General features: G+C 38.0%; 1 protein-coding gene across 3 annotated transcripts; it reads right to left on the bottom strand.

Moving 5' to 3' along the window:
* Positions 1-6,635: 6,635 nt before the first annotated feature.
* On the bottom strand, positions 6,636-56,106 carry CCDC68 (coiled-coil domain containing 68). Of its 3 annotated transcripts, XM_061169830.1 has the most exons (12): positions 56,030-56,098; positions 50,616-50,741; positions 39,059-39,187; positions 37,842-37,928; positions 36,114-36,254; positions 34,991-35,116; positions 33,314-33,442; positions 27,658-27,740; positions 19,645-19,750; positions 18,242-18,325; positions 9,825-9,901; positions 6,636-7,372 (listed from the first exon to the last, which is right to left on the bottom strand). In XM_061169830.1, exons 2-12 carry the CDS (start codon positions 50,697-50,699, stop codon positions 7,315-7,317), a joined length of 1,104 nt encoding a protein of 367 aa, XP_061025813.1. In that variant the 5' UTR covers positions 50,700-50,741; positions 56,030-56,098; the 3' UTR covers positions 6,636-7,314. The 3 variants fall into 3 exon arrangements, with proteins under 3 accessions (XP_061025813.1, XP_061025815.1, XP_061025814.1); XM_061169832.1 differs by lacking the exon at positions 50,616-50,741 and having other exon boundaries at positions 56,030-56,106; XM_061169831.1 differs by lacking the exon at positions 50,616-50,741 and having other exon boundaries at positions 55,980-56,095.
* Between the last annotated feature and the right edge of the window lie 10,414 nt (positions 56,107-66,520).

Genomic DNA, 66,520 nt, shown 5'->3' with positions numbered 1-66,520 from the left:
CTTTCCAACTGGTCGTGGAAGTCATGGCTATTATCCCTCAGTCGACTTAGTCATTAGCAAGTTCTGTAGGAGCCGCATGTCTGTTCTTAACCTAATGGATCCCTTATTTAACCAATGGCTGTTGTCCTTATGTCTGTTGGCACATCAAAATAGTATCTGTCCCTAGCAAAGTAATAACATATGCTTACCCTTACTCTCCTCTTCTTCAGGTTATTTTTTCAAATGTTCTTTGAGAGGAAGCCTAGTATTATAGAAAGGAAAGTGGCCTAAAAGAACAATTTGGGGGCCATGGGTATGTCATTAAATACGGCTTCTCCAAGTAGGAGGATTATAAATCATGCATGCCTCACAGGGTTCATGTCGGGCCCAAAGGAGAACATATATAGAAACTGGCTTGTAAATTATGTTCCATTTCATAAACTGACACTATTATCGCAAGCTAAGCATAATAAAATATCACAGTCACACTTTCATGACCATACTTTCACAAGTGTTATAGCAGGGACAAAACACTAATTTTAGTAGAGATATTGGAAACTCGAAATGGGTAGTCGGCTCGCAGTCATTGTATTTGATTGAAAATGTTTACTATATCTCAAGTTATTGAAAAAATATGAGTTCTATTTCATTTTGTAGGTCATCTTGTATTTCTTTCAGGAATCCAATTACATTCTAGATAGTATATTACAATCTGGTCAAAATCCTCCTTGTATGAATAGGGCTTCTGTGTCCATAGCCTTATAAAAGATACTGACTGTATCTGAAATTATTTGAGCAAAATAAGTTATCCCACTTAATGTGTTAAAAGTAGACAATGTTCTGGCATAATACTGAAGTGCTTCACTGTACCCCAATGGTCTACATTTAAGTGATATTATCCTCATTTTTAGGCTAAGCACGTTCGATTGTTTTGTCTGTCATTTACTCAGATCTCTGTTTTGTCTAGTGCCATGAATGTAAATTAAAACCTTAAACATGGACTTTTTATTCTCTGTGCCCCTGAATAGACTGTGGTGCCTGACAGACACTGTTAGGTCAGTATTTTGTTGTACCAAAGTTCTAGTAGCTTCAGAAATCAGAGCATCCAATGATTTTGTGGTGTGTGGGTTTCAAAACTATGGTTGAGAACTGTATTCAGTGATTGTTTCTGCACACTTTTCAAATAAAAATGCATTTTTATCAATTATTTTGTATATTCAAAGCAATCTTATTTCTGTGCTGAAGTGGAAGGAACGGTGGATGGGGAACGTTAAATCAGTATCGGTATGGGAATTGTATCCCATTAAAAGTGATATCCATCAAGAGCTAGGAAAGAAGTGATTTGGATTTGGCCAAGTGGTTTTTATCCATCTCTCTAAACTTTCTAATTTATTATTTGTTTAAAGGCTGGAATTTCCAAGGGACCTTTTCTAATAATTTTAAATGATGCATTTATAAAATTAGCAGTTAGCATGTTACAGTATTCCATGGTATGTCAACACCTCAGTGTATTATAACCTGTTTCTTCACCATAATAAAATGCTGAGGTGGGTGGTAGTACCTCCTTTAGTTACAGACTGGTGACAGGACCGATGTTCAAGGCCAATTCAAGACCACAACCATACAGCTTCCTCTTAAATGTTCATTTGCAAAGGCTGCCTTGTTCCCAGAGTTGTTCTCCCTCCATATGTTACTTAGATAGGCTTTGCCAAGATAATGATGAGTTTTTAATTTAAAGATAAACAGCTCTCCCACTGCAAGCAAATAAATCCTTGGCACCATTCTCTCAACTTTACTCCATGGCAGCAGTAATGCTGTTTCACACAGGCAGAATCTTTTGCCTCCTGGTTTCATCTTAAATAATGCAAGGCAAGTCAGTAGAGACTTGCCTTTCCTAATGGTTTATAGGGTGTAAAAATAGTCATAACATGCCCCCTATTGAGGAAAAAATAAGACCATCTTGTAATGGTAGGATTTCTCTTTTTAAAACTGTATGTAAGGTATTTGTATGATCTCAGTTCTCTATACTAAGGAAAATTTCATTTCTAATATGGATTACTACTTGTGGAGAAAGAATCGCTGTAATAAGAGTGTGAGCATTGCTCTTCTGTTAGAAACTCATTTAGGGGACTTGCATTACGGTTTAGGAGGCCAACACACGAATTATAATTTGACTGAGGCTATATTGTAAGTAATAGAAAAATTTTGTGATAGGAATCAGATTTTTGAAATTATCATCACTTTGGACCATTTCTGTAGGTCTCTGAGAGAAAGACTCTCTTAAAAAAAGACTCTCTTTTTTAAACCTTTAACCAAAAGGTTTAAAAAAAAAAAAAGCAGCAGATTTCAATCTCTTTGATTGATTCCCTAGAGAAACTTACATCATGAGTTCATTCACTCTCATATCAGAGTAGGGATCCAATCTATCAATGAACAAGAAAAAATGAACAGGAAGGAGCAACTTGGCATCACGTTAGTTAACACATTGGGTTATGAATCCATATTACCCAGGCTCACGGGGTATATATTACCCAGACCCCTTCTCCTCCCTTGACTTCCAAGAGCAGTTCTGCGTGAGTCCTCTAGGCCAACAGGGTAGGTCAAAACAAGACTTCTCAAATGAACCTTTTAAGGGCAGTTTTCTCTTCACTGCCCCTTCCACAGAACATGAGCTTGTTCAGTATGTCAGGGAAACATGGGCAAAGGAGGGGACTGAGATACAGATTCCTGAAAATCCTTAGCTTACCACCACTAGGAAGTCAAAAAAGAACTTGAAGGATAACTTACTAAACAAATAAAAGGGATGACTTATACAATGGAAATGTGAAGGAATACGTCGCGTGGAAAATAATGTAGACAGTACTGGGGCTTATTCTTTACATGCCCGTCCAGCTGATGTCCTGGCTATTCCGGAATACACCTGGCCTGCCTGTCCCTAGGGACTCATGCACTTGTGCTTGCCTCTGCCTGGACCCCTCTTCCACCAAAAAACATCTCCTCCCAGTCACTTCCCTAGCATTCTTCCTATTTTGCTTAAATATTATCTTCAAAGAGAGAGGTCTTATTTAAAATCAGTATCCTATTTAACTGACCAATCTATACACCGTTTAGTTTCAATGATCAGTCAAATAAAAATTGCTGCCACAGCCTTTCACCCCTGGTAACTCCCTATCCCTATGTTCTGCTTCACTTTTCTTCATAGTCCATGGGACTTCCCTGAGTTTATCTGTTCCTCATCATTGGAAGATATTTCCATGAAGGTAGAGATTTTCCCCTTTTCTTTCTTCCCTGCCAAATGCACCTCTTCCCTCTCCCCACTGCTGTCGCCTTGGCATCTAGAACAGTGCCTGGCAAATAGAGAGCCCCAATAAATATTTGGTGAAAGAAGAAATGAATGAATCTTGTGTGAGAAACGAACTGGGTGGATTGTAGAATAACATAGTGTTAAAATTTTTTTACTACTTTATTGAAGTAAATGTTTAAATTGTACAATTTATTGATTTGTCATGAAACATACCCATGAAAATATGACCATTATCAACACACTGAACATGCTATTACTTCCCAATGTTCCCCTGTACTCCTTCACACTCTCTCCCTCTACTCCTGTCCCCAAATACTGGTTTGCTCTCTGTCCCCATAAAATAATATGGTACATCCTGTTTTTCTTCTGGATTTTTTCAAGTGTAATAATTTGATATTTATCCATTGTTGTAATATTTGTGGTTTATTTTTATTGTTGAGTTATATTTCAATATGAAGGAAGGAAGAGATGTAGGAAAGGAATTATAATGTTTATGATATTTGTTTAAAGAATTTTTAGTTATTGATAGATTGGATTCCTACTCTGATATTGATAAAGATTCTATAATTATTTTCAGATCAGAAGATTTCAGGTCAGGTAAGAATTTTCAAAGTGAAGCAGTATGAAAGGATTCGATAAAGTGTTTGTGTGTTCTTAATTTTATAATGTTACCATTTTTTCAAATTTAGAATAAAAACATAATAGATTACTTTCGCTGTTAATTTGGATTCACAGAAAATTAGGAGAAAAATTCAAGGAGCTATCTAAATATCTGCTCACTGACAAAAACTATTTATTATGGGTTATATTGTCATTAACAGTCAAATAACAACTACTTAATTCATTTATGCATAATAATTTTAATGTAAAAAGAAACAAAAACAAAACCCACAAAATATGGCATCAATTTTCTTTATTTTAAGGCATATCATAAGCAATTATTAAAATGGTATATATTATACCAATTGTTTAAACATTTCTTAATGATAATTTGTAACAATATATGTAATCAAAGTGAAACTAAGTTTCTTTTCATTTCCCACCTCCATGTAGTTACTTCATAGCCCACCTCAGACCTTCTTATCCAATATTTTGATTAGTATAATTATAAGTACAAATACTTTGACTACAATTGAGGTTTTTGTTTTTGTATTTTGTGTGGTACTACTTTTAGACTAATAAATTTCATTCTCCATTGTAACGATTTTTTAATCACTCAGAAATGTTTATTTAAAGAAACAATTCAAATGATGAAGCCGAAATGATGAGGAGATAAGAAATAATCCATACCTGACAAATAAATGATCTACTGATGTTAGTAAAACAATACTTTTGTATTTGAAGAGTTCAGATCTTTTCAGGCTTCTGAAGCTGCTTATTCTTATTCTCAAGAGATCCAAACACCATCCCAAAGTGAAGCTGGAGACCACATGAGCAGGTCCTACCTGTATTACATTGAACTGTACTTCTGTGTTCAAAAATGAATATAGTGAAACCCAAATAAAATTCAACAGTGTCCTTCCATTTTTGATTTGAAAATTCATTATTCTAATGGAAATCATCCAGGTTGTTAGGTCAGTTAGATGGGTCCATTCCAAAAGCTCACATTTATTACAACCCAGCATGATGGTTGGGGTATAAGAGGAACCTAAGTGATCTCCAAGTGAAAGCTGAAATCTCCTACCACACTGCAGATGCTTAAAGCAGAATTCATGATCCCAACACCCCTACACATGTGCCAGGAAATGCATTACCAAAAATCTTCAAGGTGGCATAAAGGCATGAATAATAAAGGTAAAATTAGCAGATTTTTAGCAGGAAGCTTTTCTGTACTAAGTACTCACGAGGGTAGACCAACAGTGAAAGGCCAGCTCATCTCAGCAAAATATTTACCTGATTAGTAAGTGTTGTTTCTGACTGTCATCCACAGTGTGGTGCAGAAAGCCAACAAAAAAGCTGTGTTTGTTAAAGTAGCAAAAAGAGAGACATTTCCATAGCTGGGAGGTATCTCAGACCACCAGGTAGGAGTATCAATAGCCAAGTCAAAGGTTCAAATGTTCGCTCCATGGTTAGCAGTTAGGAAAATTACTTAATCAATGACAGTATCCTCCTCTGAAGAATAGGGATAATAATATGACCTATTTCTGAGGGTTGTTGGGAGGATTAAAGCAATTAATACAGGTGAAGTACTTAGAATTGTTCCTGGCACAGGGTGACTGTGTCCTAAATGTTATTAGATAACTACACCTTAAAAACTACAAAGCAATAAAAACAAGAAGTATGAAACTCACACACATAGTTATGCAACATTGCAAGGATTACAGTACTTTGCTGAATTTAGAAAGATATTACCTCATCTCATTTGTAAATACCTTTAAATATTTCATAGATCATACAGATGTTTCACATTCCACCTTGAAAGGCATGAAGCATCTTTCCTGAGAAAATGTTTAGAGTTATACACCAAAGAGAATGATCAAAAAGCCTACAGGTAATTCACCTTTTAGAATGACAAAGGTCTCCCATTATGCCTTTAGCTGAAGTGTGTTCTGCTTTCCTGAGTGTCAGTATGTTTGTATTTCTACAAGTTAGAGTTTTCTTTTACTTACAGCAATCACAAATTCCCCCTGTAACGAACGCATGTATCAAAATTTAAGTCACTTTCATAAAATCACTAGACATATAATTCCAAGTTCATGAATTCAGATTCTTCCTGGCTGCAGACAGCAGCCACTGTTCCTTTGAACCCATAATGAATACCTTTTTATGGAGGTATGAGCTAACAGCACTGTGTTCTATTCTTTCCCCTAAACATTTTACTTAGATAATATTAACAAAGATCGAAAAGAAAATCAGTCACAAAGGCAGAATCACGAAGTGTATTTCTTTGTGCTGATGTGTGGGTTGCCTCTAGCAACCAAAGTTCAATCCCAGCTGAAGCAGCCAGAATTCTCGACTTTGGAGGGTTGTATGGTTTGGGGAATTAGCTAAAAAGAATCTACTCCTTTTTCTGCCCTTAATTCAGTAGAGAATAACTCTCCCACTAACTATGGCTTAGGAGATGAATTTATAATATGGTAAGATATTTCTTATTATCCAAAAGTCAACTTTAAAATATATCATTTATTCACACACATACACACACACAGATATCGCAGGTTCAGTACCAGAGCACCAATTTAAAGAGAATATCACAACAAAGCGAGTCACATGAAATTTCTGGTTTCCCAGTGAATCTAAAAGTCATGTTTACACTATATTGTAGCCTGTTAAGTGTGCAATAGCATTATATCTAAAAAACATATATACATACCTTAATTTAAAAACACTTTATTGCCAAAAAATGCTAACCATCATCTGACAATGCAAGGTTGCCAGAAACCTTCAATTTGTAAAAAAAATACCACAGAGTCTGTGAAGCACAGTAAAAGGAAGCATGCCTGTATATTTTTCCTTACATTTATGTACAGTCAGCCCTCTGTACCTGCAGGTTCCACACTGATGATTGGTTGAATCCATGGATGTGGAAACCATGGATACAGAGGGCCAACTGCACTCTGCCATTTTATATATGGGACTGAGCATCCGAATGGGTTTTGGTACCCGAGGGGGCTCTTGGAACCAATCTCCTGTGGATACCTAGGGATGATTGTACATAAAAACCACTATCAAAAGGTCAAAGTTGACAACCTTAACCAGTCCCTTCAGCAAAAATCTGCCAAAAAAAAAAAATCCAGTGTTTTTTTTTTAAGTTTAAAGCAAAATTCATCTTCCATCATGGGAAAGCATCCGGTTTCTTCATCCATTAGTAAGTTTTGAAGACAGAGTTCCTTTCTTTGAATATATATTTGTTTGATTTTCTGAAATATCATCTTCCTGCAAAGTTATTGATGTATACATTAAATATAATACAATAAATTCCATTAAATACTGGCATTGAGCAGTTTTAATATGTAAATTTAGACTGTGTTTCAAGGAGTAAATAAGACGCAGGTAGCGATCTTTCTCATTCAGATCTTCAGCCAGGCGGCTCATTTCCGTAGCCTAACCAACATCAAATATGGGGTCATGCCTTCAGTCTTCAATTCACTGTGGAAAAGACCACACAATTATCAAAATCGAGCACATAAAACTTTACTGATATAACTGCTGTACCACTCCATTACCATCTCCACTACTGCTGTACTACCAAGTCTGAACTAATTGCTTTAACCAAATTGATGATGGTTAATTGATTGATTCTAATTCCCCATGAGGCACAGTAGAAGCATGTTATGGATGCATTAACCTTATGTAAATGCATCTGGTTGTACGAGGACAGGAGTGAGGAAGAGCGAGAGTGTGTCTGCCCTTCTACTCAGTGAAGACATGCACCAGAGTGAATTGGAGATGGGACACACAAATCGACTGTTCCGTCAGGACGTTTTAGTTCTGTGGGTTTCTCATAGCCTAAACTTCTCTCCTCACTGTGTGAGTCTAGTTTAAAATATATGTATACACACACACACACAAATATACACACGCACACATCAATATGTGTGTGCACACATATGCACACATATATGTATATATGTGTGTTTTATTGTTGCTGTTTTGCTGTTTTCTAACAATCTGATCCTTAATATCCAGCAAACCATTTCTTTGGTGTTCAACTTAAGAAACATCTATACGTTCTAATGCTCGGGGAAAAAAAACTTTGTGTTTTTTTTTTGTACTGACTGAGAGAATTCTATTTTATGAGTGATTTAAGAGATTTGCCAAGATTAATTTTTAAATATATGTGATGCTTGTTTTTCTTTGCATTAATGGCTACTTTTACACTCTAATTCCTCCCGAGAGTTATAATTCCATTCTACGTTGGTGAATCTAGACTTACTGAACCATACTACCACTTACATTCTCAAACGGCCAATTGGTCAGATTTCATTTTGCAAACATGAGACCTACCATTATAGATATATCATTACTATTGGAATTTCTACCAAAATCATAAAACAAAGGGCATATTCATTCCAGTTTCCCTATTTCAATTAGGAAAATTTCCCATTTGACCTTGCCTCAGTCATAGGGAGGAAAAAAGTCTTTAAAACTACCTTTATTAATGAACTGCAGCTAAAGAACTGGCCGTAGAAGTCACTCTCTCAAACTCATCCCCTCTGTACCAGCCTGAGTCTCATCACGCAATACTGGGGTCAGTACAATATGGAGACCACGTGTTGCTCCCTCCTCTGCTCTACTCTGGCTCCATTCCCTCCAGGGTCAAAACAGCTGAGGGTGGCCATGATACCTCACTACCCCAAGAGGATGTATCTGGTGAGGGAGCTAAAATCGACCATCCTCCCTTTCCTTGGAAAGTCATGCTTCCCTTTCTATTCTAAACTCTTCATCTCTTCCTGCTCTGAAGTGTCTGCGTCTCTTACTGCTTCTGAAATGTGGGCATTTCACTTCCTCTTTTAATACTTCTCGGGCTTAATTTTTCTTTATTAGATGTTGCAGAGCTATTGGCCAAAAAGTTCATGACTTAGCATCTGGGGGCCCAAAGATTTTAGAAAACTTGATGCATAATGCTTCATCTCTAGTCTCTAATTACATACATCATTAGCAAAGTGAAGCATGGTTGCAGGGTGTCTTGAAGAGGGAGAAAGATCTACTTGAATCCCTAGACTGGGGCTAATCATAGGGGACCTGATTCTCCACATCAGGCACTGTGCAGAAGAGAGTTTCAGAAAATGGGTTTCGGCCCTAGAGAGACTAGGCTGGAAATTCAAAAGTTGCTAGAACAGGAAGTTTTTAATCACTTTCTAAATGATTCATGTAATTACAGACTATGTTTTCTTTTAAGTGATAATTTCATGGAATTTTATGGAAATGAGACTTGAGCCCAGAAGTCTTTTTTTTTTTTTTTTTTTTTTTTTTTTTTTTTACAAACCTGCCACTTCTGATTCTGTCAACATTAGAAAGTGATGTGATGGTTTCAACTATTATTTCCATTGCTTTAGGGGTCATTATCATTGCTTCATTCGTTCGTTATTAGGTAGTTGTTGAAGACACTTGTCCTTAACAATGCAGGAAATAAAGCGAAAACAAGGAACTCTTCCTGCCCTTTTGACATTTACAATCGACTTGAGAGACAGACATGGAAACTTAAATAAACACACATGATTTATGATTAAAATGCCCATCGGTGACACAGAAAATATGAGCAATGGAGGAACAAGGATGGTGGAGGAGATCATCTGTACTGTTTGGATTAAGTATTGAAGCCAAGACTGGGCTTGTTTTATGCCAAAGAAGAGGAAAAAAGATATCTAAATTTGTTCATTCATTTACTCATAAAGTAAGTATTCATATATCAGGCTTCAAGGATTCAGTGGTTAACAAGATTAATAGAGTTCCCAGTCTCAAAGAACTGGGAGACAGACCGTAAACGCATGATTACGTAAGTAGTAATTGATTGGATAATTTCTCAGATGGTATAAACGTCAACCGTGTTCAACAGGAGTCGTGAAGGCAGATGGCGGTGGGGGAAGAGAAGCCTTACCTTGTAGAGACAGCCTTGGATACCTTCGGCCTAGGAGTTTCAGACCAAAGTGCCACCTTGGTCTTTAGTTCTTTGTTCTGAAATAGAAAAAAAAAAATGTGCAGAGATCACATGTGTGTTAGCACATTTACTAGCCATGTGCTTAGTGTTTCTGGACGACCCACCATCTACATCCCTCCTTAGCAGTAAGTCTGTTGTTCCAGTCACTGTATTAGAACACAGAACGTAGCCAGTTGCGAGTCCCCAAATATTACTTCTGAAAATACAAACACTCCTTGAAAAATGCATAATTTACCAAGGGATTCAAATTTAGTATTCTGACTTAGCCTCTGAAATTCAACAGCTGAACTCTCTGTTTCAATTTACAGTTTCTTTTATACGGACAGATGCAAAAAACTTCATGAAAGAACTCTATTAAAGAACCTTTTGAAAGACACGCACGATATTTATTGCACATTTGTCTTTCTTGTGCAATCTCTTGATTAGAAACTCCATGAAAATAGGCACCATCTGTTCTTTTGGTTCACGGCATCCTTAGCCTCAATTTTCTCATCGAAGCCTCAGTTTCTTCATCTCTAGTAGTAGTGGTCCTGACTACCATATATAAGGTGGAAGAAACAGATGTCATATGACCATAATATTTTAAATCTGGAAGCACCTTGGAATTCTGGGAGATAATGCAATGGCTAATGACAGGAAGGGAAAGCGTTTAAGTTTTCAGGTACAAATCCTAGCACAACCACTTGCTAGCTGTGTGACCTCAGTTAGTTTACTTATCCTCTCTGTGCCTAATTTCCTCATCTGTATTAACAGATATGATCATAGACCCTTCTTCACAGGTTCTGAAATGAAATAAAAGTACGTAAACTACTCAGCTCGGTGTCTGGCACAGATTTTAAGACTGAAAGGCAGTTGGTTATGACTTTCTAGTCCAAGGACCATTATTATATCTAAAAACTGAGGTCCAAAGAGTTTAAGTGCCCAACATCTTGTTCAGGGCAGAACTCAAGACTCAAAGTCAGGTCCTCCCATAAATGGGAAGGAAATCCAAAAAAGAGGGGATATATGTACAAGTATAGCTGACTCACTTTGCTGTACAGTAGAAACTAACACAACATTGTAAAGCAACTATATTCCAATAAAAATTAATAAAAAGAAACCCCCCCCCCAAAGTCAGGGCCTCCCAGTCCAGAGACAATACTTTCTCTACAATGCAGCCAAGCCAAACAATTTCTTTTTACAGATCTGGAAAGTGAGACTTTCCAGCGAAGACTCATGCCCAAGGTTGACTTGCCAGTTGGCTGCATGGGCAGGCCAGAAGTCTTTCAAGGATACATCTGTACAGAAAGTTCTGGGCCTGAAAGGTAACCGTGGGAGGAAGGCAGAAGGGGAGCCATGGCTCTCAAAGAACAGCAACACACCAGCTCCCTTCCCTGGTAGGAAACGAAGGACTTAAAAAGTCATATGATTGAAGTTTAAAAGTTATTTTGTAAGACTCCGTCTGCTGGTTTGGAGTAAGCCAGCACCAGAATGCATGGTTTTGGGAAATAGACACCAGAATTTTGATGGAAGAAAAAGAGTTAATAATTCTGAGTACCTAGCGAATGTCCAGACTTTTGCCTGGTGTTTTCCAGACATTCTTTTCTTCGATAGAAACTCATCTCTGAGGAGTAACTTTCATTGTTATGTATGTGAAAGAAATAAGGCTGGCAAAACTCAAATTGACGAGGAAGCTTGCCTCCAATGACCCACAGGTAGTATATGCACCATGGGTCTGCAAATGTGCAGGCTTTATGCAGGCCTGCCTGACTCCAAAGCTCATGCTCTTTTCCCTGCAAGATGTTATTTTTCTGTGACCAGAGGAATTCGCCCAGCCTCCTTATATTACAAATAAGCAATCGGTGGACCCCAGGAGATAAAGAGAGTCAGTGATTTCTGAAAGGATTCCAGGTATGATACATAGGAAAGAGAAGACAGCGAACTGTCAGGGAATTAATCAACAGTGAATCTACCCCAAACATCCAGCCCCCAGCAATACACCCGGTTACTCAGTCCCTGCCATGTCTGCAGCACCGTACCAGGAGCAGGGGGAATGTGAGACAGCACAAGAAAGGATAGTGTCTTCCCTTTTAGCACACAGGATGCATCGTATGGTGGAGGTGATAAACATGTGACCATTAAAAAATTACAAATAAATTAATTAAATGTGATTCAAGAGATGCCATAAGGCAGCCAGTAATTCAAAGGTATAAACAGAAATCAGTGTGACTAGAATAATTTTCCTACACAAGGACGTTTAACCTGGACCTTGAAGACAAGGCAAAATGGGTTAGGTGGAAAAAAGGGAGAGAAAAAAGATGAAGGCACAGTTCTTAAAGTGTAATCCTGGAATGAACAATCTGAACATCCCCTGGGAACTTATTAGAACTACAAATCCTCAGTTCCCAACCAAGCCATTGGACCAGAAACCCGGGGTGGCCGGGTGATGTGTTTTAAGATGTTCGTCAGATGATTCTGATGTCTGCTCACATCGGAGAGCCACTGGACCAGAGTAGTTTTAAATGTTGGTTGTATAGTGGAATTACCTGGGAGATTTACAATCTAGCGATGCCTGGGTCCTACCCCCAAAGTTTCCATTTAGTTTGGTTGTAGTCTAGGTTCAGGAGTTTTCAAAACTCCACAGGTGATACTAATGTACAGTTAAGATGAAGAACTACTGAACTAAGGAAAGCAGAGACAAGATGTGAATTTTGTACCTTCTTATCCCTCGGCATCTACACGGAATAATAACTAAGAGATGGAGCAAAAATCTTCACCCATGAATCATTTCACTGCGATATTTCAAGAGTTATGCACTTAAGTCTCACTCAGGAAATGTACTGCAGATTTGACAAATTGATGCTATAGATGTTCCTTGTATAATGGAGATATATCGAATATACACTCCAAACAAGTGCAGGCATATATCAGGGCCAAGTACGTGGCTAAGAAAAACTCCTCTCTGTACAATACTTTACAAGTTATGAAGCACAACTTGAAACACAATATCATGATGACTACAAGCATTGGAATAAAAGTATTTTTGTGGCTGGACAAGTATGTAGAAGCTATTTGGAGTTTTTCCAAAATAAACTCCTACTTTCTCAAGTTGTTGCCTTCCAAACAATGCAGAAGCATAAGAGTTATCAGCTTAGACTGTCTTTATTGTCATATATTTCAACTTCTGTGATGATTTATTTCATCTACTGGATTTAGGTCTTTATTTTTGATTCATGGGCTTTCATATGCTTTTCTTTAACTAGAACAACCAAATGCATGAGTTTTCATCATTAGTTTACAAAACTTTACAAATCAATGACCAGAGTAAGTCCACCATTATTATGACTCTATCCAAGGATAGTTCACTGACACAGTTTTCCAAAAGAACCTAATTTTTGCATACTTAAACTTCTAGCAACATGCTCTTGGAAGTAAATTAAATTTTAGGGATGATGGTGATTACATAAAGTAGGATACTCTTCAAAGTCTAGAAAGTGGAGTAATTTCTGAAGATGCATTTTCATATGAGCATGTCATTACTGAAGAAGTTAGAAATGTGTGAAATGTGAGATGAATTTCAGAGCTGTAAATTAAGATGATGAAAGATATGCCAAAGTAGAAAGAAAAGTAAATAATTTTGGCAGAGTTAAGCAGAAATTTTCTGGTGATACTTAAAAGAGGTTTAAAATCCTGAAAGATTGAAAAGAAAAAAAAAAAGGACAGAGTTAGATGAGTGAATTTTATCCCCTTGTGGAGGAGGGGGAAGTCCTTGGTAGGATAGAAAAGAATACACAGAAAAAAGTATTCGTTTCCATGAGTCAAAAAACTGGAAAACAGAAAAACATTTAATGTAGTAACTGTGACAATGGCTAAAATACATACAAATGATCCTGCAAATTTAACATTATATCTGTTCATTTCTAAATATATAGAAATATATATCATTTTTAAATACAACTGTGTGTATATTGACACACATGCATAGCTGCACATACACACACTTATTTGATCACTCAGATAAGTAGATATTGGGGGATGAAAAGCATGTGCTTCAAAGTCAGGAAGACTCAAATGCAGCCGAGTGATTTTGAACAAGTGTCTTAACTTCTCTTAATCTCAGTTTAACCCCCGAGGGAATAAATAATAACTTTCTCCCAGAGTAACTTTGAAGATTAAACAAAATAAAGTAAGTAGCATGCCTTAAAAGAGATGAGTTGTTTATTATGGATGAGAAAACTATGCTGTCTGTATGGTTTAGAAAGTTGATGTCTTTAAAAGGGTTGTTCAGCTCTGGTGACCAGTTTTTCATAAACTGAATCGGCTCACACTGTTATTTCAAAATAGGATAGTCCTAAGTTTGTGTGCAAGATAGTACACCCCTGCATACGTCCTCCCAGTTTAAGATCTTCTAGTCTAGGGCTAGACTAGAAACAGGTTCACTCCAGCTCAAGCACTTACTAAATTCAGGTACCTGGTCCAAGATCACAGGCTCAGAGATGCTCTTCCTGACTCCCATCACTTTATAACTGTCACATTGTTCTACTCTTCTCGGAGCAGTTACCTCTCCCTTATTAAGTTGTGTACTTACTTGTTTATGTATTTACTGTATGTATCTTCAATTAAAATAAAGCTAGATGAAGTCAGGACAGTGTGTCCTGTTCATATCATGTACCTACCACTTAGAACATTTCCTGGTACATCATAAACACACAAAACTATTTGCTGAATAAATAAACTAATGTGGCTTGGACGGGCTTTTTAAAGCTGAAAAGGGCATTGTAACATTCCCTGCAGTGAAGGAAATGATTTATCTACTGAAGACAATAAATTCTGAGGTCATAAAAGACATTCATCAATACTGCTATTATCTGAAGACTTTTTTAAATAAAAGAGAATGTTAGAAAATAGTAGTTTGAATCAACTTCATACAGAGAATCTTAGGCAGTACTGAGAGATGCTGTCCCATCAACGTGGGCAGACTGCATCCAACCAAGAAGTTTCCATGAGGGGAACACAATCTATTGCTTCCTCCTATCACACTGAGTGGCTAGTCAGAAATTATTTGCTAAATTTGGGGATATAGAAGCAGTGCAATGGAAGCAATACATTATTCTGGTCTAACTATTACAGCAAAAGGCCAATTGGATAATGTAGTGTATAGGTTAAGTTGCCAGTTTACTTAGGACAATAAAATTAGCTTTGGGGATGATATAAATAGAGACACAACTAAAGAATATAAGATTGAATTAGAAGCAGTAGCACCATTGATGCCCTGACTCTGTGATGAGGGCTAACACTTAATTAGACATGACCAGAGCCTAGGACCATAACGAAAGATCAGAGAAAGACAACAATCTCTCCAATTAAAATGTATTACAGATGTATGATAATTAAAGCAGTAGGGCATTGGAGCCAAATAGGCAGATACACCATTGGAACAGATTTCCAGCATAAAAATTTAGTCTAGGATATATCGGCATTTCAAATTCATGAAGGAAGGCCAGACTGCTCAATAAAGTGAGACAACTAAAAAAGTAGATCCCTACCTTACACCGGACTGCCTTGAATTACAGATCAACTTGGATCTAAATGAGAATTCCGGTTCAAAATAGGAATCTGAGCACATGTGTTTTTCATCTCTACTTTCTTAGATTTCATTAGAACGATACCAAAGGATTTTTAAATATTGAAATCCCTTAATAATCAAGAGGGAAAAAGAGGGCTATTAGCAGATCAGAAATGTCAGAACTGAAAGACTGAAAGTGAGTAAAGAGTTAACTGCAAGAGCAGAGGCAGCTGCAGGTGAGGCTGTGGCAGCTGAGGGAGATGTCTGATCCAGCAGACATGGAAATTCAGAGAACACAGATCAACAATCTTAAAAATGGATAGTCTTCGAGTTACCAATTCAACTTCTAAAAATGTATCTTAAGGGAGGAAGTAATTATACAAATAATCAGTAATGTTTGTAAAAGTCTGTTGAATTCATTGCTGTTTACAAAAGCTCTACTGGAAAACAATCCAACAGCAGGGATTAAGTTAACTAAATTATTTCATAGCAATACAGTGGAAACCTTGGTGGCTCTTTAAAAAGATAATGTAAATTTAATTTGCCTGGTAAGCAAAGACCTCCTTGTTATACTGTTCTATAGAGAAAAAGAGACCTTAGCATGGCCTAAAGGCTTTTTATGATCTAGCCCCTTCCTACATTTCCAATGTCATCCTATGCTATTTACAGCTCTTTCAGATTAGAAGCACCCACATGGCCTCCTGTCTGGCTACCTGACATGCCCTACCACCCAGTTTTCCACAAAGGTCATATTGAAATTCATTTTCTTAGAGAGATTGTTCCCACGCACCAATCTAAACGGTCCATATACATTCTTCCATCCAGGTATTATCGCCCAGAGTATTTTGTCCTTTTCCTGCAGAACCTTTCCAAGATATTATTAGTTACATATTAATTTATTTGTATCTATCTCCCTCACTAGTTAGTAAATTCCAGAGAGCAGGGCTCATGTCTATTTTGTTCAACATTGTTTATCCAAACTTAGTGCCTGCACCATAGTAGCCACTCAATAAGTATTTACAGACTTACGTAACTAGTGACATGAAAAAATTGATGAAACAAATAAAAGTTTAAAAACACAATAAAATGATGCCATATATAGTCTGTATCTCTAATATATACACACAAGTATGTAACAGGCACAAAATTCCCACAGAAATAGAGATATACACAACTGTGCTGAATAATTGCCCTTGGATGGTATGTTTGAGTGGTTTTCTTGTTATATTTGCTCATCCATATTTCCTAATTTGTATGGGATGAATGACCATATGTCAGTTATGTAAAAAAATAAAAAATAGTTATTAAAATATTATAAGAAAAATATTTATAAGAAAAAATATTTTATCAAGTAACATTTGTCAAAAGGCCACTACATAAGAAAAGTTGGGAGGAAATGCCTTTAAAGACATTTCTTAGGAGGAAGGGGCTCTAATGCGACATAAATCACATCACTTGATGTAAACTAACCAGTTTACATCTTACTTAGGTGAGAATCTAAGGAAAACCCAAGATGCGATGAGCTTACCCTCTAAAATAAAGAGAACAGTGGTCCCAGGAAGGTAGAAACGGCAAAACAGGGGGATGGTTACAAAACTTAAGTTGCAAAATATTTACAACCTCTTTATGTTATTATGATTTTTTTCTTCTGTTTGAGGAAAGCAGAAAGAATGTGGTGGTGGAAAGAATGGTGAGGCGTGTGCTGGGGGTCCGATCATGGAGCTCCTCTCTGGTCTGTCCTGGGGAAGAGAACAGCTCCAAAAGAAGAGCAGGTTTCCATGGAAGATAGAGCATCTCTGTACTCCACAGGACAGGACAACGTGACACACAGAGAAGTCACGATGCTGAGGGATGAAGCAGAAAAGGTGACCAGGTCTAGGCAGTCCGTGATGAGCTATTCAACAGAGACAGAAGGGGTGGCACTGAGCACAAAGCAGAGCTGGGCTGGAGACACCTGGGGGTCATCAGGTGCTCCAGTAACCACAGGGCTTCTCTGTACTTCCTGTGAGGTAGGGGTACCACCAGCCTAGGACTGCAGCTGAACGCCTGAAAAGGGCTTCCCCAGTCAAGGCGGGGATGAGTGGGCAGGAGTAAAGCACATCTTACCACAGTGTATTATAAAGTTTTATGATAAGTTTTAAAACACTGAAACATAAGAAAATTTCAATTGGCTTCTTGAAGTAGGTGAGCCCTGAGGCAAAGCTTGGATGCCCTGATGGATATGGATGGAGAAAGAGGAGGAATAGGACGTCTCAGGACGGAGGAAAGAAACAAAGACAGGAGACAGCAAACCCGGCTATCTGGCTAGAGCTGAGTTCACACGAGAGTGGCCTGGACCAAGCTTCTAACTCAAGTCCACATCGAGAGATAGTATCACTGGTCTCTCCAGTAGAGAAAGTATTCTGGAACATTTGAATAAACTTTCAACAATTATTTAATAATATTTAATATTAATAATTTAATAATATAAAATTATGTTTAATACTTAATATTTTAATAATTATTAAGAGTACCTCCCCCACAAAGCTATAATTCTTACACATAGAAGACACACACACACTCACAAAAAGACATTCATACTCACATAGAGACACATGCATGTCCTCACACATACACATAGACACAGTCACACACAATCACACAGACACACACATTCACATACAGACATACTTGGACACAGTGTCACACTGACACGCCATCGCACACAAGCACTCACACACACACAGGACACATTCACACACAGGTTCACAGATATACTGAACACACCCACACTCACATTCGTACTGAAATATAGAACAGATGCCCTCCCTACCTGGGCTTCCAGTATGTTAACTTTTTCTTTCAGATCTTCAATTCTTTTATCTTGTTCTTTTAAATTATTTTTTAAGCCTTCCATCTAAGATTTAAGAAACACAAATGCAAAAATCTTGTCAGGCAACAGAGAATAGTTCCTTAAGTCAGAAATTGTACAGGTTTCTGTGGTCAAGTAATGTTTATCAAATCAACAAAATTAAATCCCAAGCATTAGCGGACTCAGCAGGCTACAGAAAATAACAGGACAAATTGGCACCTGGGGACGAGAGCACACAGACAGTGCAATTAAACACTTTAATCTTTAGAAAACCTGTTTAAACCAAACTCAGCAGGAGTGCATCCTGTGGGAAGCAACACTGGTCCTTGTTCTGTGTCTCAGCCACCTAACATTTTCATCCTGCATAGGCAGAGGCCAGGGGACATGACGCAAGGCCGTGGTCTGGCATGGGGAAGCTCCCTGCGGCAGAGATCTGGTCAACCAGCAGCATATTAAGGTGAGCCCACTTTGCTTTGGAAGAAAAGCATCTGTTAAGAGGCAACGTGGAACTGGGGGATGTGGGGTGATATCCAGGACGGTGCCAGAAGAGAAGAAACACGTGGATTCCAAGGCTAGCTCTGTCATTTAACTACTGTGGGCCTCAGTTTTCTCATCTGTAAAATGAGGACATGGGATGCCCCCTCTGTCCTCCCTGACTCTCAAGTGCTTTGACTCAATTCTCTGGCTGTTTGGTGAGGTCCTACCGAAGCAAGCATGAATGTTACATTTAGGTCAAGAAGGCATTTGAGTTATTTGGAAGGACTCCTTTTAGAAACAAATATTAGGTAGTTTTAAAAAAAAAGAATGGATGAAGGTCTGGTTTTAAGTCCAAAGCAGATTCCCAAACCAGATCAATACAAATCTTGACATAAACTGTATGAGTATGCAATTCACCATCCATCTGGCTGCCATCACGATGACCTCTTCTCTTTCACCTGCCAAGATGTTCCCAGCGAAGAAGGGCCAGGTTACAGGCCTGTGCTAACACACCCTCTACGTAAATTAACCCCTTATGAGGTTATGAAAAGAGATCATTTCTTCTTCAAGAAAGGGCTGAATGTCCTAATCTACAAAATCTGCTAAAGAGCAGTGTGCATTATCTGGCTCAGAACACTTAAAAAAAAACACCAAAACATCTAAAGAGCAAACACAATTTCCCAAATATCTTCGTTGAGAACATCACAGGTGTCGGCATAGAGACAAAAGAGGACACTGAAAACAGAGCCTTGTCACATGGGGATAAAAAGGAAATGTCAACGCGGAGAAGAATCTCAGTGGTCGTAGAGTCCAGGAAAGCCACACGTATTTGGTCTTCTCACTGTAAACATACTAGCTACCAGAGAAACACACTCGATTAATCTGACCTCCTGGATGACACTGCGCAGGTTCTGATGCTGGGAGTGAATCACAAACTGCAGATGAGAGATCTGCTCCTGGAGGAGGGAAATCTCCTTTTGAAGATCCTGGCAACTGGAAATGCAAAGGAAAAAAGAGAGAAAGATTTGCTAAAGCATTATACAGCTATTTTTACAGCTGTGCTACCAGGATCTCCTCACACATGACTCTACTACTGGGCAACATGTGGGTAAGATGCCCAGGGTCCCTTATGCCAAACAAGACACACTGAAGATAAACAGTCATGAAGCACGCTCTGATTAGCTCAGACATGAACTTGAATGAGAAGATCAATTCATGTCAAAAGCTCCTCTCTGGCCACCTGTGACTCCCTCCCTCCATCAGGTAGTTGAGTCAAGTTGCATCGAACCAGGTGAAGCACTTATATATCTAATCTGTCTCATCTAAGAGCATCCACAGACCTAGCATCCATCAGAACACACACATATGGGATAGTAGGGTTAGAACATGGGGCCAGGAATGGAGACTTAACACATATATCAGAAACCAACTTCCAAGGATACAAGGGTTAGTATAGATTGTGAATTGCCTGTGTTTGTCTTTTTTTTTTTTTTTTGGCTTCCTATTTTTGTTAATTCTACTACATGTAAATAAGGCAAGGAAAGAAAAATTAAATTCCAGCTAATATTTTGAGTCCACATTAACCATGGTGAAGAAAGATGAGTGAAGTTTGAATTTAGATTATTCATCCTTTCCCAAACTCCATTTAAGTAACTGGCATTGATTACATGGCTTTTGACTAGTTCTCTTCTTGCCAATATTATTAGAGTTTGAGGCAAAATGCCTTGAGACAAGACCACTAAACTTGGGAGCATTGTAATTTTGGAGTCACATAACCTTTCTAAGCCTCAGTAAAACAGGTATAACAATCCCTACCTTTACAGCATTAAAAGATTATACCGTACACTTAAAGAGATAAAGTGAATGTGCTTTCGGAAAATGAGCGTTTTATAAAGTAATATATTATTTTAGCTTATTAAGGTTTCACAATTAGTAGCCAACATCCAATTCAATCGCAATTCTGATTTTTACAGTCTCTACAAATATTACAAAGGTCATAGAAATTCATGTGACACTACGGCGGAACTTGTTCTCATTTTTTTAAAAAGAGTCTCCATTTTGTTTTACATCACGTACTAAAACATTGCTTCTCAAACTTAATATGCATTGGAGGATCTTGTTAAATTGTCAGGGATCTTGTTAAGATGTACATTCTAATCCAATAGGCTGGGGTAGGGCTTGAGGGTCTGCATTTCCAACATGCTCCATGTGTTCCAATGATTTTGCTGGTCCACGAGCCAGTGTCTCAATAATGTTTAATATACAGTAAAGTCGCTCAAAGCCGAGTAACTTTCAGGCAATTTGCAATATTTAAGACAGTCTTGATTTTTTCCCTTGTTCAGTTTTGTATGAGAGAGCTTTAAAAAGAGTTTGTTTTACTGTAGAAAAAATTAATTTCTATAAAACTATAGCAATGTTTGCACAAGTACAAATGATGTATAATGATAGCCATTACTATTTATTTATCCTATGGAATGAAATAATTTATATTATAAAATACTGTACAATTACACAACATATATGTCACAAAATATACGTAAAATGTAGTTCATTATTGTTCATAGCATTAAAAAATGGAAACGATCTAAGTGTTCATCAATAGAAGACTGATAAAACAAATTATGCTATATCCATGCTACTTTTATTTTACATATACATATATATAACAGAGATAGACCAATAGACAATTTATATCAAAGATGATGTTACAGAATATTATAAAAAGGATAGTCTTTTCAACAAATGATATTGTGACAACTGGATACTCATAGGAAAAAATGAAAAAGAAAATTAATCCTAACCTCACTTCATCAAAAAAAAAAATTCCATGTAGATAAAACTGGAGACCCAAAAAACTCTCAAAAGATAATATAGAAGAGCATCTTCATGAATTTGGAATAGAGAAAGATTGTTAAAATAGAACTTAGAACAATATTAACTGTAAAGTAAAAGATAAGTTTGACTAGACAAAAATTTTAAACTTCTAGTCATCAAATGAGAGTGAGTAGGATAGCCTCAGAATCTCGGTAACATAAATGACTAATAAAGGCATTGTATCCAGAATATATAAGGAACATCTACAAATCAATGGAACAGGAACCCAGCAGAAAAATTAGAAAGTGACTCAAAAAGGCACTTCACAAAAAAAGATGGGTTGTGGACATAGGGATCAAAGTGACACAGAAGGCAAACAGAAATCTGGCCCACAGCTGGTGCTAAGATTCAAAATTGCTCCAGAGAGAAGGGAAAAAAAGAGAAAAGAAAAGGAGGAAAGAGCAGTCAGACTCAGGACTTTCCTGGGGAATAATGAGAAAGAACTTGGGATGCTTTGCAGAGCCAGGTCAGCTTTGAAAATTCATAAAATATGAAAATACTGTATATTATTAAAGGTGAGTATTCAAAATGGTCTCATCGTGTCTTATGATGACCCAGAACTCGGGGACTGAAATGAAAGAAAAGTCTTTAGAAGGATGGGAGTGGGTAGATATATTCTCCAAAATAGAAAACTCAGGAAATTTCCCCATGTATTTCATGAGAATATTACCATCAAGCTCACCGTAAATAAATAAAAATCTGAAACAGGTCTTAAGATGGAAGAAAAGTATTTCTGGAAGCACTCTGGAAGGCGTAGGGGTTTCAGACTTATCTGCATTATACACTAGAACAGTGATTTAAGGAAGTTGCAAAAAAAAAAATCTCTTAGGTTTGTTCAATAAACAGAAAACCTAGTCATCCATTTAAGGTCTTTGAATGTGAGAATATAGCTAAATAAGCTGCATTTGAGCTCCCTTTAATCTCTGTTATTTATCTTTCACTTGAAGCACTCAATGCTTTCAGTTGAAGCACTCAGCCTTAATGTACTAAAGCAAAACAGTAAGAAGAAACATAATGAAGGCCAGGCCTAGGAAAGGAGGCCAAACGTCTGTATCTAGGATTTATGCTCTGCCTCCCAATGCCTCAATATAAATACAAAGTCAATGTTGAAATTAAAATAGAATTGAAAACTGCTGCTTCCAGAAAGACGTAGAAGATGTGTTTTCCCCTATTCTTCCTATTAAGTCAACCCAAAACCTGAACATTATACGTCAACAAACACAAGAAGACTCTGAAAGGTGGAAAGAAGAAGGAACACTAGCTCGGGACCTTGGGATCCAGGGAACAACACAATGGTGAGTTCCCTGGGTTTTCTTTTTGCTTCATACAGGCTAGGCTTGGAGCTGAGAAAGTCCACAGCCTAGAAATGGCAATGGGAGCAGAGAAAAAGCCCAAACTAAAAGAGAGGAAAACCTTGGCTCCACCCTTTTGAGAAAGGGAACTGAGGATGCTCTCTCAAATCACTACGGATGGAGAGTGAACAGAGTACCATTTCTGGTCTTCTTCATGTTAGATTCCTTAGTGTTCAAGAAAGGAAGTCACTCTTATCTTTAACTTGCAGAAATGTGAAAACAAATGGTGTGTCTTTAGCAACATGGGATGACCACAGAATAAGTACTAGGCAAGAAGCACATCCTCAATCTCCCTGCTGGCCAATGTCTGCCAAAGACTTGGTCAAAGGAAATCAAGGTCATGGAGGACTGTCTCTCCAACCAATTGTCAGGATACTTTAAAATCTATTTTGGGGTTAACTTCCACCATCCGAGGTAGCATTATTGAGTCCTGCCACACTGCCCTCTGCTGCTCACTGTTAAAATGGCTTTGATTGAATTGTTCTTTGGCGGCATGGTATCCTTTTTAAAAGTATTTTCTGAGGTACAGCTTCTGTATTTACTATAATGATTTTGTTGAAGACATCGTTCACGGTACTTTTTATGAACATATCCTGGAAATTTTTCTCTCTGGCCTTATAGATACATTAAAAAGAACTGGACGTTTCCTAAAGAACTGGTTGGGTTTAGTCACTTGGACATTGTGAATCACAAAACTAATCATAATTTTCTCGTTGGGTTGGCTGCTAGAAAATTGAAAATTGAGTCAGTGGTCCACTGTGAGCATGTGTAAACATTTTGTGGGCCAACCTCATTATATACCTGTTCTTGTGTCTCCTTGGCCTTCTCATCTAATCTATTTCCAGTTAAAGGATTATGTTATTTTTATGTAGTTTTTGTAAATGATCTTACATTTTCTTAGAACTCAGGGTACATAAATACTTAATTGCAAAGTGTATGAAGAACATGAGGATGGCCATATTTGCACAATCCCAGAACATAACACTTTTAAGTCTTTATAAATTGTACTTATTATCAGGGATTAATGCATTATGCTGTTTATAGGAATGAAAATTCCAGAAGAAATAAAAAGAGCTAGATACTGAGAGACAAAATGAATGCAATAAAAGTGGCAACTGAAACTATTTTGCATGTACCCGATGCTGCTACTTCTGGGCACACTACTCATAGCCAGGCATTGGGCATATGAATAACCCCATATGGAATTCCCACTTGAGAGAGAAGATAGTGAGATTGGTGGCATCCTGGAGCTTCTTTGAAGCTATGAAAAAATCATACTAGAGTCTACAGGGACTCAGGTTTCCTGCTATTTAGGATTTGATGTTTCTTTGGACCTTTATGGTGGCCATTACTAAATGTGAGTCCCCAGTGGAAGAGAGGGAAACTGACGATCACAACCATAAGAACAGGAGACGCCAGGTCCTTACCTTTCCCAGGCCAGACCAAGATGAAAGAATAAGCAAGACGTAGGTATAGCTCTGTTCACATTTCAACCAAAACTCAGGAATATGTATTACTATTGCCAGTCAAAATCTTCCCCATTGTTGTTTTCAGTGGTAGCACTAAATGGGCGGGGAATGGGGGGCTTAAGAGAGCCCTCAAAACTACCAAAGGTAAATGTACAATGTAAGTAACAACAGTATGCTTTGACAGGCAACCACATCTTCAAGATACCCTGTTTCTTCCTCTAAGGAATGTACCATCTCTAAGCAGCTTCTACAGGTATAGAGAAGCCAACACACTACTTGTCTTTACAAAGCCCAAATGTGTTCCCCAAGGGATAACTCTAAAATGGGCTTGTGTGTTTGTCTGTGACATCACAGGGCAGAGAGAGAAGTTGGAAAACTGCCTCCTGCTCGTAGCCACACAGGGGACTGAGGAAACCAGTCAGAGAAAAGGTCTCTGGAGTTTCCAGAAATAACAGAAAAAAAGTCAAGTCTCCTCTATAGAAGAACAAGCATAGGCTTTGCTACGGCAATACTAGAGCCCAAACTCCCAGCCCTACAACTTCTGGAAAGCTGAGTGACCTTGACAAGTCATGTAACCAATTAGAAGCTCTGTTTCCTTCCTGAAAGGTCGATGGAAAGATTAAATTAAATAAGGTACCTCGGGTTACTTTATAAACTGAAAGGCACTATGCATGTGTCAGTTAGTACTGATGGTAGTAGAAATATGGGGTCAACCTTGTTTTTAAAAAAGATGCTTCTGCCAAACCTTTTTACTCCCGTTAACAGTAATTGTGAGTTTCTGCTGTATAACAAAGTGAATCAGCTATACATATACATACACACCATTGTAAAGCAATTATACTCCAATAAAGATGTTAAAAAAAAAAGTAATTGTGAGGATTAGCTTAATATAATGGTACATACATATCCATATGCAAGAAGAAACTCTTTCTTCTGAATTATAAAAGCTTAAAAGTTATCATCCTCAGAGATGCTTTCTAATATTAGAAATGCCAAGTTACAACATATTGAATTTTTTTATCTCTTTATCAAAATTGTAGAATGAAACTCACTGCAATTCAAGAAAGTCATGGCACCTATCAAACTATCTGTTTAAGGGAAATTAAATCACCCATAGCCCCCTGCTCAGGGAAGAAGCCCTAGGCTATTCTTTGAGTAAGGGGAGCCCACCCACAAGGATGGGAGGGGACACCTGCCATAAGCTATTGGTTGGATGTCAATGCAGGGGTTGGTCAAGATGATCTATCTGTCCAATACAGGAAGTAGTATTAGGCCAGTCAGACTCTTTCCTCTGGAATCTGAAAGGAAAATACAGAGAATATAAACCAGCTGGTGAAAAATGGTGGGAAAAGGTAATGAATCATCCAGGAAGAACAAAGAACAAGAAAAGAGTGAAACTGCATAAACACGCATCACTAAGTGGAATCAGCAAAAGAATCTGGTTTTTCAAATCACATTAGGTGCTAAAGCGTTGTCCTCCTGTCTTCCCATGAGTACATCTTCTTTATGGCCATATCTATTCAGTCTTAACCTAACAGAAATCCTATTTATGGTAGCTTAACCAAGTCTCTATTGCTTTAGCTAAAAGAATCTGACTCATACTGATTTCATTTTCTTGTCACTTAGCAAAGTGAATACCTCTACACACGGCTCAAAACAACAAGTAAAATAAATATTTGTGATACCTACAATTTATGAAAACTGCACAAGCCAGTATGTTCAAACACCTTTCTGGAAACACAGAAGCTCCATTTCCTTCAAGATATTTCTAAAACCTCCTCAAGAGCTTTTTGAGAATTCTTTATCCTGACTGCTCATATATAATAGAACTGAAAGAATAGATCAGTTTGGTTTTTAAAACCATTACATTTTTGGCTCAAAGACTGACAAAACCTCTATTATCAATAAAAAATCATTTTTTAAAGAATAAATCAAACTCATTGTCTGGACTCTTAATGGAAGGCACAGTGTACCAGCCGTAGTTCTGCTGCATGGAAAAGCTCTCTTTAGGGAAAAAAAAAAAAGGTAAGCCAAAAATTTACTTAGAGTTAAATTATGAGTATATACAAGTAATTCCAAAGACTTATGGATGTTTTCCATAGTATTTCCTTTATTCTCTACAGAGATGTACAGTGCTATGAAACTCAGAAGTCCACCTTCTGGGGCTATATGCTTGTTCACAGGGAAGCATATGGGGAAATTAATATCAGAGGTATCCCAGTGTGTTTCAAATATGTAGGTACAATTGCCAGGGTCAGCCCAGTTCTGGACTTTGGCTTATGAGGTCCAATGAAGAGAAAGAGAGATAAGGGAAAGGAAAAGGAAATAGGAAAAAATCAAAAGACCAAGAGAAACTGATGTCTGAGCATATGTTATTGAATAAATGAGAATAAGAATATGTACATTCTGAGATTCATAATAGTGCCTAGAGCAATAGCTCTAGATGGATGAACTAAGATCGTGAAATAGATTTGACTTTGAATGTTATATCAGAATATATAATGATTGTGATAGGCTTAGAATTAAAAGAAAAGAAAAAAAGAAAGGAAAGGAGAAGAAAAGTTCAGGAAATTTCATACGATATGAGTTATTCTATGATATTCCAGAGAATTTTTCTAACAGCAGCCGAGTAGTCAAGCCATTCGAGATCCATAAACCCATAAATCCACCCCTACCCCAGCACACAAGGACCAGGACTGCTTGTGAATTACGAGTATTTGTAAGTAAGTCCCAAGAACTAAGGATGCTTTTCACAGTATTTCCTTCCTTCTCTACAAAGTTGGGAGCATGACAAAACTATCTTACAATTCCACGTGTGGGCTAGCTAATTTAATGCCGGCTGTAGCAGAGATCCATCAACAAAATCAGAAGCATCAGGGGAATGGAGACCTCAACAGCATCCTCTTCAGAACCAAGGGTAAACAGGGAGGGGACAGGCTCATTCAATCTTCAAAAGGATTAACGAACCACCACACACTTGTACACACACCAGTTTCCCTGTACCCCCATCGACCTCTGCCCCGTCCAGATTCCCCAGTGGGTAGGGAGGGAGAGGCACATGACTGTTAATGCTAAGAAATCTCCCTTCCTCCTGCACTTTCAGGCTTCCTTTCCCTTGGGGGATAGTTGCCTTCTATCCACTGGTCAGTGGACCGGAAGAGAGGAAAGATACCAGGAACTGCTTTTACATAGGAGATTTGCAAACCTTTTAGCATATGTAGCCTTGGATTTGAGATGCAGCAGCTTGTTTTCCAAAGACAGTTTTTTTCCTAGCAGTGTTCTCTTTTCCTAGGAGAAAATAAAATACAGTTTTTGCTCATTTCTTTTCCTTTATTTCTCTCTCTCTCTCTTTCTCTCTCTCGTTCTCTTTCTCTCTATGTGCGTGTATGTTCAGCAAGGAATTCTTGCAAACTGTTCGCAAAAGATGCTTCTTGTAATACTAGAAATATGTTTTGAGCTAAAGAGCTAATTTCATCTGGAGCTGTTACAATCCACCCCAGTGAAGTCCAGGGCAGGCATTCTCCTGCATGCTTTACAAGTGTAACAGGGAAGAGCCAAATCAGACTACATGTTAAATCTGTTTCTTTTACTTGAACTTCTGCTTTCCGCTGCTTTTGTTCACTAAAAGGATACTGTCTATACATAACGGCCTGCCTCGGGGAACCCTGCCCCTCTGCCTGAATGTTAAACCAAAGTGCCTTTGTTCAGGGAAACATGCAGACCCTGTTCCACCCGTGGATGGCTGCAAGAAACAAGAAATTAACACATCCCCTCCCCGAGGCTGGCCATTCCAGGTGATATTTGCAAAACTTATGGCCTTTTTACTTTACTTCCTCATCCCCTCCCCCTCTGTGCTATAAAAGAAACTGGCTTCCAAACCCCGATAAGATGGTTATTTTGAGACTTTAGTCCGCCATCTTCTCCGTCTGCCGGCTTTCCGAATAAAGTCGTGTTCCTTGCCTCAACACCTCGTCTCCGATTTATTAGCCTGTCGTGCGGCGAGAAGAGCGATTTTGGACTCGGTCACATAAGTTGCTCAAGGACAGGTCAAGACTAGTTGTCTTCACTGCACTTGTTTGTCTGGAGAGCTTTGCTTTGGCCCCTCCCCGAGTCCACTGCTCAGTCAAACTTCTCTTCTGTCTCTCCATCCCGCCCTAAATGCTAACTGCTTGCCCATCTCTCTCTAGACACTGGCTCTCCCATCATTCCACCTACTTCTCCTCCGTTAGTCTGAGTTGTTGGTGTCCAAGGATATTATTGCACTTGTCTTGATACCTACCTGCTTACATGGCATCTATCAGAGGTAGAAAAGTAGTAAATGTATATTTAGTGAAGGATCAAGGCCATAAGTGAGAAAGTCACTTCCTAATTAGGATATAACAGAAATTTTGACATTGTGAAAGAATCCCTACAGAAATGCCTTATTGTCATCATTAAACCAAACTGTCTCCATCCAACAGGAAAATAGACAAGTTCATGAAAAACCAAGCTGGGATTGTGTTCTTTTTTATATCTGATGGAAATAGATGTTTTGACAGTATTTACAATGCTGTTTAAAATCATTCCTTCTGTAGTATTTATATGGGTAAAATACAAGACAGTGCCGTTATAGCAGAAATCTCAGAATGTCTTTGGACATGGACCAACCTGGTTCTGAAACTTTGTGACTGTGTTAAGTTTTGCCAAGGTTTTAACCCCTCTAGACATTATCACTGTTAAGAAAAATTAACCAAAACTTGTAAATCAAAATATATTATTTTAATGTCATATTGGGTCATTGTTTAATAACCTGACACAAGGATTTTTTAATTCTCTTGGAGAATTTCTTTGTGTATGAGTTTATTATTTATTATTTGATTAGAGCCCTGACTTTGTGAAGTTGCATGTTAATTTGTGGGTTTCTGCCTGGTAGAAAAGGTAATCCCAAAGGTTATGGTTTATTGCCTTAAAGAATATTAACTACCTTTGTATCTAACCTAGTAATCCTATTCTCTATTCCTTTTTTCAAAATGCATGTAAATAGCCAATTTCAAAAAATATTTTATTTAAATCAGCTTTACAGTCTTACTGGTTCCCTCATTAATTAATGAGTTGACTAAAACATCTGACATGTATTCATTCTATATTTGTTTGAGTCATGTTTTTGACTTTTTGAACATCCCTAAGATGGGGATAATACTATCTATATTGAAATGTTGGGATGATTGGAGATGTATGTGAAAGGTCTACATGCTTCTCTGAAACATATTAGGACCTCAATATATAATAATTTGAAGGTGCCAAATACTTCATATCTTATGCACTCCGTTATTTTTAAAATTTATACTTTTTCAAAAATTTTCCTATAGCATTCTTGTCACATATATTAGATATTGTTCTGGTGTAGCCTTAGTTGATCTGAGGGATCAAGACACTCTTTGCAAGCTTATTATGACACTTGGGTCATCAAAGAAACACATCACTGATAATATATTTTGAATTTATAGGAGGAAAAATGGTGTTTAACAAACATTCTTTCTAATGGACTTACTCTCAATTCATGAATCTTTATCACCAGGGTTCAAGGAGACCAGACAGCTGGACAAGTAAATATTCTGCCTTGGTCAAGCCTCCAGTATTTAGCTTGGACTCTTTTTTTAATTTAATTTTTATTTTATATAGGAGCATAGTTGATTTACAATGTTGTGTTGGTTTCAGGTGTCCAGCAAAGTGGTTCATTTATACATACATGTATATCCGTTCTTTTCCATATTCTTTCCTATATAGGTTATTACAGAATATGGAGTGGAGTTCCCTGTGCTATACAGTAGGTCGTTGTAGCTTGTAGCTCCCTCTCTGACAACACAGAAAATCACACTACATCAGCTAGCACTTCTCAGGGACAGTGTCTTCTGGGAAGGGAAAGGCGTTCACAGCACCACCCAGTGGGCAATCCACTCTACCCAAATCCACACCTCTGAAGAGCGTAAGGGTTCCCTCACCTTATTGATCAAGGTGGAGTGGACACCAACTTAAATCATTGCCATGTGTTAACATCTAAATGATTTAGGAACCAATGGTATCCTTTTTATCCCACATCAGAGAAGATGTGGGCATAATGGAAAGGATTGTGAACTGCTACCTGGAGGACTGTGGAATAGTCCCTCATTTGCACTGGCCTCGTTTATAAAATGATGATGAGGAATTAGGTGGTCTCAAAAGAGCCTTTGAGCTCTAAAATTCTAATAGAGCTAAATCAATGACACTGGAAAACAAATATGATGCAACAGAAGTGCACTGCCAGCCAAAGGAACATATGCCATATTAAAATGCTCTTATTGGGTGGTTTTGCTGGCTTATCACTGTGTTTATGGAATTCATTCTCACTGCATTCCTGATTCAAGTGGGACAGATGGTGAAGGTTTGAAGTAATGTGTTCATTACCAGACCTCATACCACTAATGGCTATTTACTGGAGCAGTGGCTTGTGCAAGTGAGTAGAAAATGAATCCTTCTCCAGGGGGTACCCACCACCAGGGCAGTATTTATCAACCTTTGTTGTGGATGTTCATTTTTAATTTTCATTTCCTTTTTGAACTCATGGCCTTTTCTTATTAATACAAAGGTCTCAGTACCCCCTCCTCTCATTCCGATACACACTTCCCTCCTGAGAAACCCTTCATCACAGCCTTTATCCTCACTATCTCCTCAGACCAAGATGTTACCAAGCTTTGCTTCTTATAGTTTTATTTATTTGCGTGATCATTTTACAAATGTAATGTATCTTTAAACTAAATATGTTTAAAAAATAAAAATAAAACTCCTGCACATTTTCCTTCCACTGCATCCCCACCTACCTCCACCTCCCAGAGATTCCAAAAGACTCCACTCTAGGAAGTCACTGAACTAGAATATTCTGGAAGGTTCCTGCATGGCCTTGCTGAACCATGGGCATTCTGTCCACTTACTATGTCACAGAGCTCCTAGAGACAGCTCTCCATTGTGGGTCAATATCAAGACAAATGCTAGGCCATCACTTCTCAAAAATGTCTGCCAGTCTCTAAGCCACTTAACCTTATTCTGGGGTCCATCCCTACCTTCAGTTGGATGTCAGCTTCCCTAAGGACCCCTGGGAGAATGAATGAAAGGAGATCTGGGCAGTTCCTTGAGTCTCACACAACCCGGATATATTACATTGCAATCTCCACAAAGAGACTGTATCTGGTTCATTCACAAATAGATATCTAGCTTGGACCTCTGCCTGGTACACGGTAGGAGCTCAAATATTTGTTGAATAAATAGTCCAGTGACTATACCCCGGAATTCTGAGATGAACTCACATCCAGTACAGATTTCCTGGGGTTTCTAGAAAATAGAAATTACATTACACTATTTTTTTGTTAATTTTCAGGGACTGACAGCTGACCAGTAAACACGGCCCAGTGTTACTGGGTTTGAGGTGATCGCAAATCTAAATTTAAATGTCAAGCTGGTTAATCAAGTAGTTTGATTAAACAACCCTATTTGCATTCCAGAATTGTCTTCCTTTCCGAAATGCAAACGTTCCTTGTGCTATCTTAGTTTGCTAAACTATTTATTACAGGATAAATATTCTAACATTGCAAAGTATTCATCCAAATGTTACAGTTTGTCCAAAACATCATAATTATAAACAGTTACACGAGGGCAAACCAGCTACTTGAGGACATTCTACCCCTGTGATTTTGGCTAAAGTAAAACACTCAGCATCACCCACCATCCAACACAGATGTAGCTGTATATTATTATTATTAGATTCAGTTAAGTTTGGGCTTATTTAATTTTCATGATTTCCTCATAGGACCTTCATTAAGATCACAAATTCAGCCAAACTCACAGTGTTATAAATTAAATTCTTGGGAAATATGTAAAAAATTAATCAAGGTTTCTCAGGCAAATATCCTGAATGTTGAAATGTGATGCTTTTGAAGTGATATTTCTAAAATAGCCTCAATTCAAGGAGACTCATAAAAAAAAATAAGACTGAGAAGAGTGGAGGAAAATCAGGGAATTCATGTAATAAATATAAAAATGTACTGGGCAATATTTACTAGAAGTTAAAGTCTGTATTCTTATCTACTCCAACTCAGTTTCAAAGATGCCATTTTTCTATTGGTTTGTTTTACTATTAAAAAATATTGCTTGGTTTATCTGAATTCTAAATTCTAAGGCATGCAAAACGAAATTTATGTGCTCACCTTTTGTGTGTATTTGGAGGGCCAGGTACTTAAAGGAACACTGCATGAAACTTTTAATAATTTTTGTCCTATTATTACTCTTCCCTAAATTTGGCCGAGCCGTGCGGCGTGCCCCCTGCACTGGGAGCGTGGAGTCTTAACCACTGGACTGCCAGGGAAGTCCCAAAAATGTCTTTTCTTAATTGTGAACTATACCTGTCCTAGGGCAGCCATAGGTTTTTATAAATCTAAAGGGGACTTGGGTGGCCAAAAATAAACACTTCACTGACTCCAATACATAAAAATGCTACAATTACAGGGATTCGCTATATTATTACTAGCAGTAGGTAGACTTTGTGATCTTTTCCATTATTTCTATTCATAGCCTCACATGTTTCCCCTTTCTAAGCCATACATGTACGAGAAAAAAAAAGTGACAGATAATGAATGATTCGACTGCAATATTTGTAAAGAGGTGAATCAGTAACTACAATACACATCATATTAAATGTGTAAGGGAAGAAATGAACATTATTGAGTACATCCTAAGATCTTAGGAGTTGCAAAGAGCACTTTCACTTAATGTTATTTATTTTCATATTATCTTCTTTAATTCTCACCCTAACCCTGTCAGGAAGAAATCCCTTTAATTCTCCAGAGGCCTACCTTTTCCATTCTCTGTACAAGATTCTCCAGTTCTGTGATTTGATTATGTTTTTCTTCAAGCTTTTCAGCAATTTGATTCAGATTTTCAACATGTTGCTTCAATTTCTGTTCTTGTTCAAGTGTGTTAACCTTTTGTCAGAAAAACAGTTGTCAGACTATTGTTTTCATTAAACCTATACAGCTATTATCTCCCTCTAAAATTTTCTGAGTAGCCAAAAATATTTAATAATGCACACTTGTTTAGAATTACTTCCTTGAATTCAGTCTTTCTTCAAAATAAAACTGATGGACTACAGCAACACTAAATCAATGGAGAATTAATAACATATAAATATTATTTCTAGAATGTTGACATTTGCTCCCATAAAGCATACTCTGTGAACTGATATAAGAAAGAGAGACAAAAATTTAAGAAAAGCAAAACTTTTGACTTTTTCTCAACAAAACTTATCTAGAACAGAAATAAAATCTTATAGGTTCAAGTAAAAAGTGTTTTCTTTTTAACCAGAAAGTGTCATAAAAGCAGAATAATTATCCCCACTGTGTCAGGGGGTTATCTCCTAGGCGTATAGCAGGAGTTATACTAAAAGACATAGGAGAGAAGTCTTCAGCGGGCAGCCCATAGGCCACACTTGGGAGTGTTTCAACTGACTTGTAACTGACATGCGCACCCACATCTGCTTGTGTGTTTAATAGAACTCAAGATTTTACGGTTAGAAAAAAAAAGTGTCTGACTTCCCTTGAAAATACCAGGTGGGCATTCCTGCCCAGACACTCCCTTTGCTGGGACATGGGCACTCCCGTCCACACACACCTGCTCACTCTTTCACGTAGGTACTTTATCTGCACCCTGCATGCCTAGGAGTTTGTGACCATCATCACCCCAACCTGAAGCTTGAGGGCGCGTCGCCTATGCAGTGAATTCCTACTGTGCTTCCCTGGGGACCCTCCTAGGGCCTGAGCTGGCAGAGACCCAGGCGCCCTATCCGCGCCTGAATGAGCTTCCCTGTTTTGAGTTTTGGCAAACACACACATACACACGTTTCCCTCTTCCAGTCCTAGAATACATTCTCCAGATAAAGTTTTACTGGCCCTAGGACACATATTTCAGATTCAAAAACAAACCAAGTGTAGGTGTGTGTCTATGATATAGAGACACCCATATACACACACATATATATTTGTATGATTTTATATTTTAATTTATATATTAAATATAAAATATATAATTTTATATGAAATATATATATGTACACATACATACATGTTTTTGTTCGTTTACTCTGAAGAATGTATTCCAGGACCAAAAAAACTTTGAAACCATTTATGTAGCCCAACTTTTTCATTTTAGAGTCAAGTCAGAGAGACAGAGTGATTCGAACTGGGTCACCTAGTTAGTCAAAGGCAGAACCAGAAGAGAAGCCACTGGCCAGTGTCATGAGGCCAGCCCTGATTTCTAGGCTGGGTGGCAGGGCTCTGGGCAAGGGGGGCATAATATCCGTGTACCAGGTTAAACAGGGGTGGGGGGAGATCAGGGCAGAAGACGGGCAGCCTGCCCTTCCAGGGGCTTGCCAAGTCACGTGGCCATTGCTTGTTTCACATCTAACTCCTCCCCAAAAGAGAGACTTGAACAGCTTGGAGGTTAGTTCACCAGTATGCAAGCTGCTAGCTCGGTACCTGGAGTAAGTGTCTACTGTCCTCATGCTTCTGCCTAACTTCTTTAGACTGTGTTTGATAGTTTTCAAATAATCTCTGGGCCACATTTCTCAGAGCCGCCGCTCCTGCTTCTCTGGAGGCTTCGAGCTAGAAACAAAAGGTCACTGTGCATGTTTTGACTTTTACAATAAAAAGGGTTAAAGACAGAACAGTTTGATGGGCAACCAAAAACACAGAGGCTGTAACCGTACCATTTGCACCTTCATAGACAATGGGTAAGAGGAAAGATGCTGTTATCTGCTAAGAAGAAAACATAAAATGAGAACCCCCTATTTATTGGGGCTGCCATGCAGGTGATTTGCCCTGGCCAGGCCAAAGCGAGCTCTATGAATATCAGTGCCCTGCATATATAGACCACACCCCTGCAAAGTGTCCCCCAGTGCCCCATCGGCTTATACACATATTTGCAAGCGTTTTCGTATCATTGGCCACAACAGTACTAAAAGACATATTTCCTGAAATAGACGGAGGACAAGATTGAAGTATTAGGGGCAATATCAACAAAGCGTCACGAATCTTTCAAAGATTTAACCTAAAGAAATAATCAAGGATGGCTGCAAAGATCTACCTACTAAATCACTGTAGGACTGTATATAAAATAAGCCAAAAAAGGAAAATATAAGGCACCCAACAATAGATTAGCTAAATAAAACAATGAGACATTTGACTATGAGTGCTCTAATTAATATGCAATTTTTAATATCTAATTATTACATATATAAAGACTTTTAAATTTTACTGTAGTAAAAACACAACATGAGACCTGCCCCATTAACAGATTTTTAAGTGTACATACAGTATTAAATATAGGCACAATAATGTACAGTAAATCTCTAGAACTTATTCATCTTGTACAACTGAAACTATACCCATTGAACTTCTGTAAAATCTTTTTAATAATAAAAATCACCTTCAAAATAAAACAGTGAGATTTAATTGATCAAATGTAAAAGTGCTTCTCTAAGTATGTGAGCACATGTGTGGATTTATGGATGTGTGTGGATGTCTGTCTAATTTCACAGATCCACAAATCTATCCTATTGGCACAAAGTACAAAATTAGAAATTTCTCCTACTGGTCATACCTTGATTTTCAACACTTCATTCTCTTTGTTCATTTCTAAGAGCTGTAGGTCTTTTCCTTTTATCCTTTCCATGAGCAGATCCAAACTGCAACAAGAGGGATCCAGTTCAGAGTCAAAGCCATTTTGAATGTGTCGACAGTGCTGAAATGAACAAACAAGAAAATCATTCACCTGACTTTTCCTTTTCTCTACTAACTTTGATAACAATAATTATCACTCAGTATTACATATGTCAAGGAAGATTCAGATCAACACAAATAAATCTTTTGAATCTTAAATATCAATGGGAAGTTCCAGATGAAACGCAGCTGACCTCTATATTTGCTCAAATTTGAATAGATTCTTATATTAAAAGGAAGGTAGAAGTATATCTTTCATGCCTTTTATATTCCCTACAGTTTTAAATATACTATTAAGACCTTTTAAGGAGATAAATGATATCCACAAAACCAGTTGTTTGTTTTTTTTAATCTAACTTGTCTGCTGACCTTCTGTGGTTTGAGATGGCCGAGGCAGACATACTGGCAACACAATTCATCTGCATTACCAAGAAGCTATTCCTATTAAGGTCTCCAACAACCTCCCCATTGTTATAGCCAATGGTCGATAACTAGCCCTCAATTTACTTAACCCACAGACGCCACTTGACACAGCGGTCCCTCCTCACTTTCTGAAACCCATTTTTTCCTTATCTTCAGTAGCTCCATTCTCTCCTGTTTATCCCCCTAATTCACTAGCTTCACTTCTCAGCCTCCTGTGATGGATTCTTCTTCTTCCCAACATCTAAATATCAGAAATCTCAGGACTACATGCTTAGATTTTCTCTCCTTTCTATCCACACTGATATGTTTGGTGATCTCCTCCAGTTTCAGAACTTGAAATACCATCCTTACTCCCAAAATCTCTACCCCATAGCCTGGATCTTCTATACCAGACTTCTACCCTCAACTCCAGAATCAGATATCCAACCTCCATCAGAAACCTCCACTCGGAAGTCTGATAGGCAACTCAACATAATCAGAACTGAATGTTTGATCTTTCCTATCGTTCACAAACATTAACCTTTTTTTCAGTTTCAGAGCACTTAAGAAAATAATTGGAGTGAGTTGTGTTAGTTTAGGAGCTGAGGATGGTAAAGAAGACTCTGTTTATACATCTTACGCTATGTTCTAGTGTTCTCTGTGGCCATCCTACAGAGTGGATAACACTGCCATTGATGAGGTGCATGTGGCTCAGGTGAGGTTTAACCTGGCATAATCCAGACAAGGCTAAGTGCACATTGTTTGACCTTAAGAATAAAAGGCTGGTCACAGGGGAAGGGGTGCATTTAAGCTTATTGACTGATCACACAGCCTAACGGCTTCAACTGGGTGTCCATTGGTGTGGCCCAGGTGAACCTAAAAGCTTGTACCTTTGTCTGTCATTGGAACATGTTGCTGCCATGTATCCCGGCTGAGCCAATATCTTCCCATACAATTTAGATAAGTAAGCCAAGTTTAAAATATTCAAGTAAGAGCTGGCCATTCCAATCTGATCCTACTAATGACATCTGTAGTTAAATATTTCATACATATGCCCGTTAACATCTTTAGATACCAACAAAATATTTAATACTCATCATTCAAAGAATAATTTAATAATATCAAAAAGTTATTTAAAGGAAGTCTATATGGCTTTATGTTCATTTACTGAAGGAATAAAAGTGGTACATTTTGATAAATTCATTACCTTTGCATCTTGTTTGTGATTTGTACTATTATGTCTTACTTCATCTTTAAATATTTGATTTCGGATCTTTTCCAGAGTAGTTCGAATCTAAAAGAAAAGAAAAATATTTTTTTCAAAGGCATTTAATACCAAATACTTTTCTTTTCTATACCAGTTACAGGGTACCAAATTTATCTAGAAAGTATTACATATATGTCAGTCTCAGATTTAAATAACTGCCATCAACCTAACTTGCATTTAGGCTAATATTGTTTAGATTGCAGAAAATGAGCATTTGGTCTTTACAACTGTTTCTTAGGCAAATCTAAAATATAACCCAAATGAATATTATACCACAAAATAATTACTATTTAGTAATTAGTATTTAATACTAGTTAGTTCTATTTTTTCTATATAGTAATTTAGTACTAATTTGCTATTTGGTAATTACTATAAAACAATTACTATTTGGTAATCACTACAAAATAATTACTATCCAGTAATTACTGCAAAATAATTACTATCTAGTAATTACTAGAGAATAACTACTATTTAATAATTACTAGAGAATAATTACTCAGAGGAGATCATACAAATTTATGCATGAAATACAAGCCCCGTGTCTTGGTGACCTATGGAATTGCAAGACACTCAGAGATGAATTAATCGCTCTAAGTCACAAACTAGCTATGTCCAAATTTTTCCATCTGTTCTAAAAAGTAGTTCATGAGAATATATACCTTTGTCAGACATTATCATTGGATTCTCATAAGGTTTCACATTTTTAATGAAGTAACGTGCCAACATGTACAAGTCATTGGCAATAGTCGCTCTGAACTGCTTGAGAAGGAACAAGGTAAGGAGAGACAGAAACTCAGCAGGCATCATAAATATCTACTTGGCAACAAAGTATCAATACTTATGAAAGAACTGAGAAATGATGTAAAACAGTAGGATGCAGTGGTGAATAGTGTGGGACAAATTAAGTGCTGATAGGTGTTCTGAACCCTCCTGGCCCTTTATTCAGTCTTAGTCCAAGTGTAGGAACAGAGTTTCGTACCCTCAAGAGAAATGACAACGCATGTGTTTAAATTTCAGCTATCAAGGTTGTCCTTTGCCAAACTAGGTTTGTGCTTCCTCACATGTTCTAGGGAGGGAGAAACAAAGCCCACTAATTCATATCAGACTTTATTGTAAAAAATCATACCATGGTAACATGATTTCCAGTGCCCACATACCTTTTTCACATATTCGGTTTCTTCAATAATGTGAGCTGATGTGGACTCATACGAGGCAGAATTATCTTCTATCTTCCCCTTCAGGGGAACTGTCGTGGTCACTGTTACTGCCGTCATTGTGAAGTCCAGCTTTAGGAAAACATAAATCAGTTGGACAAAACTAATCTCCTTGATGTTATAATTATGTAGTTTGTAAACTGAAAGGAGTTCTGTATTAGCACTGTAATCAAATATAGTAAAAAATATTACAAATTATGGAAATCTGTATATATCCAAAATCCAGGAATTAATTTAATATTAAAACGACACCAGTTGAAACAATCATTGATTAGAAACTTAAAAATTAAACTCTGAGAATGAAAAATGGGAAAATTTTCTTTTCATTCAGTATCAATTAGACTATAAAACCTCGAGTAGAGACTATGCCTTATTCATATTCATACTCTAGCACACTGTAAGTGCTTAATAAATGTCTGTGGGGCTCATAATATAACAAAATCATATATATATATAAAATTTATATACATGTATGTATAACACTTTATATTTTACAGAGACCTCTAATGTACTGCATTTTATTTAACTCTCAGTAGCCTATAAAGGCCATTTACTGAAGAACTATTTGTAATAGTAAAAGATTCGGAAAAGCCCAAATGCCCACAAAAAGAGGACTGACTGAATGAACTACCTACGTCCATAGAGTTTTCTCTAGGATATATTTATTCAGTGAAAAAGCATGGTGCAGAAAAGGATACATATAATTTCTCTAAGAAGAGAGAGTAGGATAGAAGGGGAAAATCTGTAATTTACAGTTTTGACACTGAAAAATGTAATTATCTTACCTAATTATAAAATAAAACTAAATTAAAAAGAAAAAATAAAATCCTCTAAAATAAAAAACAAATAAAACAAATGAATATATCTGCATACAAACTTGGTGGCATATCCTCATGAATTACTTGAAGTGACTTTAAAACACGCACCAGGGACTATTTTTCCCAGATGTGATACGTCCTAAGAACAAAAAGAATCCCAAAACAATCTTAAACCGTACTCACTAATAATACTGTTAGTGGAAATATTGGTATTGTTATTTTGAAACTATTATATGTGTGTGCACACATTCACATGACTCACTCACATGAATGCATGATGTAGAATAAAGTCATTGTCTTAATGCCTTAAGAACCAAGATTTTTAGCATGAGAGAAAAAGAAATCCAGATTAGAACCAAAAATGTTATGTAAAAACCTTACAATCCAAACTGGAACCGTGAGTAGAAAATAATGATTTATTTTCCTTTAAAAATGTATATTCCAAGTCTATCCACTGAAAATTTAGAAACAAAAGCAATTAACACTCCCAGTGCCCAGACTATGGTCTCAGTACACTATTTTCTACTAAAATGCAACCAGGGCTTCTTGAGTGATTTAGATCTGGAGCAAGAAGTATATAAGGTGAGCCTGAGATATCTTGCCATACCAGCAAGCAAAAAAGTAACCAAATACTACTTGTTTAAGACACAAAAGCCAACCTGAAGAGGAATGACTGTGATGGATTAAAACATATCAAAACTTTTTTAATTCCTGAAATTATGTTGACAAGAGAAAAACCACCACCAACAACAACAATCCTCAAACTCAATGGAGACGGGCCATGATTATACTAAAAATTAGCCCAGAAAAAGGGGTGAGGGGGACACCAAGAAGCATTGATCTTGCCTTTATGATATGAATTTACCATGTATATCTTGGTAACCAGACAGTTGATCAGGAAAATTTTGCTACAGAATTTCTGCTAATAAACCCGAAAGGACTGATAGAATTAGAAAACCTACATTTTGCAACCCCTTGTGAAGTAATGGATCTAAGCCACAGTCATCAACCAGCTCTAAAAACATTAGGTGAGAGGTTGATGAAGAATGCATCAACTCGAGGGACCCCGCTAATCAACCTTAACAGAAAACTAAAAAAGAGACCACCAGACACTATGTTCTCTAGATGTGGTACAATCACAAGTAGAAAGCATCACCTATGAAGTATGCAGTCCCTCTATCTACCGACGGTAAACATCTGAGAAAGAGGAAACTGTTCAATGACTCTACAAAGGTGAAGGTTGCAAACAGCCAAATCCAGATTATGTAAAATTTTACAGGGCAAATAATTATTCTTTCCACAAATTAATTATATGAAGAAAGATGGGGAGAAGAGAAGAGAAATTGCCAGAAATTATGAGACTTAAGAAACATATGACCAAATGCAATATATGAATTTTCTTTGGCTCCTGATTCAAATAAACCAGCTATATAGACACTTTTGAAACAAGTAGGGGAATTTTAACACTGACTGGATAACGGATGATGTTAAAGAATTATTGCAATTTTGCAAAGCATTATTTGTAATTATTGTAATTTTAGGTGTGATAATGGAATTGATATTCCTTAGAAAGATCTTCTCTGTTAGTTATACATACTGAAATATTTGCAGGTGAGATAATATTACATTTGAAATTTTAAAGAGAGTATTTTACTCTAGTATTTCAAGAGAGGAAAAAATGGGGTGAGGTAAAAATGAAAGAAGTTTGATAAAATGCACGGAATTGTAGAAGCTGGGTGAGGGCACATGGGACCCCTACAGTCCTCTACTATTTTGTTTCTCTTTGAAATTTTCATAATAAATAGTAAAGGACTAAAAAAATAAGATAAAATAAAAGTCCTGTGAGGTAGGATTATTAATCTCATTTTACTGATAAGGAAGCCAAGAATCTAGTAGGTGCTATTAATTTACCCAAGATCACAGTAAAACTAACAGAGCTGAAACTCAAACCTTCGTCTTTTGGACACCAAGATCAAGAGTGTTTCTATCACATTAAGGTCAGATTCCCTAGTGAGAAAAAAATTAAAATTTAGCAATGACCTATGCTGTTAAAACACACAAAGAATTTTCATATTTGCTAGCATCACTTTAAAACTAAATAGCTTCTGGGGATGACTCAAAGTCCTGCATTTATCCTTTAATCTTCAATGAAATTGACAGAGTATGCCAAGAATTTTCCATTTTATGTTAAATCCTCTTAGACAGCCACCGTGGCTTCTATTTGTTTCAGGGGAACTTGATTTGGCCGTAGCAGCTCTGCAAGTCTGTTTTTTGCAGAATGTGAGCGGAACTACTTCTGTTACTTGGTCCTCTGAAGTCTCTTCCGGGATTAAGTTCTTAGTCCAAAACAACATTTAAATGCTGGAAGTAAAAGAAATGCCCACAGAGACAATAAACGATGTGTTTGGAAATGAGAGAGGGGTGGTCAGGCTGGAGCGGTGGTCATCAAACCACGGCGGGGAGCCCAGTCTGGCTTCCAGCCTGTTAGGACAGCTTATGAATGGTTCTTACATCTTTTAATAGTCCAAAAAAAAAAAAAAGAAATCAAAAGAAGAATAACATTTCGGGACACATGAAAATTATATGAAGTTCAAATTTAGTGTTCACAGATGAAGTTTTACTCTAAAATAACCATGGCCGTGCACTTACGTATTGTTTATGCTGCTTTTGCACTATAACAGCTCAGTTAAGTAGATTCAACACAGAAAATACATGGCAAACAATGTCTAAAATATTTTCTATCTAACAGGTCCTTTACAGAAAAAGTTTGCCCTCCCCTGGGGTAGAGTATGGCAGCAGGTGGGAGCAAAAGCAGGGGGAAAATAGAGGCAAGCAAAGCAATTGACTTGGTCTGAGTTGTTTTCTTGTTCTTCAATTCAATCTCCCTTGATCTATAGTCTCATTTGTTTGATTTACCTTCTCTTTTCTTTTTAGTGTGTTATATAATTGTGTACATTACCAAATGATAAGGGGCATTTCATCATAGGAATTAATCACTCTTTAGAATGGATCCCACTGCATTCTCAGTCTTTCATAATTTGAAAATTGCATCAGGCCTCACATTATACATCCTAAAATATATTCTGTTACGTGACTTTTATTCTTAATATCAAAAAATCTGCTCCACAAAGGAACCTATTTACAAAACAGAAATCGACTCACAGACATAGAAAACAAACTTATGGTTAGGGGATAGTGGTAAGAGTAGGGGGAGATAAATTAGGAGTTTGGGATTAACATATACACACTACTGTATATAAAATAGTTAAACAACAAGGACCTACTGTATAGCATAGGGGGGGAACTCCACTCAATATCTTGCAATAACCTTTTCTTTTCAGAAAAGAATCTGAAAAAGAATATCTATATGTATAACTAAATCACTTTTCTGTACACTTGAAACTAACACAACATTGTAAATTAACTATACTTCAATTAAAAAAAAAAATTCTGGGGCTTCCCTGGTGGCGCAGTGGTTGAGAGTCTGCCTGCCAATGCAGGGGACACGGGTTCGAGCCCTGGTCTGGGAAGATCCCACATGCCGCGGAGCAACTAGGCCCGTGAGCCACAGCTACTGAGCCTGCACGTCTGGAGCCTGTGCTCCGCAACAAGAGAGGCCACGATGGTGAGAGGCCCGCGCACCGCGATAAAGAGAGGCCCCCGCTTGCCGCAACTGGGGAGAGCCCTCGCACAGAAGCGAAGACCCAACACAGCCAAAATTAAATAAATAAATTAATTAATTAATTAAAAAATAATAATAATTCTGCTCCTTAACCACTGATATTTCTCAAAATATCCTTCCTCCTCCCCTCACTGGTTGGGCCAACTTAAACAAGTTACCTAAAACCTGAGCCCCAGCTTACATATCTGTAAAATAGGGGTGATAACACCTAGAGTTGTAAAAATGAAGAGTTTTTTAAATCCCTGGTTGCAGAAGGCACTCAATGGACATTAATTCTTAAAATTCTTGCTCCGATCATTTTACATTATGAATAACCACAGAAAATAAGCAGTCCCTAACAGAGAGGGTAGATCATGCCTATCTGGTTGCAAAGTTTATATGCAACTCTATTTATAGGAAATCAAATCCCATTTCTCTTTTGGTTCAGGAAGCTTTCACGATCACAGTCTTTCATTTGTATAAAGAAACCAAAGGGGAACTTAAGCCAGGAAAGTCCAAATTGCCGTATGGCGTTACCGTCCTGGGGAAAATCCATCTTAACATTTTATTTCTGCCAGAAGTAGGTTAAGCAGATAAAATTTTCAAAATAAAACACAATCAGTTAATTAAAGTGAGAAAAGAATTTTATTTGTTTTATGCTAGAGGGGATTGAAGACAGCTTACAAGTGGCATCAAGCCAAGAGGTATTATTTCCTAGATCAGGGCTTTTCAAACAGGGCTCCCCAGGGAAGGGGAGGCGCTGCCCAGACAGGGCTTTGCCGTCTGGACTTGAACCAAAGCAGCTCTGCTTTGTTCTGTCACACGCTGAATTTTTCCATGAGACTTTCTGTGAACAAAGAATGTTCTACAGCTAAAAGGTTTGGAGGCAGACTGCCTAGTTTCATGGCCTGACTCTGCCACTCAGTAGCTGTGTGACTTTAAGCAATTCCTTAACTTCTCTGTGCCTCAGTTTCTCTATCGGTACAATTCAGATAATATTATTATTAATAATTAATAATATAAATAATAAACATGGGGTTGTTTGTGAGTTAACATTTGTCAAGCACTTATAATAGTGCTTAGCACATACTAAATGATTTGTACATGTTTGTCAAATAAGCAAATAAAACATAAAGCCATTATCCACAATTACTGCTGACAAGCAGTCTGACTGATAGAAAAATGTCCGGTAATACTTTAAACAGTCTGCAGATCGAGCTGGGCTGTAAAGGAAAATCCATTTGGGGGGATTTTAAGACTAGCAAATCCATAGTATTGATTCTTTCTTGATAATGCATCAATAATTTGTCAACGTCCCCAGCTGATTATACTAACATCCAATGAATACTTTACCATTTACAAAGCAATTCATACACATTATTGTGAATTATTATCCATGTGGTAAACCAGCAAATCACTGGGCACCCAGGATTATGTAACCAAACCTACTTTTCTGATTAATGACATAAGCATGGCTCAACCATTATACAATAAACACAAAGAAGGCACCTGTTATGGGTTGAATTTTGTCCCCCCTTCCATTCACATGTTGAAGCCCTAACCCCCAGTACCTCAGAATGTGACCTTATATGGAAACAGGGTTGTTGCAGACGTAATTAGTTAAGATGAGGTTACACTGGAGTATGGTGGACCCTAATCCAATATGACTGATGTCTTTATAAATAGGGAAAATTTGGGCACCGATGCACACGAGGAAAACTCCATGTAAAGTTGAAGGCAGAGATCAAGGTGATGATTCTACACACGAAGGAATGCCAGAAATTGCCAGGAAATCACCAGAAGGTGAAGGAGAGCCTGGAACAAATTCTTCCTTACAGTTTTCAGAAGAAACCAACCCTGCCAACACCTTGATCTTGAACTTTCAGCCTCCTGAACTGTGAGACAAGAAAGTACTACGTTTAAGCCATTCAGTTTGTGGTACTTATAGTGTAGAGATTTTAACAAAGGAGTTCCCTTCCTTTATTTAACCCTTGATTCCTTCATTCATGTATTAAATATTTATTGAATACAGCGGTGTTAGGAGCTGTGGCTACAGAAATGAGTCAGAGACCCCGCTTTCACAGGACTTTCAGTACAGGGGGGAAACAGACATGAAACAAAACAATAAATATATAGGGAACATAATCAGAGGTGGTGTCACGAAGAAAAGCGGAGGCAGGGTAACAGAATAAAAAGCGGTGCTGTTTTGGATGGGTGCTGAGAGGCGGCCGATCTGAAGAGGTGGCATTTAAGCAAAAGACGTGAATAAAGGAGGTGAAGCCGTATGGCCATCTGGGAGAAGAGGATTCCAGGCAAAGGGCAGAGCAAGAGCAGAGGCTGGAACTTGCCTGAAGTCATGTTCTAAGAACAACGTATGCAGTGTCACCTACCTTTTTTTTTTCTTTTTCTTTTAATGGGCAGGAATTTTTTTTTTTAATAGGCTGAAACTTGTTAAGACTTTCAATTTGCCTAAGGAGTTTTCTCCTTAGCCACTTAAAACAGGTCTAGCCCTGGCTGGTAAGGCTCCCTCAGGGTTGAAGGAAAGACAGGGACAGCAAAGTCTGGGATGCTGTCAGGTGCCACAGGGCACATGCAACTGAGTCCAGGTCCATGGAAGGAGTAGCGAAGGGCAGCTGACCACACGGCAGCATTCTCAGCTCACTTCTGTGGGTGCTGATTGAAAAGCACCGTGGTGGACGCCTGGCTTGAATCTCCCTCCCAGGTATGTAGGGTCACCATCTGCAGGAGTCTTTGCAGGAAAGATCCCTTACTTCTTCTTCACTCCCTGGGGCTGGAGCTCAGGAACAACTCCTAGACTCAGCCAACTGAGCGCTCCCTCCTGGAAAGGCCAGCAAAGCATGGTCCCTCAGGCTCGGTAAGCTGGAGGCAGTGAAAATCCCGTCATTATTCTGGGCAGGAAGGAGTCTGGCACAGAGAGTGCGTTGCGTCCAGCGGCAGGAACACCAGCGTGGTATCTAGTGACCAGTGGCAATGCCAGAAGAAGTCTATCCCCCTCTTGTTACAGACTGATCTTTGCTGAGGTACCGGGACTGGATTCTCCCATTTCCGTACCTAGTTTTCCCATCGATTCTGGAAGCTGAATTTACTTCCAGTAAATTCTTTTCCTACTTAGGTTAGCCAGAGTCAGTGACTCTGCTTAGTGACCGAGAGCCCTGCTTTAGCACAGTTTCTGAGTGTTCAGCTCTTCAGTTCTGAGCTAACAATATTGACAATTGTCTCATCATTCTTGGTCACTATGATAGAAAGCTTTGATATTAGAAACTGAAAGAGTAATTTACAATAAAAGTGCTACAAGGGTAATTAGGTTATGTGAGGGGGGAGAAAAGCTAATATATCTCCAGACCCTTGAAGAGACTGGTCATGTACTGAATGCTGAATAGCACACCTGTTGTGCAGCGACATTACACGGCACAATGGTGACATCCAGTGTCAGCTGGCTAAATCTCAGGTGACTGTGCAGTTTACCTGAAAATGATGTACAGTATATCAAAAGACATGCATGTTAACACGGAGCCCAAGTAATTGCAATGCTGTTTGCAAGAAATAATCTAAGATTTTTAAAGTAGAATTAATTTTTATTCATTTCTAAATGCTACTCATTTGTACACACAAATATATTTATATCACAGCCAGTGCTATAGCAAGCTCTTAGATATGAAATAAAAGCTATTTCGTTTTGGGGGGAAAAAAGGATTGAAATCCTAGTACAAACACAATGTAAAATATATACTATTGACAAAGCACTGTGCCATTTACCAAAAATTATTTTCCATATATTGTCAGAATTAATCATCCCAACACACTGTGCTATAATTATTACCTATATATCTATATCTGTCTATATGTAGGTATAAGGCAACCAAGTCACAGAAAAGTGACATGTTTTTCAAGATCATAAGTTATTCTTATCACCTGAACCCAGATAGACTGACCCCCAGATCCAAGTGTCTTTGTAATGAGAAAATCTATCTTCATAGTTCATTGGTATAATTTGAAACTTTGAAAAACAGCTGAAGGTTTCGCCCAATGCCCAGTATAGCAGCTCAACTGCAGAGCGGTGCAAATCACATGAATCCCCTCCCATCTGGGGAAGAGTGAGGGGACCGGGATCTGATGACAGCCCACCACATGCAGGCTGGGGTATGCTGCCTTTGATAATCCTCATGAACACCTGAGGGAGTTAAGTGTTATTGTTCCCATTTCACAGATGAGAGAATGAGCTCCCCAAGATCAAGCAAAGACAGCTCGTTAATGATGGTCATGGACCCCAACCCACCAGGCTTGGGCTCTTTCCAAATTTCCACTTTGTCTCCTGCTGCATTCTGAATGGACTTCCAAGCCTAGTTTCTTGGGTCCAAGCTCATTTAGTAACGGGGGTTTCCCAAAGTCAGTGACTAAGTAACAGTCAAGTGACTCCTGCCATGAGCCCCCAGGTGCATCCTTCAGGAGCCTAAGCAGATGTTGTCGCAATAGATTTATTCCACAAACAGAGGCAGTGTGACTTCATGGCTTAAAGATGAGGGCTTCGGACTCAGTCGGTACTGCCCACAAGACTATTTGACTTCCCCACTAGCTGAGCAGCCTTGGAAAAGTTTTTTTTTTTCAATTCCTTTATCACCATTTATTGAAATTATTAATTTTCACACATTGAATTAAATTTTATCTTTATCAAAAATCAAATGGCTATGAATGTTTTCAACTGACTGTTTTTGGATAAATTTCTGGATTCTCTTCTAATCTATTTCGGTATATGTCTGTTCTTTTTTTTTTTCATCTTTTTTTATATTTAATTTTTATTTTATATTGGAGTATAGTTGATTTACAATGTTGTGTTAGTCTCAGGTGTACAGCAAAGTGATTCAGTTATACACATACATCTATCCTTTTTCAGATTCTTTTCCCATATAGGTTCTGACAGAGTATTGAGTAGCATTCCTTGTGCTGTACAGTAGGTCCTTGTTGATTATCTATTTTATATATAGTAGTGTGTATCTGTTAATCCCAAACTCCTCTTGGAAAAGTTTTTAAACTCTTTTAGGCTTTAGCTTCCTCAACTGAAAAATCCAGATGAAACTGTTAACTTCCTCATAGAGTTATATGACAACTAAATGGGATACTGCATCAAAAGTGCTTATGGTGTATCTGACCATAATACACATTCAGAGAATATTAAGTAATTATCTTTATGTTCACAACTTATTGTAGACATTTACTTACAGGGCATCATTTGCAAGTGTCAACACCTAAGCCCAGTTGTGCCCCCTCTTCTCATCCCTCCACCCCATCAGTCAATTACTCCTCTTGCTTTGACCTTCTCAGTTAACAATCAACTTAAAAGCCACTTATGACTCGTCAGTGAAAACAACATGAGAAGAAGCAGTTGTCACTGACATATATCTCAGTCATTTGTAACATTTGTAAGGAACGTGCCCTTTTGGAAAATTTTTGTGGCTTTATTAAATATTTTAAGAGCAAAAGGCTCAGACATTTACAAAATATCTGTAGCTTCCTAAGCTGGTCTTGGGATATCTGAGCTTCAACATCATCTACTTCATTTTAAAAATTATCCAGCGAAGCAGAGAAAAACAGATGATACAACGTGTGGGTGAGGATGGAGAGTAGCTGACACTCCTGTATGTTGCTGGTGGGAAAGCAAAATGTGCAGCCACGCAGGACGGCAGCACTTAGGCAGTTTCCTATAAAATTAAGCAGAGACTGTACAACCCAGCAACCTCACTCCTAGGGGATTTTTACGTTCCGTAAAACACAAATGTTTATAATTGCCAAACACTGGAAAAAATTCAAATATTCATCAACAGGTGAATCCTACTCATCAATACAAAAGAATGACCTACTGATACCCACAACGATACAGATGAATCTCAAATGCATTATGCTGACTGAAAACAGCCAAATCCAAAAGGATGCATATTCCATACTTCCATTTATATGACATTCTAGAAAATTTGAAACTATAGGGCCAGAAAACTGAACTGGGGATTAAGAGTGGGGGAGCGATTGACTACAAAAGAGACACTGGGGAATATTTTGGGGGGTTGGAGAGTGGTGATGGAACTGTTATAAATCTTCATGGTGATGTAGATTCCATGATTGTAACCATTCGTCAAAACTTACAGAACTCTACACTAAAAAAGATGGATTTATATGCTTCTATTTTTTAAACAGTCATTCAACAGTACCCTAGAAAATGCAAAGTGCAATGGAGATTTCAAAATCCAAGGAACTTCACTGATTATACCAGAACTAACTGGAAGCCACAATTAGCTGAATTTGTTTTCCTTAATTCAAATTGTTAACCCCTCCAGAAGTGCAAATGGCAAAAAAAAAAAAAAAAAAATAGTGACAGAATCAGAATTGTTAAAAAGCAAGTAACTGAGTTGCTGACAGGTAGCTAGTGCTGTTGCTTCTAGAAGAATAGTCCATGAAATCTGACATTCAATATTGTGACAAAAACAAGGGAAATCTTAAACATCTTAAGAAAGTTAATCATGATTATTATTTACTAAGGTGGAAAAGTAGGAGGAAATATATAAAAATATATCAGAAGTATACAAGGATATTTGCAACAAGAAGATTTAAATCTAATTCATGAACCTAGAACTCCTTATCTCATCTACCCATTCCTTTTCTGATCATCTTCTAGATGCATGTTTTCATTCTTCACAGTAGAGCATAAACACATAGACCATTGAGGCAGTGACTACAAAGTCTATTAAGGCTGACCACCCCCTGAAGCAGCCCGGACCCTGTGCTTCACTGCCCCCTCTGCCCATCCTCCTATATCAGGAAGAGGTCAGACTGATCCCAGTGTGGCATCCTACCATCCTACCAAAATCCATCCTACCTGGATTTTGTAGCCCCTACAAAATCCAGGGGCTAATAGAAAGATACAAGGCTGAGAAGCAGCTCCTGGCTCTGGGTGAAACCAAGTTCCTTATACCAGATCACGTGACCATTAGTGCTGAGTGAGTGAACTCACCAATATAATTAGAAGAAGTTTACAGCTCAATGCTTGAGCGAGCCTTCTTGCTGTTGGTGAACAGACACAACAGGGGGAGCACATCCACTCCAATTTCCAAAAGGTGAGAAGGATGAAGATGGATTCCTGTAATTGACATTTGACTCTCAAGAGACATTTGGAATGACATTGTCAGTGTAAGACTAGAAAAATACATTTGTTATAGAAATTTTTAAATTCTTACCAAATTGAGAGAGAGAGAGACGTTGCCAACAGAGACTTAATTCATCTAACCACAGATCAGCAAAACATTAGTGTTATGAGCCAAGAGTTCAGCAAGATGTTTTGATATTACCAGCAGACAAACTGAGCTCCAAATGAGCACATCCAGCTTTGGAAAACTATACTAGTTAACCTAGGCTACCTTATTTTCAAACCTTAGGAGCATAAAATTAAAATCCTTGCATTCCAAGTTGTCCATAAAATAGACCTTCAGGTTATCTGAATGCCCTTTTTTTCCCCATAGGATCTTGCAATTTTAGCAGCAACTTACAGGCATTCAGAGACATAGTGTCTTCTCTTTAGTTTCCCAGAATCTGCCAACATTTTACAGAAGAGTTTCCACTCAACTGGAGAAATCTATGTTAGAGCATAAGTTGTCAAACGTAACCCACTAAAAATGCATTTGTCTTAAGAGTTAGCACAAAGCAGGGTGAATGGGGGTAAATAAGAAAACAGCTCTGACTGAACTGCTGTTCAAGGTCCCGGCTTCCTAAGAGACGTATAACCAAAGCCAATGTTTTTGTAGTGTTAGAGAGTTCTTATTTGATTTGTTCTGTAGACTACTCATAGAAGAAACACCACCATGTAATAGGAACCTGGAATAATTTATTACTTTGGTCTAGCTCCTCTAAAGGTCCTGGAGGAACAAGGAGTGGCATTTCTTCTGTTTTAGATTTTAAGAGCTCAAACTAGTGCCTGATTTGGTAAATCAACAAACAGCTGGATCAGGTTCATCCTTTAGCACAGTCATAGAAACTACAGAATAATAAAACGAAAAGCATGTAAATCCAGACGCACTCCCTTCTATTTTTTGGCTTAAGGCTATAGATGACTCATGCTTTATGTTAACTGTGCCACTAAAATATGTTATTAAGAAGTGCTCATATTTTTAAGAGTAGGTCAGTTATCACTGTTGGACCAAACACTCATCAAAATCCCCCAAATTTAAATGCATATCATTTGTGAAGAAAACGTAGCAAAGGAGACATAGGCTCTCTACGAAAGTTAACGTCAAAAGTTAAACGTCTTTCCATACAGATGGGCAAGAAACACATGAAAAGATGTTCAATGTCACTAATTATTAGAGAAATGCAAATCAAAACTACAATGAGGTATAACCTCACACCGGTCACAGTGGCCATTATCAAAAAATCTACAAACAATAAATGCTGGAGAGAAAAGGGAACCCTCATGCATTGTTGGTGGGAATGTAAATTGATACAGCCACTATGGAGAACAGTATGGAGGTTCCTTAAAAAACTAAAGATAGAACTACCATATGACCCAGCAATCTCACTACTGGGCATATACCCAGAGAAAACCATAATTCAAGAAGAGTCATGTACCACAATGTTCACTGCAGCACTATTTACAATAGCCAGGACATGGAAGCAACCTAAATGTCCATCAACAGAGGAATGGATAAAGATGTGGTAGATATATACAATGGAATATTACTCAGCCATAAAAAGGAATGAAATTGGGTCATTTGTAGAGACATGGATGGACTTAGAGACTGTCATACAAAGTGAAGTAAGTCAGAAAGAGAAAAACAAATATTGTATATTAACGCATAGATGTGGAATCTGAAAAAATTGGTATAGACTATCTCATTTACAAAGCAGAAATAGAGACACAGTATGGATACCAAGGAGAAGGGGGGTGGTGGGATGAACTGGGAGATTGGGATTGACATATATACACTATTGATACTATGTATAAAATAGATAACTAATGAGAACCTACAGTATAGCACAGCGAACTCTACTCAATGCTCTGTGATGACCTAAATGAGAACGAAATCCAAAAAAGAGGGGATATATGTATAAGTATAGCTGATTCACTTTGCTGTACAGTAGAAAGTAACACAATATTGTAAAGCAACTATACTCCAATAAAAAAAATTAAAAATTAAAAAAAAAATAAAATAAAATTGAAGGCAGACCTCTCAAAGAAACAATGGAGGTCAGGAGAAAGTGACATTACATGTGCTGAAGGGAAAAAAATGTCAACTAAGAATTTTATATCCAACAAAATTATCTATCAAAAATAAAGGCAAAATAAATTCTCAAATAAAAAAAAAAAAAAGAGTTAAACGTCTTCCAAGTCCAACCTAGAATATGAAATGACTGATGCTTCCTGCCACTGGCACAGGATTTACGATTTACTATTTTCATGGAGTATCACAGAAAGATCACAGTTATGACATTTGGTGAATATCAGTAATCCATATCAGGAATATATTTTTCATAAATATAAATACAAGTTTGGCTCCTATCAGTTATTTTCAAATTATGCTACCATGGAAGCTGGACCAAAAAATCTGTCTTACCACTTCAATGTGATTGCAGAAATTTGTTAAGCAAAATGTGGCATAGCCATCCAATGGAATGAGCATTAGTTAGCAATAAAAAGGAACCACTAGTGATACATGCCACAACCTGAATGCACCTTGGAAACATTATTCTAGGTGAAAGAAGTCAAATGCTAAACACTGTATATTATATGATCTCATTGTCTGAAGTGTCCAGAAAAGTCAAATCTAAAGAAACAGAAAGTAGATTAGTGGTTGCCTGGGGCTGGGGATGAGAATGGTGAGTGACTGCAAACAGGCCGTTGAGATTTTGGGAGGATGGGGATGATGAAAATATTCTAAAATTGGATTGTGATAATGGTTGCACAATTCCATAAATTTACTAGAAATCACTGAATTGGACACCTGGATGTATTTTATGGTATGTAAATTATATCTCCAATAGAGCTGTTTTTAAAAATAGCAAAATGAAAAAAAAAAAAAGCAAGAATGTCTTACATAAAGTCACTCTTTTCCTCTGAGGTTAAAAAATAATTATAGTCATGTTTTTCTAATTTACAGGAAAAAAATAACTTGATGGATAGAATTTTCTCGATTTGAATTTTTCACCCCCTAAATGATTGCATCTACTACTACAAGTTTAGTTTTTATTGAATTTGCATGAAATTGATATTTAGCTATTTCAGGTTTAAGATCTCAATATTTCATAATATTAAACCCAGAACACAGGATCCCTAAATTCTTTCCCAACCTAAGCAGAAGAGAAAACTAACTTGAATAACATATAAGTTCCTTTACAATTTTTTAATCTGACTATTTCAATCAGTGTAAAAGAGTCTGTGATTTGAAAATAGTTTCTAGTTTCTGTCACTGTCAAAAAGTGATGGATGGTGATTGCTGTGGTTCCTAATCTATGGCCTCGGGGTGTCCCGGAGGAGTCCAAAGTTGTGTAAATTCCATGAGGACAGGAATGTGTCTTATTTACACAAAGCTGTATCCCCCTGTGTCTCCTAGAAAGAACAGGGTGCCCTACACAAGAAATATTCGTTCAGTGAATATATGAATAGGCCCGAAAATCCACAGGTGCACCAAATATTTTCTAAAACCGAGTGTACACACACACACACACACACACACACGTGCTTCTGTTTTCCAAATTCAGTGGGTGGCTGTTTTCACGCTTAGTAAAATGTAAATTTACTTAAACATGCTATTAAATTGATAGTAATGTGTTGCCATTTTGAAATGCTTTTCTATCAATAAATGGCCATTTAATTTTGATGTAAATGTCTCAAAGAGTCAAAGCCACTACTTTAAAAGACTTTGACATTCCCTTCAGAAATCTTCAGTTGTTCCCTTTTACAGTCATTATTCTAAACAAATAAATGTACACCTCACTTTTCAGTTTTGGCCAAATCTAGCTTAGATTTTCCGGCTTTGTCCAGAATTTGGATTACAACTCAAGCCCACTGTCCAGCACATTATAAATCAATACGCTAACAAATAACATGCCTGTCATTAATTCTCAGAATCATAAAGGTGAATAATACAACTGAAATAGTGTCTGTATTTATTTCAAAAATCTCTTTTTAGTTAGTGCAGGTTTAGTTACTAAATTTATTTAGCAAATCACAAAGGTAAAAACCTTGTGAAGTTTGCCTAGGTCACAGGAAGTGTAAGCCATTTTCATTCTTTCTGTAAGTAGTTGAGAAGCCTCTGCTTAGGCGCAAATTCCTGTGTCAGGGACCTTCACTCTCAAATTATCAGTGTAGGGCGAGAGCAAGGGGGGAGAGCCCAGCAGGAAGAAACAACAGCACCAATTGTGTGTCCTAGGCTACCTGAGACTCCAGCTCAGATCATATTTCTGAAAAGCCAGACTTCTGCAGAACTGAATATTTAATAGCATTAGGTAAAAAAGACAGATTATCTTTTCCCTATTGCAAATGAGAAATAATTCCCTTTTGGACACTTCATCTAGTCTATATATACCAAGAAGTAAAAAAGGTTTTGATTCTTAAATCTAACAACTATAGTGAAAATGGTAAACAGACACAGCTTCAGCTACATTTGGAGCTAACTGTTTCTTCTGATCATATATATATACGTATATGTATATATATGTATATGTATATATATGTATATATAAATTTATTTTCCCTTTCGAAGAAGGTTGAAAAGTTACGGCCATGTCATCATCCAATTTTGCACTGCCCTGTACTGTTCTTTCTGTAAGATGACACTGCCCCTTTGCAAAATTGCCTGGGGCTGAGTAACTTTCAGCTCTAAAATCCCATGACAGTAGAAAACTGTCAACCAATAGGCTGTTCTCTTTTTGCTACACCTACAGCTACAGAAGCCAGCACGAATGAATGAAGGGTAAGACAACCACCTTCACTCGTTCATTTGTTTATGCTCTTAAAAATTTCGGGCACAGTAAGCTGTCAAAGTTGCCACGCGGGGGTTCACAGGTGACAGCAAGTTTTCCAGAGGGCTTTCTCCACCGCCTGTGAATCGCGGAGACCCCTGACCAAGGGACTGCGTAACAGCAATCTAAATAAATAATCAGGTGTGCGCAGGGCTATGGAGGAGGTAGTCTCTCTCGGGGAAGGCAACTCTCTGTTCCTGGAGGAGCACAAACTTCTCACCCAGGGAATCCGAGCCCAGAAAAGAGGTTTACAGGGAGAATATGCTCCTCACCAAGGATCCGTTTACAGGAAAATGCCCTTGGTACACTGGGCGGCGCTGGGGGGGGGGGGGGCAGCTCCAAGGGCACCTGGACACCCACTCACCTGGGGGGCGGGAGGGTTGACCTGCCCGCAGATCGCAGGGGCTCGCCTACCTTGGAGGGCGCTCAGCGAGCGCAGGGTCCAGGCGCCGCTCCTCCCCTCTGCTCTGGACCTCGGGCCGGGTCGGCTAGGCCGGGCTGGGTGGCTCCGCCCCGCAGGGCGCGCCCAGGGCAGAGTCCGGCGCCCCAGCGGCTCCGGGGAGGAGCCTGGGCTCCCGCAGCGCCCGGACGCGCACGCCCGGCTCCAGGCGCCGCGGGGTGCCTTCTCTGCATCCCAACACCCGAGTTCCCAACACTGCACACCCCTCAGTAACTGAGTTATGTAAAGGGGAATAGTTGCTGCTGCTTTTTTAAGAAGGTTCTGTTTGCACTCCAGGTTCATAAATTTTTGCTTTTGTTGTTTATAATAAGCCTTTTTATTTTGGAGTAAATTTAGATTTACAAAAAAGTTGCAGAGATAGTACAGAGTTGCTTAAACCCGCTCTGCCGGTGTCCCCTAATATTCACATCTTACATCACCATGGTACGCTTGTCAAAAATAAGAAATGAACACTGATCCGTTACTATTGCCTAAACTAGACTTTACATAGATTTCACTAGTTTTCCGCTAAGATCTTTCTGTTCCAGGATCACGTTCAGGACCCCACGCTCCATTTAGTGTTATGTCTCTTTAATCTCCTCTTGTCTGTGACAGTTTCTTGGTCTTCTCTTGTTTTTCTTAACTTTGACTGTTTTGAAATTTCTGCTAAGCTATTTTGTGGATGTCTATCATTTGGTTTTATCTGATGTTTTCCTCATGACTAGGCTGTGGTTATGGGTTTGGGGGAGGAAGACCACACAGGTAAAATGTCCTTCTCGTTATCACATCCTGTCAGGGGCTACACGACAGCAGGACTTGTTACTGGTGATGTTGACCTTAATCGCTTAGGTTAAAGTAGTGTCTGCCCGGCAGTTGCTATTTCCCTCTCCATACTTTTTTCTTTGGATGAGTCACCAAATTCAGCCCACACTCCAGAGAGGAGGGTTGGGGAAATGAAACTCCACCTCCTGGAGCCGGGAGTATCTACTTTATTGTTTGGAATTATTCTGTAAGGAAGATGTGTTCCTTCCCTTTTAAATATTTATCTATTCAATCATTTATTTATAGCAGTGTGGACTCATATGTATTTAGTTTATAATTTGAGCTATAATTCAATATTACATTATTTATTTTGTTGCTCAAATTTTTACAGCTTTGGCTGGAGCTCTTTCAGGTTGGCTCCTGTATCCCTTTGAAAGTTCATAAACGTTTAGACCTGGGGAGACAAGAAAACTCACTAATGATTTGCTCTACCCACTCCCATGTAACAGATTTGGAGAATTGCAGCCCAAATCCCCCCAAATCCGAGGGCTTTTCAGTGTCTTCCTGGGAACCCTACAATTACTGATTCCCGCTTCAGTAATAGGAAGTAAAAAGATTTTTTTTTTTTCGCAACAGATAAACTTGTGCGTCGGGACCCAATTAGAGAAGTGAAAGTTGATAGTTCTTAGGTAAGTTTTGGTTAACTAATCCTTGTGGTTCTATTAAATAGATATATGTATATGTAGAGATAAATCATGTTCCAAAGATAGTCATGGATGTTTATTACTACTTTAAACATCAAAGAAATCCAGCTGTTGAGGATCCTTTGTTATATTGCTTTGGCTGACTCATGTTTGCATTTGCAAGTTGGTCCCATAAACATCACATTTCCTCCTTCTGAGCTTGCGTCTGGCTCGGCATTTGAGGCTGTCCTGCTTTTTGAGAGCCTCTCACCTCTCTTCCTGTCCTTAACCCTCCTTGGAGAACAAAATCTACTCCATTAGTCCAAGTTTTGCCTGCTAAACACAGGATGGATGGCCCAGTGCCTGGCACCACAGAGCTAAGTGATTTTCTGTCTTTCATGTATTTTTGACAAAGTTACTAGAAATAATAATAGTTAAGGGAAAATATTTTGTATTTAAGGCCCACTAGATCCCAGAAGAAATTGACAAGATTGGAGGAGAAGGTGAGATTTTTGTGCACTTTTCTGGGAGGAGACTTCAACTGAAAGTACCAATTCTAATCAGTATGAAACACTGACTGTATTTCATAGTTCTGCAAATGTACTATTCCCTAGGTAATTTTAATAAATCTTGTGTGGAGAGCAACAGGGAACCACTCATTAACAAGAATGTGGAATTAGAAAATATTGGCAACCTACATAATGCAGCTCAGGGGGATCTATAAACCACCCATAAATATAAAATGCCAGTGGTGTGTCTTAGAGGTTGGAAATTGGGGAAGGAGGGATAGATATTTATGGATTTCTTTTATAGCTATAGCAGTTGGTTGCTATTTTGATGACAGAATATGTACAAATCATTTTAAATAGCCAAATATTCTAAAGCTTCTTTTCTTTTCTTCACACCTTACCTAAGAGTGTTTATTTTTCTTTTTTTGGGAGGGGGAAGGGTGTCAAGTGGCTTCACTTTCAATTTATTATCATTAACTTCAAATGGGCCTTAATGCTGCCCAGTGATCATATGATACAGCCCCAGACCTGTGTCTCTCCTATTCCCCTACATGACTGTTTCAAGTTTCCTCCTCTCGTTCCAGATTTCCAGCAACAACTCCTCTCCAGCAAGCTCAGCTGATGACCTTGTCCTCTGCTTACCTGATAAGATCAATGAATCTGAAGATAAAGTTTATCTGCTCTAACCTATTTGGAGTTCACTCTTCCAACTCCAAAATTCTAAATTTCTTTCCAGATTTGTTTTTCTCCATCACACTAGTTACCATCTGCACATTAGTTAAAAAGAGAGAGAGAAAGAGAGAGAGAGAGAAATTTGCCTTTTTCACTTTTGTACCTCCATTGCCTGAAGCAGTTCCGGACACATGGTAGTTGCACAGTAACCGTGGAATGAATGAGGGCAATGAGTGGTACTTTACTGACGATGGTCGAAGAATCCTTAGGGGCTTGATGAGGGTGCCGTGGACAGGGGGCGAAAGCTGAGCAGAAGACAGTATGGCCTCCACACCCGCTCCAAGCAGAGCAGCTTCAAACCTATCTGCTTTATCAGATTATCCATATGTTTATAAAAGTATTAGTATTATGTATTTTTTTTGGAATAGCTCGGGTTGGTCCGATGGAGATTGTGTGGGTACTAAAGCATCCCCAAACCACCATCAGCACCCTCACTGAATAAATCCGCTGACAATGCCCCTGTGAAGGGGGACCACGAAAGAGGAGGGATTTAGGGGCAGAAGAAAGTGCCTCGTGCAGTCTCCCCTCCTGGAGCACAGCGCACATTGTCGCCCAGGTGGGAAGAAGGGTCTGACTGCAAATCAAGTGCCCACATTCGGAGCCTGTGCCTTGTGACACAGCCACTGGGGTTTATATTTGAAATAACTGTTGTTTATTTCTGTTTGGAAGTTATTTGCTAAAAGGAAGAATTACATATATACATATACATTATATGTATACGTATATACTATATATTATATATGCATATATGTGCACATATATGTATATATGTACATATATGTATATATGTGTATATATGTATGTGTATGTATATATACATTATATGTAAGATATATGTAAGATATATTATATGTAAGATATATTTTTTAGTGCAAATCTTTACCATGTCATTCCAACCCCCCAGTACACACACATACACACATACACACCACCATTCATTAAAAGGCTTCATTGCCTCCTCATGCCCACCCCCCTGTTTAAAGCCTAAGCCCCTCCCCAGGGCAGAGAAGTCCTCTCCACACTCTCACCCCATCCCTCCTGCTTCATCTCTTGTCATGTTGCTTGCTAGCAAGGTGGGATGGCTTGTAGTGTTCCAAACTCACTCTCATTTCTCACCTTGTTCCTTTTTGCTCATGTTTCTTCCACACACATCCTGACCCCACACACTATAATGCCCTTTCCCCTCCTCTTTGCCCTGAAAATTCCTTCTCCCTTTATTTGCTGCATACAGGGAAACCTTCCCTGAACTTTCCAGCTTACATGGGGCATCCCACTTAGGTCTTCCAATAAAATGCTTGCTATGTTGCATTTGTTATTGTATCAGTTTCTTTGGCTGCTGTAACAAATTACCACACACTTGATTGCTTAAAAAATACATATTTATTATCTTCTAGTTCTGTAAATTAGAAGTCTGACATGGTCCTCACTGGGCTAAAATCAATGTATCAACAGGGCTGTGTTTCTCTCCGGAAGTTGTTGGGGACAATCTGTTCCTTTGACTTTTCCATCCTTTTCTAAAGGCTGCCTGCATTTCTTGGCTCGTGGACCCTTTCTGCACCTTCAAAACCAGCCCCATCTCTTTCTCTCAGTCTGAATCTCCCTCTTTCACCTACATTCGGCCCAATTGGGTAGTTTAGGATAATCTCCCCATTTTAAGATCCTTAACTTAATCACACCTACAAAGTAAGATAACATGTTTACAAGTCCCTGAGATTAGGACGTGGACATTTTTTTGAGGTCATGATTCTACTAACCCCAGCTGTGCTCCTAAATCACTTTATAATTCAAACATCAATTAGATTTTGTTATTAAATATTTCATTTTTTAAAGGCATAAGATCAAGAAGGCTTGGCAAGATCATGAAGGAGGCATGCTCCCATCTCCTTTTTAGTGATGCCTCTGCTTGCCTTTCTCTTCTTTCCACTCCCTTTTGCACAGCCCTCCCACCATATGGCCCTAAGGAGGGCCTGGTATTGGCAGATTTTCTAAGCTTTTCCTCCTACCCCATACCTACAGTCTTCCTGGGCTTTCTGGGACTTGTTGGATGGAGAAAGGAATGCAAACATGGCAATGAAGGCATTTGATGTTGACAAAATCAAACTCTGTGGGTCCCCCCTGAGTCTTGCAGACTGAACTCTGAGCTTGGGAAAATGAGTATTTAAATGTCTCTCACCAGCTTGGGAAAACAATCCTTCTACTCCATGCAAGCTGCTGTGCTGAGTGTTGGGGTCAATTTTTATAATTTTAAATCTTAATGAGTTTGTACTATAGGTGGATAAGCCACCCATGCACATGGAAAATAACTATAAATACAATTACATAATAAATTAAAAGTGTCCCAAACAAATCGTCACTGAGTAGTAAGAGAGCTAAAAAGTACTAGAAGACTAAGAGAGAAAATTGACTTTAGTGAGCAATCAAGGGAAACCCTCAAGAGGAGGCAGGATTGGATCTGGGTCTTGAGTGTAAGTACCATGTTATACTGGAGAGAGGAGGAGTCTTTTGAAATCAGACAAAGGCAGAGGCACAAAAGCAAGTAAACGTTCAGGTAGATTTGGGAGCTACCCAGTAGACCAGTCCAGCTGGACCATGGGAGACTATGGGGAGATAGAGAGGTGGAAACACATTGTGCATAACAAACAAAAGTTCCAGGTAATATCTTTTTCTTGTTCATCTCTGCTAGGAGCGGAAAGAAAAAGTCACTGTAGGAAATGAAACTCTGGTTGCTTTGAGTTCATTAGTAAAACACTTAGCAAATATTTATGAACAATATACGAGTGGCTACTTGTATCTACATGTCTGTCTAAACAGGTAGATCTCTTTCTAAGACTCCTTTCATATAAAGGATACAAAAACCATGACATAACCAAGCTTGACATTCCAAATATGTGCCTACTGGTTGAGCGATGGCACCAACCAATCAGAAAAGCTGCCGGCCATGGTGAACTGGTACAGATGAACCAATCCGGACCAGCTGGAGGTCAGCCCTAGACATCACTACTTAAAACTACTGCTGCTCGCTTAGCAAGACTAGGTGTTCTTTCATTTTCTTTCAAAGTAGTACACAGTTGGGTATATTCTTTTGGACTTAACAAGCTGTGATTTTTATAACCTTCTTTTCCATGATGAGCATGGTTCACTCTGCCTTAGCTGTAGCTGGAATTAGCAATGTCACTTCCCTCTGTATCGTAAGGACAACAAGACCACCCATGTCTCTAGAAAAGACCAATTGAACTTCAGGACATGTTTTCATCTGCTGGGATGATAATCTAGGCCTCTGCTTCAGAGTCTAATACAAGAACAGATGGCCAGTTTGTTTTTGGTAATCACTGGGGCTGCAGTTGGCTGATGTATCTTTCCCAGATTTTTAAATGCTACTCCACAGCCATTGTGATATCAGAGGTTTGAATAACTCATTCTGCAACAAAAAGAGCAGGAAACAGTAACCCTCCCTCAACGACAGGCAACACACTCTGGACAAGCTCCTGATCAGTAAAATCATGACAGTGGTAAAGAGCTGCATATCCTAGATCAGTACCCTGCGGCCTAACGTTATTTACTTTTGGCCAAAAGAGGAGACTAAGAAAGAGAAATTCAGACCCTGTCAGCCAAGAGACAGCATGGTGCTATCAACTGGCCTTGATATTGCTAGGCAATGATCTGGCACTCACAGCTAGACCATCAGACAGTATAACAAGACCACTACAAGAAAGGAAGATGAAAGCCAATGTCCTTCATGATCACATACGTAAAGTGCTCAAACAAATATTATCAAATTGAATCCAGCAAAGTACAAAAAGTGTACTATACCCTAACCAAGTCGGGCTTATTCCAGGGTTGCAAGATTGGCTTCATTGTTAAAATCAATCAACATAATTCTCCACGTTAAGAAAGCAGAAAAATATCTGATAATTTTAAAAAATGGAGAAAAATAATTTGTCGAAGTTCAACACCTGTTCATGACTTAAAAACAAACAAAACTCATAGAAAACTAAGATGGAATCTTCCTTAATTTGATCAAAGAATATCCACATAATTTATAGAAAATATCATACTTTTGGTGAGAAATTGAAAGCATCTGAGCTGAGATCAGGAATGAGGTAAGGATGCTTTCATCACAGTTTTTATGCAATATCATTATTGGAGATACTAGCCAGTGAAATAAGGCAAAAAAAGGAAATAAATTATATGAAGATTGAAAAGGAAAAATTATGTCCTTATTTACAGATAATGTGATTGTATATGTGGAATGTCCACAAGAATCTACACATAAACTATTATAACTAAGAAGTGAATTCATCAATGTTGCTAGATACATGGTTAATACATGAAGAAAATCAATCAATTCTATTTCTACATAAAAGCAACAATCATCATAGAAAATGATGATTTTTAGAAAGATACCATTTACAGTAGCACCAGTGAACATAAAATAAATAAAACAAAAATGCAAGATCTCTACACAGAAAACTACAAAACAGACTGAGCCAAACTGAAGAAGGTTTGTAGGAAAAGGAGAGCCGTAATATGTTCATAGTTTGGGAGCCTAATTAGTAAAGTGGAAGATATACTAGAAAGATGCTAGCTGTCCTCATATTGATCTTTCTGGTTTTAAAGAAATCACAATCAAAATGATATTTTAAAATTTAAGTTGACAAGTTATTTATAAATTTATACAGAAATGTAAACGTCCAAAAATAGTAAAGATAAACTTGAACAAAATGAACTGTGTTGGAGGACTTACACAATCAGATATCAAGACTGGGTAAAAAGCTATAGTTATTAGCTTTGCAAGTGGCCCAAAGATAAACAGTAACACAAATTGAATAGATTAGAAAGTCCAGAGACACATCACATATATCCAGTCACATAATTTATGAAATGAAAAAATTGGAAAAGATGTTTTTTAATAACAATAATCAATGATGAATCTTGTACTCTACCTCACACCTCACATAAAATTAATCCAGGTGGATTTTAGATCGAAATTTAAAAGACAAAGTAAACAAAGCTCTAGAATTTAACACAGGAGAATATCTTTATAACTTTGGCACGGGCAAACTTTCTTACACAGAACACAAAATCACACACCCTAAACAGTAAGATTAATAAATGTCGCTACATTAAAATTAGTAAATTATTTTCATCAAATTACATCATTAAGAGAGTGAAAAGCAAATCACAGAGTGATATGATACACAATTAAATACTGGACAGAAGTGAGAATAAGTGCCCTCCTCCTTCATGAATAAACCTCACAAACATAAAGAAAGAAGCCCATCACAAAAGTGTACACACTAAATGATTCCACTTATATAAAATTCAAAAACTGGAAAAATTAATTTGTGGAATCAGAAGTCAATGAAATTGTTACTTTTGGGTGCCTAGCACCTGGATTGGGGTACAAGGTTAGCTTCTGGGGTGCTGGCATTATTATATTTTCTGGTTTAGATAGTGTTCCCCTTATGAAAATAATTCACAATCTACGCTTAGAATTTTTGCACATTCTATGTGTTTTTGTACTTCAATTGAAATATTTAATAAAAACAAAGAAAAATATTGTCTTGATTCCATTTCCTCTGCCTGTTAGATCTCCATGCCTTTGGACCAACATAAAGAAAAACTCTTAAAAAGAGATATTCTCTCCAATGTCTCTTTTCTAATCTTTTAAACCGATTCCCAATGTTGAACTCCCTCACCAGTTTCAAGTCTTTGCTCAAATGCCACCTTCTCGGTGACATCTCTCTCACCACCTTATTTAATGATGCTGGCCTCTTTCCACTGTACCCCGATCTAATTTTCTTTTTTCTTTTTTTACAAAGCACTTATTTCCCTCTGACACACTAGGTAATTTATTTAGTTGTTTTATTTGTTGCTTATTTTCTACCCCTTCCGTTTTTTGTTCCCTGATGAGCCTTGAGCAATATCTGGCATATAAGACGTACTCAATAATACTTGTTGCATAACTAATTTGTGAGATTGGAGTAATAGAAGAAAGAACAAGTCTTAGAGAAGATGGAGTGTTTTGTTCAAACTTTTATGACTAAAATGCCTATTAGATACCCAGTGAGGACAGATAACGCTGAAGTAGTTGAATATATGAGTCTGGAATTCAAAATTGGATATAAATATATATGAATTATTATAACCACGGGAAAAATATAGAACTGGATGAAGGAACTGAGGAAATGAGAACAGAGAGTAAATATTGAGATGACAGGAATAGGAGGAGGATGTAGCAAAAACTGAGAAAAAACAGCCAATGAATTGGGAGAAAAACTGGATTTATGTAGCTTTGAAGTCTCAGATATCTTTGTAAATTTCAGGATGCCATGAAAATAGAAGGATTCAATCACAAGTCCAATTAGCGAATCAAAATGACTAGTATGTAACCATTGAAAGCTTATATGTGTATGTTATCATGATGACGAACTGGGAAATTTAAATTTTATTAAAAATAAAAAAGGAAGCTATTTAGGACTGCTCAAACAGGTGAATAAGTTTAAAATCTGGAAAGAAGTCTAATTTGCATCTTATTCCTGAAAACAGAGAGTGGCCAAAGGTCACAGCTTATCTTTACTAGCAAATAAATGTCCCCTCTGTGTGCACACGATTTGTACATATGGTGTGAAACAGTCACAGACACCTGGGGAGGAGCATGGCTTTAGTAACAAGCAGGCATTTGGGCCCCAAGTGTCCACAGATGATCCTGAAATTCTCCCTCTGGTACCTCATCTCCCCCTGCCCACATCACTGATTCTCCCTGGGCTTTTAGACTCAGACACTCCCACACTTCAGTCCTAAGAAGACACTGCTCCCCTCTCTATGACCTTAAAGAGACCCTAAAGGAGTGATATTTACTTAAAAATGTAGCTAAACCAAATAACTACTATTTGGTTTACTAACTTTTTGACCAAGCCAATACACTGCTTGGAGAGAACTATCCTGTAAACTAAAGTAAAATATGGCTCCTGCAGACGTGAAGTGCCAGCATCATGGGTTTTAGGTGTGACAGGAGGTTCCATTAGTCCTAGAAACTGTTTCTTTTTGTTTTTTGTTGGTTTAAGTTTTTTTTCTCGTGGTAAAACATACAGAAAACTTACGTATCTTAACTGCTCTTAAGGGTACAGTTGAGTACATTCACACTGTGGTAGAAATGTCACCACCCTCCATCTTCAGAACTCTTTTCAACTTGTACAACTGAAGTCTGTACCCATTAAACAGCAACTCCCCATTCTCTCCCCACTCCCAGCCCCTGAAAACTACCATTCTAATTTCTGTCTCTATGATTATGATTGTCCTAAGTACCTCATATAAGAGGAATCATACAGTATCTGTCTCTTTGTGGCTGGCTTATTTCACTCAGCATAATGTCCTCAAGGGTCATCCATGTTGTAGCAGGTGTCAGAATTTCTTTCTTTTTTAAGGCTGAATAATATTCCACTGCAATGGATAGACCACATTTTGCTTATCCTTTCACCTGCTGATGGACATTTGGGTCGCTTTCTATGTTTTAACTCTTGTGAATAATGTTACTACAAAACATTACAAATGCCTCTTTGAAATCCTGCTTTCAATTCTTTTGAGTATATGCCCAGAAGTGGAGTTTCTGGATCATATGATAATTCTATTCTTAATTTTTTGAAGCATCTCACCATACTGTTTTGCACAGCAGTTGCATCATTTTACATTCCCATCAACAGTGTTCAGGCTGGAACCTGTTTCCTGACCATCGCTTCCCACAATCCTCTCTGGCCCTTTCAGAACGGAGTCATTTCCT

This window comes from Eubalaena glacialis, chromosome 15 (genome assembly GCF_028564815.1).
Source record: "Eubalaena glacialis isolate mEubGla1 chromosome 15, mEubGla1.1.hap2.+ XY, whole genome shotgun sequence".
Lineage (NCBI taxonomy): Eukaryota > Metazoa > Chordata > Mammalia > Artiodactyla > Balaenidae > Eubalaena > Eubalaena glacialis.
This window is presented reverse-complemented; position numbering and strand designations above follow the sequence as displayed.

Coding starts and splice junctions, on each gene's coding strand:
- CCDC68 (XM_061169830.1), bottom strand. CDS start 50,699: ATGTGCTCCCCCTGTTGTGTCTGTTCACCAACAGCAAGAAGGCTCGCT. Junction 36,255..37,841: donor ATCACAAACAAGATGCAAAG/GTAATGAATTTA, acceptor TGTTCATTTCAG/CACTGTCGACACATTCAAAA. Junction 19,751..27,657: donor AAGGCTACATATGCTAAAAG/GTTTGCAAATCT, acceptor TTGCATTTCCAG/TTGCCAGGATCTTCAAAAGG.